The sequence below is a fragment of the Procambarus clarkii genome, chromosome 69 (assembly GCF_040958095.1).
Source record: "Procambarus clarkii isolate CNS0578487 chromosome 69, FALCON_Pclarkii_2.0, whole genome shotgun sequence".
Classification (NCBI taxonomy): Eukaryota; Metazoa; Arthropoda; class Malacostraca; order Decapoda; family Cambaridae; genus Procambarus; species Procambarus clarkii.
Genome location: NC_091218.1, coordinates 15,009,901 through 15,081,989, shown reverse-complemented (window position 1 = coordinate 15,081,989; position 72,089 = coordinate 15,009,901). Strand labels below are relative to the sequence as shown.

Below are 72,089 nucleotides of genomic sequence, written 5' to 3'. Positions count from 1 at the left end.
GGATGGAAGGGATACAATTAAGGACCAGGATCTGGGATAGGGACGGGCGGAAGGGATACAAGGACCAGGATCTGGGATAGGGACGGGTGGAAGGGATACAAGGACCAGGATCTGGGATAGGGACGGATGGAAGGGGTACAAGGACCAGGATCTGGGATAGGGACGGATGGAAGGGGTACAAGGACCAGGATCTGGGATAGGGACGAGCGGAAGGGATACAAGGACCAGGATCTGGGATAGGGACGGGTGGAAGGGGTACAAGGACCAGGATCTGGGATAGGGACGAGCGGAAGGGATACAAGGACCAGGATCTGGGATAGGGACGGGCGGAAGGGATACAAGGACCAGGATCTGGGATAGGGACGAGCGGAAGGGATACAAGGACCAGGATCTGGGATAGGGACGGATGGAAGGGGTACAAGGACCAGGATCTGGGATAGGGAAGGATGGAAGGGGTACAAGGACCAGGATCTGGGATAGGGACGGATGGAAGGGGTACAAGGACCAGGATCTGGGATAGGGACGGATGGAAGGGGTACAAGGACCAGGATCTGGGATAGGGAAGGATGGAAGGGGTACAAGGACCAGGATCTGGGATAGGGACGGATGGAAGGGGTACAAGGACCAGGATCTGGGATAGGGACGGATGGAAGGGATACAATTAAGGACCAGGATCTGGGATAGGGACGGGTGGAAGGGATACAAGGACCAGGATCTGGGATAGGGACGGACGGAAGGGATACACGCACTAGGATCTGGGATAGGGACGGATGGAAGGGATACAAGCACCAGGATCTGGGATAGGGACGGATGGAAGGGATACAAAGACCAGGATCTGGGATAGGGACATTAGACAACTAATCATGCAGACAACTAATCATGCAGACAACTAATCATGGAGACAACTAATCATGGAGACAACTAATCATGCAGACAACTAATCATTGAGACAACTAATCATGGAGACAACTAATCATGCAGACAACTAATCATGGAGACAACTAATCATGGAGACAACTAATCATGCAGACAACTAATCATGGAGACAACTAATCATGGAGGCAACTAATCATGCAGACAACTAATCATGCAGACAACTAATCATGGAGACAACTAATCATGGAGACAACTAATCATGCAGACAACTAATCATGGAGACAACTAATCATGCAGACAACTAATCATGCAGACAACTAATCATGCAGACAACTAATCATGGAGACAACTAATCATGCAGACAACTAATCATGCAGACAACTAATCATGCAGACAACTAATCATGCAGACAACTAATCATGGAGACAACTAATCATGCAGGCAACTAATCATTGAGACAACTAATTACATTGTGAATGGTAAACCCTCAGAGTTTGCACTCCTGAATACAAAGAAGGGAATGGGAACTATCAAGGGAAAGAGCCAAAGAGAACTCATAGATTTACCCATGTTATAATGATACCAGTTAAATATTTTAGCTTTAATAATCCATTCCCCAGTTTCTCTGTTCCATCTTTCCTTCGTTCTTATCTTCTTCTCCATCCTCCTTTTCCATCTTCCACCTTCACCCCAGAGATTTAACATTTTTTTTAAGACGTCAGTGTCGCAAACCCTCTCGTGTCATCGGGTGGAAAAAAAACATCAACTTCTTCAAGCAATCAGTTAAGTGCAAAACGAATCTTCTCTCGCTCCATCTCAAGGGCGGCTGATGGAAGCGTAGGAGCTGAGAATACTCCTCGTGCTGGCATCAACTGAGTGCGTGACGGGAACTTATTGGACGGAAGTGTATCGTCGGGACAGAGGGTCGGTTTTTGGACGGGGGAGCATAGATGGTGCTAAGACGGCCGTATGTAGGTAGGATAAGATCATAATATAAGAATAAGGAAACATCATAACAGACCTATTAAGTCGGTCCCATTAAATTCAGCCCTTTCTCCTCCATATTCTTATCTGATCCCTTCTTGAAACCTGTTAAACTGCTTGTCACAATATTACTAACTGGCAGCTCATCTAACTGGCAGCTCATTCCAATTATCCACACCTGGCCTGGTCGAAGACCGGGCCGCGGGGACACTAAAAAGCCCCGAAATCATCTCAAGATAACCCCTGTTCCTGCTCTTTCCTATATCCCGCCTAAAGCTAAAAAAATTCCAGCTTATATATATACTGTCGAGTGCTCTGACCTGTTCCGTCTCCCTTGTTCAGTCCTCAAATCCACTTTGAAAACCATATCTCCCAATTATTCTGTTTTTCCCTTGGTAATGCAGGTTGAGACTTCACCCTATCTCTGAAGGAAAGGTCTGACTAGGAGGGTGGAACGTGTTCCCGGTGCTGACACTTCGTGTTATGAACCACAGCAGCTCACCGTTTGTTCTATTTCACGTTCTAATGAACGTGACAAAATTAGATTCCTGACCCGAAGCGACCTGGATTCCTGGCGACCTGAGCCCGAAGTACTCGGGCTCAGGTCGCCAGCAGGTCCTCCCAACGTCAACAAAACGGTCAAATTATAGTGTCCTCTCCTAGCCTACCAGAGGACCCAAAACAGAAAATGGGACAGTACGTCACTTTCGTCAGCCGCTGCCATTTTCTAGTACGACAATTTTTGGTCATATGTAACGCAAACGAGCGAAATGCGACGTTCTTCGTAAGAGGACAGGTTGGCTAAGCATCACACCCAAGTCTCTCTCTCTCATGTCATCGGGATCTCTGCTTGGGAGACGGAGGACAGGAACTGCAAGAGAGAGAGAGAGAGAGAGAGAGAGAGAGAGAGAGAGAGAGAGAGAGAGAGAGAGAGAGAGAGAGAGAGAGAGAGAGAGAGAGAGAGAGAGTGAGAGTAAGAGAGAGAGAGAGAGAGAGAGAGAGAGAGAGAGAGAGAGAGAGAGAGAGAGAGAGAGAGAGAGAGAGAGAGAGAGAGTGAGAGAGAGAGAGAGAGAGAGAGAGAGAGAGAGAGAGAGAGAGAGAGAGAGAGAGAGAGAGAGAGAGAGAGAGAGAGAGAGAGAGAGAGAGAGAGAGAGAGAGGCAGAAGCTGAATTACATTTACATATTAAAGACATGTAGGGAAGACCCGAGGAAAACACGTGGAGTAATCATCTAATTGTTGTAACGTATTGATGCTGGTTGATGCTGACTGTCGGCTGTTTGGTCCCCAGGTCTCAGTCAAACTGGGACACAGGTTCAAGAGCTTATATGAGGGTGGGATTAATGGGGAGAGGGAGGGGGAGTTGGGAGGGAGGAAGGTGCCCAAAGAGAGGAAGAAGGATGGGGAGGGGGATAGGAGTAGGGAGGGAAGGTGTCTACTGTGAGGACCGTGGAGAGAGGATCCAGTAGGGTGAACGAACATGAATCATACAAAGAGAAGAAGAGTGTGAAGGAGAGGTCTGAATAATGGAGTGAGAAAGGGGGAAGTGGTATGTAAAGGAGAATAGATGAAGACTCCAAGCAAGCGATTGGAAAAGGCAATGACAAGAGTATCAGGAAACGATAGGAAATGTAAGATGGAAAAGGATAGATAGAGAGAGAGATAAAGAAATGTAGACAGATATTCCTTATCCCGCAACGCGGAAAGGCAATGAATTATGCAGACGATTCGCTCCCCCCGTCTGGGTATGTCCGCAGAGATATAGTGATAAGGGGGATATACGCTTACAGATTATTAGATTATCTCTTATATATGGCTGTGAAGGCGGTCTGCTCCGAGATATCCTGAATGCTGACTGCTATGCTGCTGCTGCTCCGGCAGCATCTTATGCTTTCACTATATACAACATCATCTTGTATATCACAGATGATAAGACGCCAGTTGCTGATACTTGGATAGAAGTGTTGTGTATGAAGTGCTTCGGCTATGTCTCATCTCCTACTGTCGTTGTTCCTGCTCGGATGATTATCATCAAATCCTTAGGGATGATCTGAAAGAGCGTCCAATCATAGTCTAGATGATCAGTCAATGATGAGGAGCTAATCTGCAAGATCGTCAACCATTGATGTAGTCTGAAAGATCGTCGAATGTAGGTGTAATCTTGAAAACAGTCAAAGAGGCAGCCTGGAAAATAGTCAGAGGAGTAATCTGCAAACTCATCAACACGGTGAGGAGCCGGTCGGCCGAGAGGACAGCACGCTGGACTTGTGATCCTGTGGTCCAGGGTTCGATCCCAAGCGCCGGCGAGAAACAATGGGCAGAGTTTCTTTCACCCTATGCCCCTGTTACCTAGCAGTAAAATAGGTACCTGGGTGTTAGTCAGCTGTCACGGGCTGCTTCCTGAGGGTGGAGGCCTGGTCGAGGACCGGGCCGCGGGGACACTAAAAAGCCCCGAAATCAACTCAAGATAACCCTATGAGCAGTTTCGTGAATCTAAGCGCATATTTGTATACACTGCATTTACTCAATTATATCCACTGAAGAAACATTAATTCCAACGAAGTTCATTTTCAACTAATTTCCATCAGCAACATTTACCAAATTACGGAACTATTTGCATAAGTCATATATCACAACAGGAACCTTGACCCCGGGGCTCGGGTTTATGTATATTTTCCAAATGACATCCCAAATATATTTAATCAACAAAAATACTTATTGAATTTTGGGGACTTTTATCGCTGCCCCAACAGGTACTGGAATTTAATTACTGTAATATGTGAAATATCTCTATATATTTTGGGGAGGGACTAGCACAAAAGGCTCATCATCAGTATTTAATTAAAGCAGCGAATATATAAGAATTTTAAATAAATACACTGCAATTAATAACAAAAAATTATATATATATATATATATATATATATATATATATATATATATATATATATATATATATATATATATATATATATATATATATATATATATGTCGTACCTAGTAGCCAGAACGCACTTCTCAGCCTACTATGCAAGGCCTCGATTTGCCTAATAAGGCAAGTTTTCATGAAATAATGTTTTTTCGACTGCCTAACCTACCTAACCTAACTTTTTTGGCTACCTAACCTAACCTAACCTAACTTTTTTGGCTACCTAACCTAACCTAAAGTATAAAGATAGGTTAGGTTAGGTTAGGTAGGGTTGGTTAAGTTCGGTCATATATCTACGTTAATTTTAACTCCAATAAAAAAAGTGACCTCAAACATAATGAAATGGGTAGCTTTATCATTTCATAAGAAAAAAAATTGAGAAAATATATTAATTCAGTAAAACTTGGCTTATTAGGCAAATCGGGCCTTGCATAGTAGGATGAGAAGTGCGTTCTGGCTAATAGGTACGACATATATATATATATATATATATATATATATATATATATATATATATATATATATATATATATATATATATATATATATATATATATATATATATATTGTTGTGGCCAGTGTGGCTGGAAGTACATTATGCACTCCAATAAGATGAGATAGAGTGAAGGTTATGGTAGCAGGTGTATTGCAAAGAAAGAAGATCTTTCTTGGTGTAAATATATATAGCGCCTGTGCCTATATCTAATCTTCTTTAGTCGTTGTTTCCCGTCGATTATTTCAGAGTTGTTGGTCTGGGTACCTCTAGTATTCACCTAGTTGTATTCACCTAGTTGTGCTGGCGGGAGTTGAGCTTTGCTCTTTCGGCCCGCCTCTCAACTGTCAATCAACTGTTACTATCTACTAATTTTTTCCCACACACACCCACAGGAAGCAGCCCGTAACAGCTGGCTAACTTCCAGGTACCTATTTACTGCTAGGTAACAGATGCATCAGGGTGAAAGAAACGTTGCCCATTTGTTTCTGCCTGGTCCGGGAATCGAACCCGGGCCACAGAATTACAAGTCCTGCGCGCTGTGCACTTAGCAACCAGACCCCATCTCGTTGACCAGGTTTCGTTGTGGGAAGAAAGTATATTCTTTGATAGATCCTTGTTGTCTGATAGATCCTTGTTCTCTAATAGATCCCTGTTCTCTGATAGATCCTTGTTCTCTGATAGATCCTTGTTCTCTGATAGATCCTTGTTCTCTGATAGATCCTTGTTCTCTGATAGATCCTTGTTCTCTAATAGATCCCTGTTCTCTGATAGATCCTTGTTCTCTGATAGATCATTGTTCTCTGATAGATCCTTGTTCTCTGATAGATCATTGTTCTCTGATAGATCCTTGTTCTCTGATAGATCCTTGTTCTCTGATAGATCATTGTTCTCTGATAGATCCTTGTTCTCTAATAGATCCCTGTTCTCTGATAGATCCTTGTTCTCTAATAGATCCCTGTTCTCTGATAGATCCTTGTTCTCTGATAGATCATTGTTCTCTGATAGATCCTTGTTCTCTGATAGATCATTGTTCTCTGATAGATCCTTGTTCTCTGATAGATCCTTGTTCTCTGATAGATCATTGTTCTCTGATAGATCCTTGTTCTCTAATAGATCCCTGTTCTCTGATAGATCCTTGTTCTCTAATAGATCCCGGTTCTCTGATTGATCCTTGTTCTCTCAGCATAGTCACAGGCGTTGAATGAGAAGTTATAGTCTTACTTATAAACTGATATCTTTTGGGCTCACAGTTCCAAAGTATTTAGTTAAGTACTTAGTAACAAATTACAAAGTCAAGGAGAGTTTTTTATCAAGACGTTTTGTTTGATATCAGGAGAGTTCTTCACTGAGTCAGTTGGCGTTTTTCTAGTTCTTGTAATGTATCGTGAACTATCTACTACTATGTGACGGTCGGCCGAGCGGACAGCACGCTGGACTTGTGATCCTGTGGTCCCGGGTTCGATCCCGGGCGCCGGCGAGAAACAATGGGCAGAGTTTCTTTCACCCTATGCCCCTGTTACCTAGCAGTAAAATAGGCACCTGGGTGTTAGTCAGCTGTCACGGGCTGCTTCCTGGGGGGTGGAGGCCTGGTCGAGGACCGGGCCACGGGGACACTAAAAGCCCCGAAATCATCTCAAGATAACCTCAAGAGATGCATTCTGCATTCATTGCAGGGTGGGTGTTCAATCCCACTGGTCCCAGTGGTTGGGCACCGTCCCCTTACACCATCCTCGTATCCCACCTCATATCCCAGCTTTTAGCCTGCCCTTATGTCCCAGCTCACATCCTTTCCAAGTGCTTTTCAGCCATTCTGGCCTGACATTGTCTCCTGACCATTTTCCAGACCTGTCTGCTCATGAAGGGAGTGTGAGATCCTGAATCACATACTAATGAGGCCTGTGACAGCTTCTGGGGTATCCACGTTCAAAGAAGGTCATAGACGCTGGCTCTAATGAGAAGATAACAAGCTAACAAGATAACAAGATAACAAGCCTCCGTGTTTTGCGTCTGGAGACTTAAGCCATGATTGATTATCCCCAAGTTACAAAACCCTAACTTGAGAATAATATGGCCGAGACCTTATCTGGAGTGACGAGCAAACCCGACTCTGGTGCCCATCACACTGCTGCCCCATCAGTCTGCTGTCCACCAGTCTGCTGTCTATCAGTCTGGTGTCTATCAGTCTGCTGTCTATCAGTCTGCTGTCTATCAGTCTGCTGCCCACCAGTCTGGTGTCCATCATCAACTTGCTGCACGCACTCCCACCCCATCAAGGACCATCGGAACAAATTGTGCCCTGACAAGGAGGAATGAAAGTCGTTCAGTATGTAATAAGCTCACGGCTTGTATTATATGGTTGGACCATCCCAGCATACTAATTTTTTTTCTCTCTGTCTCTCCTTCCTCTATGACTTTTTAGCAGCGTCAGTCACAAGCACTGCCTCTCTCCCTGCCTCTCTTCTCTGTCTGACTCCTGAAGTGCTCTCTCTCTCTCTCCATGCCTCTCACACACTCTCTCTCTCTCTCTCTCCATGCCTCTCACACTCTCTCTCGCTCTCTCTTTCTCCTACTGTTTCACCTTAATATCCGTCTCAATATTCCGTTTTGTTTGTGTCTACGGTCAAAGGCTTCTTTTGTCTTGGGTCTGTTACACTAGTTTGCCAACTCTTATTCACCTATATGAGAGAATCTATTTACACACACACACACACACACAGGTACCGCTCCTGTGCCAGGTAAGTCCACTACGGGCTCACCATAGCCCGTGCTACTTGCCCTGCTCCTGTGTCGGGTAAGTTACGGGCTCACCATAGCCCGTGCTACTTGGAACTTGTTCCGAGTAGCTGAATCTATAACAACAACAACAACATGTCTATTTACGGGCATAAATCTAAAAATTAGTTAGTAGCTAAATCTAAAACTACAACAACTCCTGTCTCGTTACGGGCTATTCATGCCCGTGCCACCTTTTGGGTGGTGTAATCTTCATCAATCCTGTCTCGTGTGAGTTTCTTCTCCAGAGAAAGTACACCAGTTATAGTCCCGCTTCTGTGCCAGGCAGGTCCACTACGGGTTCACCATAACCCGTGCTACTTTGGAACATTTTGTTCAGAGTAGCTCAATCTAAAACAACAACTCGTGTTTCATTACGGGCTATTCATGCCCGTGCCACCTCTTGGGTGGCCTAATCTTCATCAATCCTGTCTCATATAACAGTTGCCAACTCCAAATTGGCCAACTCATTGCCAGTTGCCAAGTTGCCAACTCGTCATCCAGTGATCCACAAAAGAATCCAATCCAGCCTAGAGTACATTAAAAATACCATCACCAAAAAACTCTCACACCTCAACAAGTTCCATCTACAACAGAATGTAGCAAAAGATTCGCTCTCTGCAATATGAAATCTTCGGGCCATCAAATTAGACAGGTTAAATATTAAGAATGGAATCCATAGCGAATTGGCGGTTTGGTTATATAGACTACGTCTAGATTCCACATGCAACTGGGAAATTAGTGAACCCAGAGAGTGGGAATGCATCTTCTGCCAAACAATCACAGAAAAGCCACTACTTCACTATCTCATGGAATGTGAAGCAACCAACAACCTTAGAAGAGCTTTAAGACTCCCTGAATCTTGCAGTACCCAGCCTGAAGTCATCAACACTGCCACTCTTCTGGTCAAAAAATGTCCAGCAGCTGAACACTTTCATAAATACTGTCAAGGCGGTATTCTCCCCCGCGATAGCTGCCACATAGCAAAGACTTACGATTTAAATGCGACCTCAGCACATAGGATATCTTTTCACGACCAAAGATCACATTGACTCCAAAAAATCTACCACTTTACCGTATTCATGTCCGTGCCACCTCTTGGGTGGCTTAATCTTCATCAATCAATCAATCATCCTGTCTCATCTCCTGTGTCAGGAAAGTGCGACGGGCTCACCATAGCCCGTGCTGCTTGGAACGTTTTGTTCCCAGTCGCTGAATCTAAAACGACAACAACTCCTGTCACCTCATTTGAGAATGAACCATCTTAGGTTCGGAACGTTGTGTAGCTTTATAATAAGTGTAACACAGTCTAAAGTTAATTTTTATTCTTATAGACAACCTCGAACAAATATGGCATTTGGAGACATCTTCTTCCAGTTAAACCAAAATGCAAGAGGGATAGAAGCCTTAAACAAGAAAATAATCTTGTCAAAATATTCATTGATCTTGGTGAGATCAATGATTCTAGCACGAATATTTATTTTCCTTACATTTTTCTTCACTAGAGAAAGAAGTTGAAAAATTAACTCTCCAAAGTTAATTTTTACAGTTTTATTTGGCCTGACACAAAGATATGCGTTTCGTTAAACTGTTGTTAACATGTCAAAGGCAGAGTTGGAGTGATTATAAAGTGTCTTGCTGCATAACATGTGCCTGAGGATGAGGTGAAGGGGATGAGATGAACGTGAAGCACCTCACTTACAGGTCAATTGTATCTTGTCACTATTAAATCCTACTGTATCATGTTTACATGATGGTTGGTGCAGCATGTTGTGTGTTCCATCCAATTTGGTGCTAGTTGGCTATTGATGCGTGGCTTGGTTTGCTTGATGAATACCAGAAGTGATGAATACCTCGTTGATGTCCAGTCTTCTGTTGTTGATTACTGGCCGATTAATTTGGTGTTATCAGGATATCTCTGGTGATGGTCTGGCTATGTATAGAGACTACATGGTCCCTAATAGGACCTTGCTGCTTCGTGCAATACTGCTTGGTGCATCGTTAGGCGTCTTGAAAGGCGCCCCTTTTCAAGGACGTGTGTAAGACTCCAGTGGTGGTGGCTCTCACACGACCGCACGAGGTCTTAACGACACACACGTGGTGGGAGGAAACCCACACTCAACCACATGTGGAGTGAATGGATGGTTGACGACGTCATATGATGTACTGGACGGTTGGCGACAGTTTGACAGCAAGTCGGTGGTGGATTACTCAAAAGCTAGTTGGTGGCTTCGTAGCTGTCAAACGGCAGACACAATGAGTAGTCGCAGTAGAGTCACTTACCATGAAACGATTGTGGCGAATGCACACAAAACTAACCATTTTAATTCATTAAATTAACCATGTTCATGAATATTGCATGAACTCCTAGAGTTCATGCAATGTTCGCGTACCCACTTTCATGGGGTTCATCTTCACATATGACTTCGATATCACTTGGTCATAATACCACACAGGACAGTCTGTCGAGACCTCGATGGTATTTCTAAGTCTTATTAAACTTATATGACTTTAAGGACTTATATTTCTTAGGACTGTTATGGCTTATATCTCTACGTCATAACAGCAGTATAATTTCTAAGCGTGACTCCAGCCATTAATAAAGTATATGACTAACAGCATGCAGCAATTTAACCGTATATGTCTGGGACTTAGTAGAATAAACATAGTCTAGTGACTGATAGACAGAATGTACCCAAATCATCTCGTAGCAGCATCACTGACTTGAATAGTTTAGATAAAGCATTTGAAGGTTCTCTTCAAGCATCATGGGGGAGAAGTCAGGAATATGAACTAGCCAATGAGGGGACAGGACACATGCGCAATCATGCTTACCTTGGCTACGTAGGCGTTAGGTATGACGTCACGAATACGTTAGTATTCGTGACGTCATACCTAACGTGACGTGACTGCTATATATCACACCTAACCAGCGTTGGTATATAGTCCTCACACATATATATTGATCAGATGTAACTGTGCCATCAAAATATGCGTTTTAAAAGAAATATCTGAATACAAGATTATTTAAACTCGTGCAAAAGTCTATGGAGGTTGGCTGAACATTTCACATCCACAACCCAGGCGGCAAGTACTCAAACGTTCGTGAATGAGTGCGCTTAACGACTGTATCGCTGAAGTACATACGTACCCAGCCACCTGCTGTACTTTACAAAGAAATTCAAACAGCAACAAGCTGATTGATACAAGCCAGGCTACTTGTTGATTGAAAGCTTAATTTAGCAAAATATAAGGTGCAAAACATATATAATATATATATATATATATATATATATATATATATATATATATATATATATATATATATATATATATATATATATATATATATATATATATATATATATATATATATATAATATTATTATTGCTAGAAAGGCATTAATTAGATGTTCATTTAGTGCAGTTGGGCTCAACAGCACCTTGGCCAGAAGTTGGAGGAAGGGCGCCGTCCCACTGTAGACAATGTTGTAATCTCCTACTTGGTAAAGTTAAATTAAACGTCAGCTTAAGATGCCCTCGTTTCTAACTTTCTTTAATGTCTTCCGTCGAGATGTGCGAACAACACACTACACTCACCTGGCCAATTATAGTACACTCACCTGGTAACGTCTTGCACTCACCTCATTATTCCAACACTATATTCCCTACACACGGAAATCACAATAGCGTGATGCATCAAATGAACAAATCCACAAGGGCCGTGGATAAGGCAGCGTCTGGGATGCTCTCGGATGTAGGTTCGAATCCTCGTCACGACCCTTGTGGATTTGTTCATTATATTCATCCTTGTCAGTACAATGCTCCCCGCCGTCCAGTAATGATAGTACTTATAGCAACTACTGGAACAAACGTACAAAAATGGACTGTTATATCCCAAAACTTTCCAGTTTTGTATTACTAAATTAGCCCAAACAACATTGGAGGAAAGTATAAAAGTAGATCAAGAACCTAACCTTACCACTTCAAGCAAGCCTATCTTCAGGTTATCTTGAGATGATTTCGGGGCTTTAGTGTCCCAGCGGCCCGGTCCTCGACCAGGCCTCCACCCCCAGGAAGCAGCCCGTGACAGCTGACTAACACCCATGTACCTATTTTACTGCTAGGTAACAGGGGCATAGGGTGAAAGGAAACTCTGCCCATTGTTTCTCGCCGGCGCCCGGGATCGAACCGAGACCACATGATCATAGAGAGAATTGAACTCAGGCTAACCAAGCGGCTAGCCGGTGCACTAACAAGCCAACCAGTGTGATTGAGTTGTGAGAACGTGTGCCTAATCTCACCAGTAGATGGCGTTATTAGGAGCTGCAGTCGTGGATTAGCAGCCCGACATGCAGCTCTTTTATGATCAGCTGTAGTGAAATAGTTAGTGAATTGGCTGGCCACTTTGTTAGCCTGAGTTCAATTGTCTCGAAGGGGAAGAGTTTCTGTGTTAGATAAATAGATAGATAGATAGATAGACAGATAGATAGCAAGCAAAGACACGTTGGCGTCACGCCAGTCCTGTCTGGTGGAGTGAGCTGGAAGCTTTAGAGCCTTACCATGATGGTCAAATCAGCATCCTCCCTTAATGACATTCTTTTTAAATCTCCAGTATTTGTTGACAAGCTTGTCAAGTCGGCAGAAACCGTGGGGGAATTGGTGGGAACTTCTTCTAGACACGCTGCCGAGTCAGCTAATTAGCTGTCTCGTGTCTGCAAGCTGATATCTTTGCTCACTCAAGCTGCAGCTGTTGGCTGTGACATCTGTACTCACTCAAGCTGCAGCTCTTGGCTGTGACATCTGTACTCACTCAAGCTGCAGCTGTTGGCTGTGACATCTGTACTCACTCAAGCTGCAGCTCTTGGCTGTGACATCTGTACTCACTCAAGCTGCAGCTGTCGGCTGTGACATCTGTACTCACTCAAGCTGCAGCTCTTGGCTGTGACATCTGTACTCACTCAAGCTGCAGCTCTTGGCTGTGACATCTGTACTCACTCAAGCTGCAGCTCTTGGCTGTGACATCTGTACTCACTCAAGCTGCAGCTGTCGGCTGTGACATCTGTACTCACTCAAGCAGTAGCTGACAGCTGTTGAATCTAAGACCGCTCAAGGATTACCAGAAGCTGCAGTGTTCATGTCGCTCCTATTTTAGTGTCACTGAAGGAATTTTCACTCACTGGGAGATTATCATAATTAATAAATCAATGCTGTAATTATCATAATTAATAAATCAATGCTGTAATTATCATAATTAATAAATCAATGCTGTAATTATCATAAAAAAATCGATTCTGCAAAGATATCATTTATTGATGATATCCAATTAGCACCATAATGTTGATGTCCAACTGAGAGGAAAATTGTTCATATTGAAGATGCAATATTAGAGTCTGTACAGACATTAATATAATCCAGGACGATGTGCAGCAATGTCCACCATTTACCTTTGCAAGGTTAGTCCACTGCGGGCTCACCATAGCCCGTGCTACTTGGAACTTTGTTGCAGGTAGTGAATCTTAAACAACAACAACAACTTTCGAAGGCGGAAGATTATTACTGGGTAAGACTTGAAAGATCGAAAGACCAATACTTGATAAGTCCAAAGTTTTTACAATAAATTTTTGAGTATCCAAGGGCCTACGGGCCGCCCCATGGAGCAGCCTATTCGCCCAAGTTATCCCAGGTCAGGTAAGGGACCCCTCAGGGCGGGCTTAGGGGAGTAGAAGAACTCCCAGAACTCACTCCAGGTATGTTCCAGGTAAGCCAAGAGGTTTAAAAATATATATTTGTTTACCAATTGCAAATAAAAATAAATAATTGTCAATAATTTACACAATCATCACACTTGTGGCGGGAGTTAACATTTGCATAACTGAAAAAGACTCATATCTTGGCAAAACGTAGCATAAAATTTGAATTAAGATGCAATTTGAAGGATAATTAGCATAAACTAATTGTAGAAAAGTTAGCACAACAGTACACTAAGTTAAAGGTTGCTTCACCCCATAGGTTGTTGATTAATTAAGGATCTTGGCAAGACTATAGTTGATTAATATGAAACTTTGAAACTATATTGGGTTGGTTAGCTCAGAGCCTTCACAAGCTGCTGGATTATAAGCCACTGTAGTAGGATTATGGGTTGTGGTCGTGCTTTTTATCCCTCCCCCTTCCAAAAAAGTATCGGCATCAACAAAAGCCGGTCTGACAGAATGACCATCATTACATAAACAATTAAGCCTATACTACATAGCCAGGATTCATCAAGCATTTATGCATTTGCGAAACCTGTACATCTTTCAGCAATTATGGAGACTTTTTTTTAATATTAAGCAGTTTATGAGCCGCAAAGCACTGCGAGATATTTGTTAATAACAATAATGTTCATGGATTGACATGTTTTGAAACTCGTATAAACTGTTTAATGCGTGTAAACAAAGCCGCCATGATTGTTGAAAGATGTACAGGTTTCGTAAGTTGTTCTGTAAATGCTTGATGAGTCGTGGCCCAATTCCCACATCCAGGCACACGAGATGGTGTGGAATAACCTCTTCCCTTAAATAAATTCTACGTGTGAACATTCTATTCCGTTTTCAAACAAGAGCTCAGAAAACGGTCACCATAGCCCGTGCTACTTGGAACTTTTTGTTCCAGGTAGCGAATCTTAAACAACAACAACAACAGCTCAGAAAACGAAGTGAAGAATAAACCGTGCTGGTGCGTGAAGTGTCTGGCTCAGCGACGACCTCAGGACGGGATCAGACCACCTCAGGACGGGATCAGACCACCTCAGGACGGGATCAGTCGTCTTTACCCCTACCTCACCTCCCGGGGGAGAAAAATCAAGCAAGATTCTGTGACAAAAAATCAACACAATAATGCTCTGCTGCTCAGGTGAGGGGGACGCTGCGCGATTTATCAATCCCCCCGTTGCACGAAACACAAAAAAAAGGAGAAACTAAATGCACATCGCTGTGTTGTTTCTCTTCTGTATTTGCCAGCCTCGTAAACAAGGTGGCCCAATTCTGCTCGCGTCATGACCACCGACAATATTGACACAACCAACATCAACAAACACAGCCTGGCTTTCCGTGATTTTTTTTAAGCGCGCAGGCCTGACGTAGCACCTGGTTCACTTAAGAGTCTTATCACACCATGTCACGAATGATTGATGCGCGCACTTAATCAAAAATTCACGAGCTTCATTTCCATCTCATCACTCTTGGGACACCTTGTAGTCTGTCCTCTCGTTGTAGGTACTACCTCTTCTGCTCTAATGTACGAACCCCAACCCCCCTCCCAACAGCACGTCGCCTTTTGACGTATACTTTACCTGAGGCCAAAAACTGTGGTACAAGAAAATGGTAGCAGCTATGCGATATTGACGTACTGTCCCGTTTTCTGTTTTGGGTCCCCTGGTAGGTTAGGATAAGGGTACGACAGTTTCTTGATGTTGGAACGCTCGCGAAAACGGGCTGCGGCATCACGGGAACTAGAGGGAGCATATGAGAAGGAAGTAAGTAAGAAGAGAGAGAGAGAGAGAGAGAGAGAGAGAGAGAGAGAGAGAGAGAGAGAGAGAGAGAGAGAGAGAGAGAGAGAGAGAGAGAGACATGCAGACACAAATTTTGTTTACAAGAAAAACAAATAAACAAAAAATCCCAAAGAATAATACATAAATGTAAAAAAAAAAGATAACTTGATATAATAGCAAGCTCAGCGATAAGATATCCTGAGAATATCTCAATCCACTTTGCCACAGTGGAAATCCACAGCGGCTTACGTGAGTGAGACGTGACGGAGGGGCCTGACGGCTGAGTAGACAGCATTCGGGATTCGTAGTCCTACGGTTCCGATTTCGATCCCCGGCGGAGGCGGAAACAAAAGGGCAGCGTTTCTTTCATCCTGATGCCCCTGTTCACCTAGCAGTAAATAGCTACCTGGGAGTTAGACAGCTGCTACGGGCTGCTTCCTGGAGGTAACAAAAAAAGGAGGCCTGGCCGAGGACCGGGCCGCGAGGACTCTAAGCCCCGAAATCATCTCACGATAACCTCATCTCAAGGAGGGTCCGGAGTTGGTGGGTAAATATAGAGAGAAATGCACCACTTTGCGACACATCTGACACACCACAATAGACCAATGAAAATGCAGGACAAGATTACCCGGTCATTTTAACAGGTTAATCACTTCACTTATCACCGCAACGCATCCCCCTTCCTATTCTTGTGGGTGTATTTGTACATCTTGTGGGTGTAATTGTTTGTCTTGTGGGTGTAATTGTACATCTTGTGGGTGTAATTGTTTGTCTTGTGGCTGTAATTGTACATCTTGTGGGTGTAATTGTTTGTCTTGTGGGTGTAATTGTTTGTCTTGTGGCTGTATTGTTTGTCTTGTGGCTGTAATTGTTTGTCTTATGGCTGTAATTGTTTGTCGTGTGGCTGAAATTGTTTGTCTTGTGGCTGTAATTGTCGTGTGGCTGTAATTGTTTGTCTTGTGGCTGTAATTGTTTGTCTTGTGGCTGTAATTGTTTGTCTTGTGGCTGTAATTGTTTGTCTTGTGGCTGTAATTGTTTGTCTTGTGGCTGTAATTGTTTGTCTTGTGGCTGTAATTGTTTGTCTTGTGGCTGTATTGTTTGTCTTGTGGCTGTAATTGTTTGTCTTATGGCTGTAATTGTTTGTCGTGTGGCTGTAATTGTTTGTCTTGTGGCTGTAATTGTCGTGTGGCTGTAATTGTTTGTCTTGTGGCTGTAATTGTTTGTCTTGTGGCTGTAATTGTTTGTCTTGTGGCTGTAATTGTTTGTCTTGTGGCTGTAATTGTACATCTTGTGGGTGTAATTGTTTGTCTTGTGGCTGTAATTGTTTGTCTTGTGGCTGTAATTGTACATCTTGTGGGTGTAATTGTTTGTCTTGTGGGTGTAATTGTTTGTCTTGTGGCTGTATTGTTTGTCTTGTGGCTGTAATTGTTTGTCTTATGGCTGTAATTGTTTGTCGTGTGGCTGAAATTGTTTGTCTTGTGGCTGTAATTGTCGTGTGGCTGTAATTGTTTGTCTTGTGGCTGTAATTGTTTGTCTTGTGGCTGTAATTGTTTGTCTTGTGGCTGTAATTGTTTGTCTTGTGGCTGTAATTGTTTGTCTTGTGGCTGTAATTGTTTGTCTTGTGGCTGTAATTGTTTGTCTTGTGGCTGTATTGTTTGTCTTGTGGCTGTAATTGTTTGTCTTATGGCTGTAATTGTTTGTCGTGTGGCTGTAATTGTTTGTCTTGTGGCTGTAATTGTCGTGTGGCTGTAATTGTTTGTCTTGTGGCTGTAATTGTTTGTCTTGTGGCTGTAATTGTTTGTCTTGTGGCTGTAATTGTTTGTCTTGTGGCTGTAATTGGCTTGTGGCTGTAATTGTTTGTCTTGTGGCTGTAATTGTTTGTCTTGTGGCTGTAATTGTTTGTCTTGTGGCTGTAATTGTTTGTCTTATGGCTGTAATTGTTTGTCGTGTGGCTGAAATTGTTTGTCTTGTGGCTGTAATTGTCGTGTGGCTGTAATTGTTTGTCTTGTGGCTGTAATTGTTTGTCTTGTGGCTGTATTGTTTGTCTTGTGGCTGTAATTGTTTGTCTTATGGCTGTAATTGTTTGTCGTGTGGCTGTAATTGTTTGTCTTGTGGCTGTAATTGTCGTGTGGCTGTAATTGTTTGTCTTGTGGCTGTAATTGTTTGTCTTGTGGCTGTAATTGTTTGTCTTGTGGCTGTAATTGGCTTGTGGCTGTAATTGTTTGTCTTGTGGCTGTAATTGTTTGTCTTGTGGCTGTAATTGTTTGTCTTGTGGCTGTAATTGTTTGTCTTATGGCTGTAATTGTTTGTCGTGTGGCTGAAATTGTTTGTCTTGTGGCTGTAATTGTCGTGTGGCTGTAATTGTTTGTCTTGTGGCTGTAATTGTCGTGTGGCTGTAATTGTTTGTCTTGTGGCTGTAATTGTTTGTCTTGTGGCTGTAATTGTTTGTCTTGTGGCTGTAATTGTTTGTCTTGTGGCTGTAATTGTTTGTCTTGTGGCTGTAATTGTTTGTCTTGTGGCTGTAATTGTTTGTCTTGTAGCTGTAATTGTTTGTCTTGTGGCTGTAATTGTTTGTCTTGTGGCTGTAATTGTTTGTCTTGTGGCTGTAATTGTTTGTCTTGTGGCTGTATTGTTTGTCTTGTGGCTGTATTGTTTGTCTTGTGGCTGTATTGTTTGTCTTGTGGCTGTAATTGTTTGTCTTGTGGCTGTAATTGTTTGTCTTGTGGCTGTATTGTTTGTCTTGTGGCTGTATGTTTGTCTTGTGGCTGTAATTGTTTGTCTTGTGGCTGTATGTTTGTCTTGTGGCTGTAATTGTTTGTCTTGTGGCTGTAATTGTTTGTCTTGTGGCTGTATTGTTTGTCTTGTGGCTGTAATTGTTTGTCTTGTGGCTGTAATTGTTTGTCTTGTGGCTGTAATTGTTTGTCTTGTGGCTGTATTGTTTGTCTTGTGGCTGTAATTGTTTGTCTTGTGGCTGTAATTGTTTGTCTTGTGGCTGTAATTGTTTGTCTTGTGGCTGTAATTGTTTGTCTTGTGGCTGTAATTGTTTGTCTTGTGGCTGTAATTGTTTGTCTTGTGGCTGTATTGTTTGTCTTGTGGCTGTATTGTTTGTCTTGTGGCTGTATTGTTTGTCTTGTGGCTGTATTGTTTGTCTTGTGGCTGTATGTTTGTCTTGTGGCTGTATGTTTGTCTTGTGGCTGTATTGTTTGTCTTGTGGCTGTATTGTTTGTCTTGTGGCTGTATTGTTTGTCTTGTGGCTGTATGTTTGTCTTGTGGCTGTATGTTTGTCTTGTGGCTGTAATTGTTTGTGTTGTGGCTGTAATTGTTTGTCTTGTGGCTGTATTGTTTGTCTTGTGGCTGTATGTTTGTCTTGTGGCTGTATGTTTGTCTTGTGGCTGTATGTTTGTCTTGTGGCTGTAATTGTTTGTCTTGTGGCTGTAATTGTTTGTCTTGAGGCTGTAATTGTTTGTCTTGTGGCTGTATGTTTGTCTTGTGGCTGTAATTGTTTGTCTTGTGGCTGTATGTTTGTCTTGTGGCTGTATGTTTGTCTTGTGGCTGTATGTTTGTCTTGTGGCTGTAATTGTTTGTCTTGTGGCTGTAATTGTTTGTCTTGAGGCTGTAATTGTTTGTCTTGTGGCTGTAATTGTTTGTCTTGTGGCTGTAATTGTTTGTCTTGTGGCTGTAATTGTTTGTCTTGTGGCTGTAATTGTTTGTCTTGTGGCTGTATTTGTTTGTCTTGTGGCTGTAATTGTTTGTCTTGTGGCTGTAATTGTTTGTCTTGTGGCTGTATTTGTTTGTCTTGTGGCTGTAATTGTTTGTCTTGTGGCTGTAATTGTTTGTCTTGTGGCTGTAATTGTTTGTCTTGTGGCTGTATGTTTGTCTTGTGGCTGTAATTGTTTGTCTTATGGCTGAACTGTTCTGTTCTACGTGCCTGTGGTGTTTGGTAACTATGGTTGTATTGTGTGTACGAGCCTTTCCAGGTTCATTTCCAGGAATGGTTTGTGCTCGAACTGTAACTATGGGTCAGTTGTGTTTGTGTTTGAGTGGTTTTTCACGTGGCTGTTGTGTTGGTGTTTGGGATTTCACGAACGTGGGGTTTCGGGGCTTCGGGAACGTGGGGTTTCGGGGCTTCGGGAACGGGGGGGTTTCGAGGTTTCCGGAACGTGGTACTTCAGGAAAGTGGGGTTTCAGGAACGTGGGGTTTCAGGAACGTGGGGTTTCAGGAACGTGGGGTTTCAGGAACGTGGAGTTTCAGTAACGTGTAATTTCAGTAACGTTGGGTTTCAGAAACGTTGGGTTTCAGGAACGTTGGTGCACCTCCGTGAATGGTGGTGATGATTGGTGGTTTGTGCTTTCATCTGTACAAACCAATTCTAATTTTAATTACAGGTAGAAAAAATTGTCGAAATAAATGTGTCATAATTACCTACCACGGCGTACGACGTCCCTAGTCAGATACGGTATCAACATTTTGATGCATTTTATTTAATTTTATTTACTATTTTCTCTTTTCAGTCACAGTAATTTATTAATTTAATTATACGGAAAGTTACAAACACTCTGTGAGTTGTTAATTTAGACTTTATCGTATATTAATTTTTGAATATAATCAGAAACAAGGAGTTAGTTGAGTTTACTTCTGAGCGTTTAATTGTTATTCCAGTAAGTAAGTAAGGGAATTAAAGTTTCTATTGTCTTAAGTTGGCCCTAATTGTCTCCAGTGAGTGTAATCAATCACGAGTGACTGATGAATCACGAATCAAGAAATTTCTGATGATGTAAACAAATATATTTCATGTTATAGCAAACATATTTTGAATCAGATGTTATATTAATTTATCAAATCTTACACTAAGCGGTTGTTTTAATTTATTAATATTTTCGGATTATTGTATGCTATTTGATTTGGATCCGACCGAGCGCTGTCGGATCTTGGATAAAATTTTGGTACAGTCAGTGTGGTCTGGTGGTTAAGGTACCAGGTACGCCAAAGTACATAGTGCTCCTGGGTGTCTGAGTTCGAATCCTTCTGGGATTCGAAAAATTGAAAAATATATAAATTCAGGAAAACTTGGCTTATTAGGCAAATCGCGTCTTGCATAGTAAGCCTAGTACTGCGTTCTAGCTACTAGGTACAACATATATATATATATATATATAATCTTTGGACAACACCCACCAGTGGGACTCGAACCCAGAAAGCACAACTACCTTCCAGTAGCTGGCATAACTAGTATGCTTTAACTAGTAGTTAAACTAGTAGTAGTAGTAGCTAACTAGTAGTAGTTAACATAACTAGTAGCTGGCATAACTAGTTATGCCAGCTACTGGAAGGTAGTTGTGCTTTCTGGGTTCGAGTCCCACTGGTGGGTGTTGTCCAAAGATTGTTTATCTTCACTTGTGGTTTATGCAAGTATAGGCTTATATATATATATATATATATATATATATATATATATATATATATATATATATATATATATATATATATATATGTATATATATATATATATATATATATATATATATATATATATATATATATATATGTATATATATATATATATATATATATATATATATATATATATATATATATATATATATATATATATATATATATATTATTAAATATGACCGAAAAAGTAAGATTAATAATTCTAACACGAATTTTCTCAATCTTTCGTACATTTCTTTTCACTGTTGGAGGTAAATCAAAAATCAATTCTCCAAAATTCATTTTTATTTCTAGTCTGACGCGACACGAGCGCGTTTCGTAAAACTTATTACATTTTCAAAGACTTTAGTTTACAAATACACAACTGAATAGAACTTACGCATCTCCGATTTTATATCTACATTTGAGTGAAGTGGAAGGGGTGATGTGGCATTAATCAACACAAGACAGAACAAGAGGTGGCATTAATAGGGTATTAATTTCATCAACACAAGACAGAACAAGGGGTGGCATTAATAGGGTATTAATTTCATCAACACAAGACAGAACACGAAACAATGGGTATTGAATAGAAGTGTTTGTAGAAAGCCTATTGGTCCATATTTCTTGATGCTTCTATATTGGAGCGGAGTCTTGAGGTGGGTAGAATATAGTTGTGCAATAATTGGCTGTTGATTGCTGGTGTTGACTTCTTGATGTGTAGTGCCTCGGAAACGTCAAGCCGCCTGCTATCGCTGTATCTATCGATGATTTCTGTGTTGTTTACTAGGATTTCTCTGGCGATGGTTTGGTTGTGGAAAGAGATTATATGTTCCTTAATGGAGCCCTGTTGCATAAGCAACAGTTTGCTTATGCAAACTGTTGTAGGTTATCCTTAATAGTTGTAGGTTATCCATAATGGAGCCCTGTTGCATAAGCAACAGGGCTCCATTAAGGAACATATAATCTCTTCCCACAACCAAACCATCGCCAGAGAAATCCTAGTAAACAACACAGAAATCATCGATAGATACAGCGATAGCAGGCGGCTTGACGTTTCCGAGGCACTACACATCAAGAAGTCAACACCAGCAATCAACAGCCAATTATTGCACAACTATATTCTACCCACCTCAAGACTCCGCTCCAATATAGAAGCATCAAGAAATATGGACCAATAGGCTTTCTACAAACACTTCTATTCAATACCCATTGTTTCGTGTTCTGTCTTGTGTTGATGAAATTAATACCCTATTAATGCCACCCCTTGTTTTGTCTTGTGTTGATGAAATTAATACCCTATTAATGCCACCTCTTGTTCTGTCTTGTGTTGATTAATGCCACACCACCCCTTCCACCTCACTCAAATGTAGATATAAAATCGGAGATGCGTAAGTTCTATTCAGTTGTGTATTTGTAAACTAAAGTCTTTGAAAATGTAATAAGTTTTACGAAACGCGCTCGTGTCGCGTCAGACTAGAAATAAAAATGAATTTTGGAGAATTGATTTTTGATTTACCTCCAACAGTGAAAAGAAATGTACGAAAGATTGAGAAAATTCGTGTTAGAATTATTAATCTTACTTTTTCGGTCATATTTAATAATATATGTCTACAGGAAAGACTGCTACCAAAATATACTAATAAATATATATATATATATATATATATATATATATATATATATATATATATATATATATATATATATATATATATATATACTGAATGATGTAGTATTGGAGTCAGACAAATATATTATGTTATTCCAAATCCTATTTACATTCAGGTCAGAGGTACACATCTCCCTATCTGCCTTCATGGTCTACAAGCTCCTTTATCCCAACAACCATTAACTCTCTTAACTGCTGTAGAGGACCAGCAAGTGGCTATCTCGAGTCATTCACACTGCTCTAAAGATCATTATACAATCAACTCGACTTACCTTAAGTGGCTCTCTTCCATTATTATCCCACGAGCCCATTATCGTCTTATCGTGTAATGCCCATTAAATGGTCATTAGCTATTATCCTTCCTCGAGCATCGCCACTGTCTGAGGGGTTTTGTTGTGAGAGTAATGGGAGCTAGGAAGTGCGTTACCTTTCCTTACGTTACCAAGTCTAGCTAAGCATTACCTTTTTCTTTTTTAAGCCATGCATTCTGAAATGTTGACTTTAATCTTCAAACATTAAAAATGAAAACCGGTTTTTTCTATGCATAAATTGAAGAAAATATTTACACTGGTTGATTGCTATCTTAGAAAACTGAGATTTTGTCTACATATTAAGTTTTAGGGATACAACTGTAATATATTTTCCCCATATTTTTTCCTGACTAATGTTAGTAGGACAAATATATTGTTTCACAAATTGGAATCAGGGAATACTAATGTTATGTATAATGTTAAGAAAAGTATGCCTACACTACATAGAAAAATCTATCGTGACATATCAATGAACAAATCCATAGATTTGTGGCGCTGGGGAACACCCTGTGCATAGGTTCGAATCCTCATCACGGCTCCTGTAGATCTGAGATGATGTAGATCTAAGTATACCTCATAAGGAGCACATTATGATACAAAATTAAGTAGATGGAAAAGTGTGTCTGTATTTACCCATATATGTTTACAGGCCAAGAAATCCAAGTTTCATTCGTAGGTACATATTACATATTAAATATACAAGATATATTTAATGATTCTGAACCTTATCTCGTTGCCTTATATCTCATGAAACGAAGTAGGAAGATTCTATCTAACAATTTATTTATTTATTTATTTATTTTATTTATATACAAGAAGGTACATTGGGTTTGTGAGAATACACAGCATAGTACAGTAATTGCACTCTTGTAAAGCCACTAGTACGCTCAGCGTTTCAAACATATTTTTCTCCCTATTAGCGGAACAATTATCTCCCTATTAGCGGAACAATTATCTCCCTATTAGCGGAACAATTATCTCCCTATTAGCGGAACAATTATCTCCCTATTAGCGGAACAATTATCTCCCTATTAGCGGAACAATTATCTCCCTATTAGCGGAACAATTATCTCCCTATTAGCGGAACAATTATCTCCCTATTAGCGGAACAATTATCTCCCTATTAGCGGAACAATTATCTCCCTATTAGCGGAACAATTATCTCCCTATTAGCGGAACAATTATCTCCCTATTAGCGGAACAATTATCTCCCTATTAGCGGAACAATTATCTCCCTATTAGCGGAACAATTATCTCCCTATTAGCGGAACAATTATCTCCCTATTAGCGGAACAATTATCTCCCTATTAGCGGAACAATTATCTCCCTATTAGCGGAACAATTATCTCCCTATTAGCGGAACAATTATCTCCCTATTAGCGGAACAATTATCTCCCTATTAGCGGAACAATTATCTCCCTATTAGCGGAACAATTATCTCCCTATTAGCGGAACAATTATCTCCCTATTAGCGGAACAATTATCTCCCTATTAGCGGAACAATTATCTCCCTATTAGCGGAACAATTATCTCCCTATTAGCGGAACAATTATCTCCCTATTAGCGGAACAATTATCTCCCTATTAGCGGAACAATTATCTCCCTATTAGCGGAACAATTATCTCCCTATTAGCGGAACAATTATCTCCCTATTAGCGAAATCCACTTTTTTAATGTTCATTCACTGAAGAAATACTCTGATACACTATGTTTCATCTGAGCTTCTAGTTTACATTCATTTTCTCTCGCCAGCCTCGTGATAATGAAAATATTTCGTTTTTATCACCTAACTTAATGCTTCTAGGATATCATGATATAATAATGTTGCTTCCTGTTTTTTCTTATCTAGTATAATGAAGTCTAGATTTACAAGGGTTTTCCTGTTGCTCAGTTCTTAAAGTTCTGGGATCAGTCTCATAGTAATCTTAGGGATTTTTTAACCTCCGCTTTATATATACTTTTAGGTAAGGATTCTACACTATTGCCACGTGTTCTAAGATAGCATATAACGTCTAACATGGTATATAACGTTTCAGATATCTGGTTACCTGGTTGATGGGGTTCTGGGAGTTCTTCTACTCCCCAAGCCCGGCCCGAGGCCAGACTTGACTTGTGAGAGTTTGGTCCACCAGGCTGTTGCTTGGAACGGCCCGCAGGCCCACATACCCACCACAACCCGGTTGGTCCGGCACTCCTTGAAGGAAACAATCTAGTTTCCTCTTGAAGATGTCCACGGTTGTTCCTGTAATATTTCTGATTCTATTACAGTATCATGATCTCTTGCACATATTCACACATGTTCACTGGCTTTTCTGTGCACTTCTGGTATCTTATTCGTCTGTCTCCGGTGTCAGGTTGGGGTCTGTATATACCTTCCTAATATTTTTACCTTTCATATTCGAGCCTTTGCCTTGCACTGTTGCAGTGTCACCTCAGTCCAAAATCTCATTATCTTGCATTTGCATGGGTTAAATTCCAGAAAGCCATTCCTTCAGACCCACTTTCTAGTTTACCTTAGTTACCTTGATTATAATTTTTTTGTTAGTTTTCTGATTTGTCTCGTCATTTGAGCATTTTCGGCAAAGATTAAACATTAAGGATTACACTAACACATGTTGACCAGACCACACACTAGAAGGTGAATGGACGACGAAGTTTCGGTCCGTGCAGGACCATTCTCAAGTCGATTGTGATGGTCCAGGACGGACCGAAACGTCGTCGTCCCTTCACCTTCTAGTGTGTGGTCTGGTCATCATACTTTAGCCACGTTATTGTGACTTATCGCCCACTGACACATGTTAGGAGGTAGGATGTCACAGTCATCACCTGTCACTGATGACTGTGACATCCGTGACAGTCCTCTGTTTTCCTCCTCGGCTTTGGTCTCTACAACATCGGTAACGGCTCATACTTTCCTGTTGGATAATTATTAACTCTGTTAATCATGCCTTCCAGTTAACTCCATCTTCAAATGTACTCCATTTGTGGGAGCCGGTCGGCCGAGCGGACAGCACGCGGGAGTTGTGATCCTGTGGTCCTGGGTTCGATCCCAGGCACCGGCGAGAAACAATGAGCAGAGTTTCTTTCACCCTATGCCCCTGTTACCTAGCAGTAAAATAGGTACCTGGGTGTCAGTCAGCTGTCACGGGCTGCTTCCTGGGGGATGGAGGCCTGGTCGAGGACCGGGCCGCGGGGACACTAAAAAGCCCCGAAATCATCTCAAGATAACCTCAAGATAATCTTATATCATATACTCGCGTAAGACCTTCTGGGAAACGTTGTCGAAGACTTTCTGGCAGGTTCTAGAAGATGCACTCTGACCCTTCATCGGTGATTGACAGCTTAACATGGCAGTAGATTTCCGTGTTTTAAGCTCTGATAAAAAATAAGTGCCCAGTCTAAGACTTTCATTTCTGCTAGTTGTTTAGCAGTTCTCCAGTGAGGTATTGAAGATTATTTCAAAAGGGATCTTTCGGCCTTCAGATGAGCTTCTAATACTCGATGGGAACATTTTGTTTGGTTCAGCGATATTCAGCACGGCTAGATCCTCAAGTTGTTCCTTAAGAGTGACCTGTTGGTCCTTAAGGGTGGCCTGTTGGTTCTTAAGGGTGACCTGTTGGTCCTTAAGGGTGACCTGTTGGTCCTTAAGGGTGACCTGTTGGTCCTTAAGGGTGACCTGTTGCTCCTTAAGGGTAACCTGTTGCTCCTTAAGGGTGACCTGTTGGTCCTTAAGGGTGACCTGTTGCTCCTTAAGGGTGACCTGTTGGTCCTTAAGGGTGACTGCTGCTCCTTAAGGGTGACCTGTTGGTCCTTAAGGGTGACCTGTTGGTCCTTAAGGGTGACCTGTTGGTCCTTAAGGGTGACCTGTTGCTCCTTAAGGGTGACCTGTTGCTCCTTAAGGGTGACCTGTTGCTCCTTAAGGGTGACCTGTTGGTCCTTAAGGGTGACCTGTTGCTCCTTAAGGGTGACCTGTTGCTCCTTAAGGGTGACCTGTTGCTCCTTAAGGGTGACTGCTGCTCCTTAAGGGTGACCTGTTGCTCCTTAAGGGTGACCTGTTGCTCCTTAAGGGTGACCTGTTGGTCCTTAAGGGTGACCTGTTGCTCCTTAAGGGTGACCTGTTGGTCCTTAAGGGTGACCTGTTGCTCCTTAAGGGTGACGTGTCTTACAACTCTCGGAGGTGTTGGTTAGGTTTAACAGCTTCCTCGGCTTTTATTTAATTCCTTGTGTATTTCTTTGGGATGTTTTAATTTTGAATCACTTCTCTTCGAGTTAGTTCAAGTGATTGTTTGTACACAGGTACGTGTGTGTGTGTGTGTGTGTGTGTGTGTGTGTGTGTGTGTGTGTGTGTGTGTGTGTGTGTGTGTGTGTGTGTGTGTGTGTAATTACCTAAGTGTAGTTACAGGTTGAGAGCTACGCTCGTGGTGTCCCATCTTCCCAGCACTCTTTGTCATATAACGCTTTGTGTGTGTGTGTGTGTGTGTGTGTGTGTGTGTGTGTGTGTGTGTGTGTGTGTGTGTGTGTGTGTGTGTGTGTGTGTGTGTGTGTGTACTCACCTAGTTGTGCTTGCGGGGGTTGAGCTCTGGCTCTTTGGTCCCGCCTCTCAACTGTCAATCAACTGGTGTACATATTCCTGAGCCTACTGGGCTCTATCAAATCTACATTTGAAAATGTGTATGGAGTCAGCCTCCACCACATCACTGCCCAATGCTTTCCATTTGTTAACTACTCTGACACTGAAACAATTCTTTTTAATGTCTCTATGGCTCTTTTGGGTACTAAGTTTCCCACCTGTGTCCCCAGAGTGTGTGTATTCACCTAGTTGTGCTTGCGAGGGGTTGAGCTCTGCTCTTTGGTCCCGCCTCTCAACTGTCAATCAATCAACTGTTACTAACCATTTTTTGTCCTCAATAGCGTGCGTCTATCCTTCTCCTAGTCCCTTGTGGCCGTTACATCTGCTATTCATAAATATTCCTCTCCATATAATTTGTAACGTTGACCTTCTCTCAGTGACATGTAACTCTGTCAGTGGTAACCCTGTAACTCACTATCATCCGAGTCCCTTGTAACGCTCCCCCCCCGCACCCCGGGCTGGCGGCCACGGTGCTATTATTCATCGAATACCGGATGATCACGGGGGTGGAGGAATGTTCTGGAAATAAACAATGCAGGTCCCTAAATACATCACCACTTGACCCGTTTGCCATACCTTCATCGCGCTTCACTATATTATATTATATTATATTATATATATATATATATATATATATATATATATATATATATATATATATATATATATATATATATATATATATATATATATATATATACATATATATATAAAGAAAACTCCACACTCCAGAAGTGAATCGAACCCATACAGGAGCACTATGCAACTGGTGTACAGGAGACCTTAACTGCTCGACCATCACGACCGGACAAAAGATGATGGTAGCCGAGGCTATTTGGAGTTTTCAGTTGCATATACGCCTGGGGACCATTCAGGCTTCTTCGCATTTGTGTTGCTCACGTGGCCCCCAAAAGATGAGGTGATTTGATAAAAATACCACGCCCAAGATTACCATGAGCGCCGGTGGGATGATGGGGAAATGGCCTCGGCTACCATCATCTTTTGTCCGGTCGTGATGGTCGAGCGATTAAGGTCTCCTGTACACCAGTTGCATAGTGTTTTGGCAGTATGCAATTCCCCTATCCCCCGCCGCGGACCGGGCCGCGGGGACACTAAAAAGCCCCGAAATCATCTCAAGATAACCTCAAGATAACCCCGCGCATGAGTCATATTTCTCTATCTGTACATATCTAGAAGTTTTAGTTGATTTTGTGACACTTCAATGGAAGCAAGGTGCTGCAGTTAGAAAAAATATTGATTTTAAGTTTAATTGAGGTGAGGTAAGCAGACGACTCCATCAGCAAATATGGCGGAGCAGCTTTGCGAGGGAGGAGAGATTTCCCGCTTGGGGCGAACTCCCAGTGCATGCTGGGTACAGCGTCAGACGTGCATGATTGGTCGGTGGCGGAGGCTTGGCAAGGTTGACCAATGGCGTCGCGCCCCGGGGGTGACGTAGCATGACGTCAGGCGCCCTGTGGAGGAAGGCGGGAAATCTGAGTCACTCACTACCAAGGGTCCCGCTGATTGGAGGTGCGCTCAAGCAATTACCCGTTCTGGAGAGGGATAAGCCTGCAGAGAGTGTGAATTCTATCAGCTACCTTGTGCTAACGAAGAGGGAGGCCTGTCGACTACCCGAGGGAGTATGAGGTAGAGCTGAATGGTGTGAAGATAGTACCTTGAGTCTCAGGTGACGAGGACGCTCCTGAGTAACTTCGAGAGGCGGGGCTGGGAGGTTGTGGGACCAACCCGTCCTCTTAAAAATAACGTCACTTTTGACTCGTATGCGCGCTATGGCCAAATTTGGACATAATTTGAAATGAAATCGAGTCCCAAAATTGACGTACTGTCCCGTTTTCTGTTCGAGTCGTCCGGCTTACGCGGCAAGCTTAGAAGAGGAAACTTTTCATTAACGTTTTTCATAACGTTTTGAAACTTTATGAGATTTTCCTGCCCACCTAACCTATTAGGTGGGCAGGAACTTAACTTACTGTCGTTGAAAAAAAAAATCCCAAATTTATTTTCATTTTTTTTTCATTTTCAAATTACGTCCATATTCGGCAATACTGGCAAACGGCCAAAAGCGACGTTCTTTTTAAGAGGACAGGTTGCCCACAACCCACGGGCCGTGCACTGGCGGAGAAGCGGTGTTTAGAAGATTTGGTAGCAGTTCTGATCCTGTGCAGTTCAACAAACAAAGAATTCACACGACGAAGTTACACGTGAGGCGGTGGACCAGTATGTGAAATGGTATTAGTCTGGAGAGGATAATATTGCATGTGCAACTGACGGGACTCTTAACTAGTCAGGGGAAACAACAGCAGAAACGAGAACAAAGTGGTACTCGTTGTCATAAACTTCCACCACGACACAGAAAGTACCGCCAAGCTTCTTTGTGGAAAAAACTCTCTGGTTACTCTTGTCAGAACGAGCTAAAATTACGGTAAATGGCTCAACGGCTTCCGAAATGGACCTCATCTGTTTTGCAAGCAGTTGCAACTTTTTTGCAGAGCATCCAGAACTTGTGCAACTTACAGTATTACCTCTAAAAATTCTCCTTCTCGTATAAGTCATTCCGGTAAAACACTTTTAAAGTTGTGTTATAAAGGTTAGCTACCAGAAGCAGAGTTTGTTATTAAAATAAATATTTAATTATATATAATTTTCTGTGTAAAGTCGAGAGAGGATGGACGGGAATGATGAGAGATGAGAGAAATAGACGGGAAATTGAGAGAGAGATAGAGACGAGGATAAAGGCAGACATATGGGAGAGAATGTAGATACACACACACACACACACACACACACACACACACACACACATGCGTGCGCGTACATGCGCACGCACATTACAATTCACAATAGCGTAAATAAAACATTTCAATGCCTTGAACCATTGGGGACTCGAACACGGATCCCAAAAGACGAGACGGTCATGCTATAGACCCGAGCACACGAACCCTCAATAAATAAGGATCTCAGAGGTACCCAACTGAGTCCACCCACTTGCATTAGACGGTACAGCGACGACCTCCCTTCTTGCAGGTCGGCGTTCGATTCCTGATGGTCAAAGTAGTTGGGCACCTTTCCTTCCCTCTGTCGTTTATAAGCCCCTTGGCCTCATCTCCCTTCCACGTGCTATATAGTCTACCTGGCTTACTGCTTTATCCTGATAATTAGCTTAACACTCAGCAGTGAAAGGTGAGCATCTGCAACAGTATTGTACTGCAACAAACAATATAAGTGTAATTACCTAAGTGTAGTTACAGGTCGTGGTGTCCCGTCTTCCCAGCACTCTTTGTCATATAACAAGTCTTCTGAAGAAGCTCTGCTCACTTGGTGAGTGACATTCGCCTCAAGAACTTCCTTACCGTCAAGGGTCTCCAGCGCCTCGGTATTTCCATTCCACGTCGTTCAGGTTCACTTAATTAATTTATCTTTCCGTGTCATCCGTCTCGTCTTAATTGCTTTCTCGCCTCCAGAGATCTGCCTCATACAATGCCTCATTTTCGGGAGTCTTTGCGCTTTCTGGAAGTAAGTAAAATACCAGATCCTTGAGTGTGGGGTTCACCGTCGACAGCCGCATGAGTTATCTTGAGATGATTTCGGGGCTTTTAGTGTCCCCGCGGCCCGGTCCTCGACCAGGCCTCCACCCCCAGGAAGCAGCCCGTGACAGCTGACTAACACCCAGGTACCTATTTTACTGCTAGGTAACAGAAAGGTTACCTACCTGTTGGAAGGTTTCATTTTCCAGTGATTGATATGTGCTTTTATTTGGGATCATGTTTGTATTTTCCGTTTGTGCATGCAGGTTATCGTTTTTTTATGTCTGTGATAATCATGTATGTTCTCATGTTTATTCTCAGCTAGCTGTAACTTCGGTGGTTCAGCTTTAGCGCTTGGGTCCCACCTCTCACTTCACAATCAATTGACGAACACATTCCTGGTCATTTAAGTTCCGTCAAATTCGCATTTAAATCCGTGAATGGTCATCAGATTTTAGGTCGTCGTCAACACGGATTTTCCCCACAACAGCATACATGACAAAAATCTCATATAGGACTTTAAGGAGGAAGTCCTATTTGGGGTCACCATGGGGACACCATGGGGACACCATGGAGGGTCACCATGGGGTCAACATGGGGTCAACATGGGGTCACCATGGAGGGTCACCATGGGGTCACCATGGGGACACCATGGGGTCACCATGGAGGGTCACCATGGGGTCACCATGGGGACACCATGGGGTCACCATGGGGTCACCATGGGGACACCATGGGGTCACCATGGGGACACCATGGGGTCACCATGGGGTCCCCATCTCCTTACTCGACACCAGGCAATCAGGGCGTATGAAAGGTGCCTCTTTAGTACATGATTGAACCAGCTTCCAAAGTATTCATTCTCAGATGTCAAGAGGAGTGCCCACTCGATCGCTATTGACGTTGTCCATCATCATTCCAATTGCGTTTAGCTGGTGTTGATTTCACCGTCTACGGTGGCAGAAGGAAAGTCAATACACGGTAGCAGGTTGGACATTATATACACCACATTGTACATGGTGAATATAATGTCAAACTTGTTACTGTGAATTTACCCTGCCTCCGGAGATGTTGAAGAGAGCTTTAGCGGAACACGACACGCCCAATGGAGTTATAAAATGATTTTTGGAGACGTGATTTATCAACTTCCTACGGAAACCAAGAATGTAAGAATATATAGAAAAGATTGTAAGTAAGTTTGATGTAACTTACAAAATGTAAATTTTGTAAGTTTGTGTGTTTGTATTTACTATTTGTGCCTGCATGGTCGAACTGTTAGCTCTTGGACCCCGCCTTACTAACCATCCAATGTCAAATGTACTGACTCGCGACTTATTTTCCTCTATCATATCTACTACACACATCAAACACACACACACACACCCAGGATGCAGCCCGTAGCAGCTGCCCAACTCCCAGGTACCAATTTACTTCTAGGTGAAAAGGTGCATCAGGTGAAAGAAACTCTGCTCATTTGTTTTTGCCTCGACTGGCAATTGAACCCAGGCCCTTTGGGCCAACAGCCTTTGAGAGCTGTCCCTTCGGGTTTGTGTGTGTACTCACCTAGTTGTGCTTGCGGGGGTTGAACTTTGGCTCTTTGGTCCCACCTCTCAACTGTCAATCAACTGGTGTACAGATTCCTGAGCCTACTGGGCTCTATCATATCTACATTTGAAACTGTGTATGGAGTCAGCCTCCACCACATCACTGCCTAATGCATTCCACCTGTTAACTACTCTGATGCTGAAAAAGTTCTTTCTAACGTCTCTGTGGCTCATGTGGGTACTCAGTTTCCACCTGTGTCCCCTTGTTCGTGTACCACCCGTGTTAAACAGTTTATCCTTATCTACCCTGCCAATTCCCCTGAGAATTTTGTAGGTATTGATCATGTCTCCCCTTACTCTTCTGTCTTTCAGTGTCATGAAGTGCATTTCCCGCAGCCTTTCCTCGTAACTCATGCCTCTTAGTTCTGGGACTATCCTAGTGGCATATCTCTGAACTTTTTCCAGCTTCGACTTGTGCTTAACTAGGTACGGGCTCCATGCTGGGGCCGCATACTCCAGGATTGGTCTTACATATGTGGTCTTACATATTACATATGTCATTGCACCTAAGTGCAATGACATGTGCAATGCACACGCTCTCTGCAACAAACAACTGAACATACAATGTTATATTTGACACATGTTTAACGCGTGATTTTAAATATTAGTGTTCATAAACGCGCTGGAAAAATTATATTTAATTGTTGAGAAAAGTAGAGAGCCATAATGAGCTGTAATTACAGAGCAAAAAAAAATAAATAAATGTGCCTTTTTCATAATGCACTTTTAAGGAGCGTTTAAAAGAAATTAGTGGAAGAGAATTATGACAAATGTGATATTTATTAATCATGTGATATATACTATTCAGCATATTACAATTATTTTACCGTGCGTTAATTAAGTTTGTTCGGCGTGTCTTCCAGGGAAATAATAATTAGTAGTTTACGTTCAATTTTCACGGTAGTAAAAATTAGGATGTTGGATGAGAGATACAGTTTGTTTACAGTTACCTGAGGCTACTGTGACGCTCGGTATTAAACAGTAACGGATCATAACGGTAAATAACGGACACTCGGGAATAAACAGTAACGGACCACAACGGTAAATATCGGACGCAGGGGAATAAACAGTAACGGATCATAACGGTAAATAACGGACGCTCGGGAATAAACAGTAACGAATCACAACGGTAAATAACGGACGCAGGGGAATAAACAGTAACGGTAAATAACGGTAAATAACGGACACTCGGGTATAAACAGTAACGGATCATAACGGTAAATAACGGACGCTCGGGAATAAACAGTAACGAATCACAACGGTAAATAACGGACACTCGGGATTAAACAGTAACGGTAAATAACGGTAAATAACGGACACTCGGGAATAAACAGTAACGGATCATAACGGTAAATAACGGACGCTCGGGAATAAACAGTAACGAATCACAACGGTAAATAACGGACGCAGGGGAATAAACAGTAACGAATCACAACGGTAAATAACGGACGCAGGGGAATAAACAGTAACGGATCACAACGGTAAATAACGGACGCAGGGGAATAAACAGTAACGAATCACAACGGTAAATAACGGACACTCGGGATTAAACAGTAACGGTAAATAACGGACACTCGGGAAAAACAGTAACGGATCATAACGGTAAATAACGGACACTCGGGATTAAACAGTAACGGTAAATAACGGTAAATAACAGACACTCGGGAATAAACAGTAACGGATCATAACGGTAAATAACGGACGCTCGGGAATAAACAGTAACGAATCACAACGGTAAATAACGGACGCAGGGGAATAAACAGTAACGAATCACAACGGTAAATAACGGACGCAGGGGAATAAACAGCAACGGATCATAACGGTAAATAACGGACACTCGGGATTAAACAGTAACGGATCACAACGGTAAATAACGGACACTCGGGAATAAATTAGTAACGGATCATAACGATGAATAACGGACACTCGGGAATAAACAGTAACGGATCATAACGGACGCTCGGTAATAAACAGTAACGAATCACAACGGTAAATAACGGACGCAGGGGAATAAACAGTAACGAATCACAACGGTAAATAACGGACGCAGGGGAATAAACAGTAGCGAATCACAACGGTAAATAACGGACGCAGGGGAATAAACAGTAACGGATCATAACGGTAAATAACGGACACTCGGGAATAAACAGTAACGAATCACAACGGTAAATAACAGACACTCGGGAATAAAAAGTAACGGATCACAACGGTAAATAACGGACACTCGGGAATAAACAGGAACGGATCATAACGATAAATAACGGACACTCGGGAATAAACAGGAACGAATCAGAAATATCTTCATTTTCAACTCAACGGATTCGATAAATTAGTTGAGTTGCTTAGGTTCGTACATTTCTTTTTAAGGTTAAGAGGCTAGATTTTTTACGGAGTGGCCAATTAAGAGAAAGGGCTGTTAGGAGAACATCTTTAAGCAGCTGACTAAATCCGGACAAACAAGCTCATTGAACATTAACGATCGTTCAGTCCACATGTCTCCATCTAAGAATAGTTATCCCTGTTCACTAATCTAAGCGCCAATAGATTTTCTGATAGAGCTGGATTTCCCCTCCTAATAGAACGACGCATTTTGACGTATAATCTCCCAAAAATGGTCGTACTGGAAAATGGCAGCGGCTCGCGAAATTGACCATACTGTCCCGTTTTCTGTTTTGGGTCCTCTGGTAGGTTAGGATATGTGAAATTTAGTACGACCGTTTCTTGACTTTGGGAAACCTTAGGAGGATGGTCTGTGGCACAAAAAAGGGAACACCTGACTTGTTTTCTGTTGTCTCATAGACTAGGACATTCACACCTACTAGTTATATATATATATATATATATATATATATATATATATATATATATATATATATATATATATATATATATATATATATTATTACTGAGCTTTAATACCAAAGCTTTTAAGGATATTCAAATCAAATAGTCGCGGCTGACCCTCTAAATTTTGAAGGAATGACGGTTATGGCGGTTAAATAACGGTTATGGCGGGTAAATAACGGTTTCAGTGGGTAAATATAACGATTTGCGCTGCTAAACTGAGCCCTGAATCTTTCTAATGCACCAAATAATGGCAGAGACGAGAGCGTAGATTTGATCGTAATTCCCCAAAGGAGCGGGAACCGTTCATTAAGGCAGGGGAGCATCATTGCAAAAAATGATATTCTCGTGGAAAGGATTATAGGCAATTACGCAGGAGATGAGTCACAATAACGTGGCTAAAGTATGTTGACAATCGACTTGAGAATCGACTTGAGAATAGTCCAGGACAATCGTCCTGGACCATTCTCAAGTCGATTGACTCGAGAATGGTCCAGGCACTATGAATTCTCAAGTCGATCGACTTGAGAATGGTCCAGGACGGACCGAAACGTCGTCGTCCCTTAACCTTCTAGTGTGTGGTCTGGTCAACATGGACAATTACAATTTGGTTAACTTTGCTTCTGACTGTTCAGGGGGAGGCATGATTCTCACTCCTTGTGAAACGAGAGTTAGCATTATCCTTAAGAGGAAATATGTATATATTTCCTGTTGCTCTGTAAGGATTTGTACACTGTCAGTTTTGATGGTATTTGTTGAAATGATTTCAACTTAGTGCATTTACCAGCGGAGATCACGATTGTCTTTTGTTGCGCCATCAACCGAATATATAATGAATTTGATTTCCTTTGCAAAATCACTTGAAAATCATTATAGAAAAAAATATTAATGATGGATCATAATAAAATAATTACTATCCACAAAATAGGCTTGTAATTAGTCGTGGCTTTTATGGCGGTAAGTGCGACAGTTTACAACTGTCGGGTAGTTCTTATTGCTTATTCAGTAATTATTAGTTTATAAAACATTTGTAAGACAATATAAGGTTGCTTAAACTTCCGTGGCTGATGAAGACCAGGATTTAAACAATGGAAATAATGTACACACACACACACACACACACACACACACACACACACACACACACACACACACACACAAAAACACACACACACACACACACACACACACACACACACACACACACACACACACACACACACACACACACACACACACACACACACATTTCCTTATTAAATAAATAGGTGAGTACAAATAGGTGAGTACATACACAGTGTCAGAGTAGTTAACAGATGGAATGCATTAGGCAGTGATGTGGTGGAGGCTGACTCCACACACAGTTTCAAATGTAGATATGATAGAGCCCAGTAGGCTCAGGAATCTGTACACCTGTTGATTGACAGTTGAGAGGCGGGACCAAAAAGCCAGAGCTCAACCCCCGCAAGCACAATTAGTTCAGTACAATTAGGTGAGTACACACGCACACACACACACACACACACACACACACACACACACACACACACACACACACACACACACACACACACACACATAGTGGCCATAGAAACGATATATAAAGAGCAAAATAGAAGAGCCTTAACACCTTAGAGCAGGACAATGAATGAACAGGAAACAAAGAGACCAGGAAGATATAGCACAACAATATGGTCCCGGGTTAACAGCACAATCACACACCAGAGAATGGGGGGGGGGGAAAGGGAAGGAAAGAAACTATCAGGAGAAAGCACCAAACCATTACGACTATTTAGCACTTGGAAGGGGTCAGGATAAGGATTTGGGATGGGACGGAGGGGAAGGAATGGTGCCCAATCACTTGTGGACGGTCGGGGATTGAACGATGGGGGGAATGTTCCCCATGATTCCACTCTTCCATTGCTTCATTGCCCGTGGAACTACCTATTGCTATACTGGGTGTTCCGTTAATTCCCGGACCACGTGGGTAGTTGAATACGGACTGAAATGCCTCTGAAAGCACCAAATGATAGTATGTTGTATTCTCTAATCGTGAGGTTAACGACACTGTTAGACATTTGCACCTATTTAGGTTTCATGTTTCCCGTAAAGGAAATCGATTCGAGATGTTAAACCAAATTGAAATGTCTTAAGAATTGCTCATTCACACGGCGACAATGAGACTGTTGTCAACGATTGAGAGAAATTGATCAGGATATTCTTGCCTTTCAACAATATATTAACTCCTTCCAAAATTAAATACAAAAAATGTATTATTTTTTTCTTACTAAACGCTTCCCATTTCATGCAATATTTATTGAACTCTCAGGAGACACAATGTATACTTCTAATCCCCAAAACACTTCAAGTGTATTTCATACACGGAGGTGTATTTCTTTGATACACTTTTTTCATACGCTTTACAGACACTAACAATATGTATGTGTCATCATACATAGATCATACACAGTATCATACATAGTATCATACACAGTATCATACATAGTATCATACACAGATCATACATAGTATCATACACAGATCATACATAGTATCATACACAGATCATACAAGTATCTAATGGCTCATTAGATATATCATGTATCTCTCAGACTTTATACAAGTGACTTTACTGCATTTTCTGTGGACATTGATTTGTTCGCCAACATTTTGTATTTACAAGGTAATGTTGTATTTACAACATTATTATTTACAACATTATATTACAACATTATACAGTTGTATTTACAACTCTTGCAATGATGCAAGGGTTGACCTGACGTAACCCTGGGCACTGCCCTGTTCCCTGACTAATACCCCACAAGACGCGACCCCCGGGACACTACCTTAATTATTACAAAGTCTTAATGTGGTGTAAAATTGCTTAATTGGACTATTTGATGAAGGACCAATTAATTCAAGTTCATTATGTTAATGATTTCGTCCTTCAATTGCCTCCAGACAGGCACTCGTATCCTGAAGGAGTTGAGACACTGTCAAGATGGATGAACCGTGGCACTGTCCCTGTGACAGTGCCTTGCTGGTGGCACAGTGCCTCGCTGCTGTCACAGTGCCTCGCTGGTGTCACAGTGCCTCGCTGGTGTTACAGTGCCTCGCTGGTGTCACAGTGCTTCGCTGGTGTCACAGTGCCTCGCTGGTGTCACAGTGCTTCGCTGGTGTCACAGTGCCTCGCTGGTGTGACAGTGCCTCGCTGGTGTGACAGTGCCTCGCTGGTGTGACAGTGCCTCGCTGGTGTCACAGTGCCTCGCTGGTGGCACAGAGCCTCGCTGGTGTGACAGTGCCTCGCTGGTGTGACAGTGCCTCGCTGGTGTCACAGTGCCTCGCTGGTGTGACAGTGCTTCGCTGGTGTCACAGTGCCTCGCTGGTGTCACAGTGCCTCGCTGGTGTCACAGTGCCTCGCTGGTGGCACAGTGCCTCGCTGGTGTCACAGTGCTTCACTGGTGTCACAGTGCCTCGCTGGTGGCACAGTGCCTCGCTGGTGGCACAGAGCCTCGCTGGTGTCACAGTGCCTCGCTGGTGTCACAGTGCCTCGCTGGTGTCACAGTGCCACGCTGGTGTCACAGTGCCTCGCTGGTGTCACAGTGCCTCGCTGGTGTCACAGAGCCTCGCTGGTGTCACAGTGCCTCGCTGGTGTCACAGTGCCTCGCTGGTGTCACAGAGCCTCGCTGGTGTCACAGTGCCTCGCTGGTGTCACAGTGCCTCGCTGGTGTGACAGTGCCTCGCTGGTGTCACCTTGAGAACTAGACAAGTGGCATAACACAGAACTAGAACACAAGGAAATAACACAAACCCGCGGTGAAGTCACTATACGAACCGCGCCGGAAACAATCATTTCAGTTAGTAACAGAGGCATAAATACCAGACATCATAGCCAGCTTGTACATATATGTCTCCTCGACAGGAGTGTACACACATCACAGTAGTGGTGATGTACACATATCACAGTAGTGGGGATGTACACACATCACCATGACAGACAGGTGTGCAGAACATCGTAATAATTGTAATCAAATCATACTGAGAAGAAAATCTCTAAATAAACAAAGAAAATTTTAATTCTGTGTATACGTTCTGATCAACCAGGCTGTGACTCGTACGTCAGGCTGCGAGCAGCCGCGTCCAACAGCCTGGTTGATCAGTCCGGCAACCAGGAGGCCTGGTCGACGACCGGGCCGCGGGGACGCTAAGCCCCGGAAGCACCTCAAGGTAACCTCAAGGTAACGTGTATATACCAACCAATCCTCTGCTCAGACAGTTCATTTCGTAACAAAACTGGCCCATCGTATATACACTGACGTAATTGACAGTTAGATAGTAGAATTTAGTACTATTCACTTCACAGTCAGGAAAAAATAAAGTTAAACACTGAACTTAAATATTCCTAGGCCTAGTATAGTACATATATGTACTATATTAGGCCTCAGATAGCATGTATTAAGCCTAGGTTGGTTAGATTAGGTTAGGTTTTATTAGCAACATAAATACAAAGCCTTTTCCGGTTTGTCCAAACTCAATAGTACCAAATTCTATTTTCTAATTATGTCAATATATATGTACTATGGTACACGTCGTAACTATAAGTACTATCTGAGGAGGAGGATGTGCTGGCATATACATTAAGACTCCTATAATGTTGACCAAAACACACACTAGAAAGTGAAGGGACGTCGACGCTTCGGTCCGTCCTGGACTATTCTCAAATCAAGTCACAATCGACTTGAGAATGGTCCAGGACGGACCGAAACGTCGTCGTCCCTTCACTTTCTAGTGTGTGGTTTGGTCAACATATTTCAGCCACGTTATTGTGACTCTTCGTCGACTCCCACAATGTCTGCCCAACCACTTGGGCACACAAAATTAGCCCACTTGGGCTAATTTTCACCTCACTTTTTTCCTCTAGGATATAGCTTTCACAAATCCTTAACACCCGAGACATTTTCAGTAAATGACACATCTAGTCTGTCTTTCACTCTATATACATATTTATACAACACTAAACAATTAACAACATGTATGATATATGTATGACGTATGTATCTTGGATCTAAGATTCATTTAGGAGGGTTTGGTCAGATTTGACGTAGCTAAAATGCATTAGTTGATCCTGGACCATTATAGAGTTGATAAAAATAAATACGTTCTGAGATTTATTTTCTCATCCATGTTATATCAAAGAGAAACGTCTACGTTGCAACGTTGAATGATAGAAATCAGTATATATTTTGGAGGAAGTGTGCATCTTAAGAAAACCAAACCTAACCAAACTTATCGTAATATAATCAAACTTAACCTCATCTAACCTAACCTAACCAAATCTAACCTAATCTAACCTAACTTAACCTAATTTAATCTAACCTAAGCTAATCTAACCTATCCTAACGTTATGAAATAATATCATAAATACATCACACGAAAAGTAAGAAATATTGCTTAAATAACTTAGAGAGATTAGGTCATGTTTTACTAAATAAAGTTCACTGATAAGCAAAGTTTCATAGATTAGACTATATAGGTCATATCAAACATAGATCACCGAAACATGCCACAATCTAGAACGTTTTTGGTGTTATTTTCTTCAATACTTAAACTATTCGCCATTAACACATAGTTTACGAAACACATTTGTTATACGAAGTAAAAATACCATACATGTAGCTAGCTGAGCCGGAGCCGGTCGGCCGAGCGGACAGCACGCTGGACTTGTGATCCTGTGGTCCTGGGTTCGATCCCAGGCGCCGGCGAGAAACAATGGGCAGAGTTTCTTTCACCCTATGCCCCTGTTACCTAGCAGTAAAATAGGTACCTGGGTGTTAGTCAGCTGTCACGGGCTGCTTCCTGGGGGTGGAGGCCTGGTCGAGGACCGGACCGCGGGGACACTAAAGCCCCGAAATCATCTCAAGATAACCTCAAGATAACCAAGAAGTTGCCTGCGCCAATGGCAGCTAGCAAATGAACTCCTGCGATAAAGGATTTCAAAGTCAAGCAATCCACACATAACCGAACAGGAATTCGGACAGAATATAACTGCACTCCGTACGCAACTGAGCAACAGTCCGTACGCAACTGATCAACAGTCCGTACGCAACTGATCAACAGTCCGTACGCAACTGAGCAACAGTCCGTACGCAACTGATCAACAGTCCGTACGCAACTGATCAACAGTCCGTACGCAACTGAGCAACAGTCCGTACGCAACTGATCAACAGTCCGTACGCAACTGATCAACAGTCCGTACGCAACTGAGCAACAGTCCGTACGCAACTGATCAACAGTCCGTACGCAACTGAGCAACAGTCCGTACGCAACTGATCAACAGTCCGTACGCAACTGAGCAACAGTCCGTACGCAACTGAGCAACAGTCCGTACGCAACTGATCAACAGTCCGTACGCAACTGAGCAACAGTCCGTACGCAACTGATCAGCAGTCCGTACGCAACTGATCAGCAGTCCGTACGCAACTGATCAACAGTCCGTACGCAACTGATCAACAGTCCGTACGCAACTGATCAACAGTCCGTACGCAACTGATCAACAGTCCGTACGCAACTGATCAACAGTCCGTACGCAACTGAACAGTCCGTACGCAACTGATCAACAGTCCGTACGCAACTGATCAACAGTCCGTACGCAACTGATCAACAGTCCGTACGCAACTGATCAACAGTCCGTACGCAACTGATCAACAGTCCGTACGCAACTGATCAACAGTCCGTACGCAACTGATCAACAGTCCGTACGCAACTGATCAACAGTCCGTACGCAACTGAGCAACAGTCCGTACGCAACTGATCAACAGTCCGTACGCAACTGATCAACAGTCCGTACGCAACTGATCAACAGTCCGTACGCAACTGATCAGCAGTCCGTACGCAACTGATCAACAGTCCGTACGCAACTGATCAACAGTCCGTACGCAACTGAGCAACAGTCCGTACGCAACTGAACAGTCCGTACGCAACTGAGCAACAGTCCGTACGCAACTGATCAACAGTCCGTACGCAACTGAACAGTCCGTACGCAACTGAGCAACAGTCCGTACGCAACTGAGCAACAGTCCGTACGCAACTGAACAGTCCGTACGCAACTGAGCAACAGTCCGTACGCAACTGATCAACAGTCCGTACGCAACTGAGCAACAGTCCGTACGCAACTGAACAGTCCGTACGCAACTGATCAACAGTCCGTACGCAACTGAGCAACAGTCCGTACGCAACTGATCAACAGTCCGTACGCAACTGAGCAACAGTCCGTACGCAACTGAACAGTCCGTACGCAACTGAGCAACAGTCCGTACGCAACTGAGTAACAGTCCGTACGCAACTGAGCAACAGTCCGTACGCAACTGAACAGTCCGTACGCAACTGAGCAACAGTCCGTACGCAACTGATCAACAGTCCGTACGCAACTGAGCAACAGTCCGTACGCAACTGAGCAACAGTCCGTACGCAACTGAGCAACAGTCCGTACGCAACTGAGTAACAGTCCGTACGCAACTGAGCAACAGTCCGTACGCAACTGAGCAACAGTCCGTACGCAACTGAGCAACAGTCCGTACGCAACTGGACTACTGTCGGTATACAAGGCAAATGTCGGGAAAGCGCCAAGCCATGATGACTATATAGCACTGGGAAGGGATCAGGATAAGGATTTGGGATGGGACGGGGAGGGAAGGAATGGTGTCCAATCACTTGGAAGATCGGGAATTGAACGCCGACCTGCATGAAGCGAGACTTGTCGGTATACAAGTGAACTACAGTCCAATTTCCATCGTGGTCCAGTTTTTAGATACATTGGCAATGGAGTTATCTGAACAAATTCCGCTTCTCCAACATTTCAACACGCATTCTAAACATGAAAACTTTATCTAACTTTTATAAAAACCTTTTAGGAAACGTGTTTTACAAAAGAATGTTCAAATACAGCAACTGCTGTTTTTAACTGACTACATCTATTATGGACCGCACTGGTTGCCGTGTGTGTGTAGTAATACACACACTATATATATATATATATATATATATATATATATATATATATATATATATATATATATATATATATATATATATATATATATATATATATATATATATATATACACAAACACACACACCCATCACTGCATTCAGGGTTCCTGCCCGCCATCTGAGGAGCTGGAGGAACTCGACAACTTATGATAATCTTATGACCCCTCAAAGGATTCGAACCCAGGCCACCAGGAGTCACCCCATCAACAGAACTGACAATCGTTGATGCAGTGGTCAGAACGCGAGTGCTGTTGATGGTACTGTATTATGTCTCTTGAGAATCTGTCCACCTGTCCATTCTCCCGGTGTCCGGCGGACATTCGGCCCCCCAATGTACTAGTGTGTTCATATGGGTTGGATTCGAACGTGTGAATGTAAGCAGAGAATTGAGATTGAGAGTAGCGAATTGAACACTGCCAATCTTCGCTATGTACTGTGGACACTGTTAGAATTTGTCTGATTATATATTTTGAGTTTGTTTATTGAACTCACTTTCTCTCTCTCTCTCTCACTCTCACACACACTCTCTCTCTCTCTCTCACTCTCACACACACTCTCTCTCTCTCTCTCACTCTCACACACACTCTCTCTCTCTCTCTCTCTCTCTCTCACTCTCACACACACTCTCTCTCTCTCTCACTCTCACACTCTCTCTCTCTCTCTCTCTCTCACTCTCTCTCTCTCAAGTAAATAATTACAAACTAGAGAGTTAAGACGACAGTGACCATTATTTTCACCGTGTTATGGTTGTTAGTGGGGAGGCGGAGGTGCTCAGACTTAACTATGCCTCACAACATTCACTTCCGCCTTCAAGGTTTTCATCATACTCGTGTATGTGGCGCCCGGGGACGCAGTATACTCATGGCGGATATACCTACTTAAATATGATGTGTTTTATAGGGGAAAATTACAATGATTCATTAATCATATTTTGTTGTCTTTAGTTGTCATGTTCCCCCTCATTATCCAGGCCTTGTGAGGCTCCCTCTGTTATGTTCACTTCATTATCCAGGGCTGTAAGGGGTTCCTCTGTCATGTTCACCTCATTATCCAGGACTTGTGTGGGTTCCTCTGTCATGTTCACCTCATTATCCAGGACTTGTGTGGGTTCCTCTGTCATGTTCACCTCACTATCCAGGTCTTGTGAGGTACCCCCTGTCATGTTCAGCTCATTATCCAGGCCTTGAGTCTGGTTCCTTTGTCATGTTCAACTCATTATCCAGGCCTTGTGAGGCTCCCCCTGTCATGTTCACCTCATTATCCACTTCTTGTGAGGCTCACCCTGTCATGTTCACCTCATTATCCAGGCCTTGCGAGGCTCCCCTTGTCATGTTCACCTCATTATCCAGGCCTTGCGAGGCCCCCTCTGTCATGTTCACCTCATTATCCAGGACTTGTGAGGCTCCCCCTGTCATGTTCACCTCATTATCCAGGCCTTGCGAGGCTTCCTGTCATGTTCACCTCATTATCCAGGCCTTGTGAGGCTCCCCCTGTCACGTTCACCTCATTATCCAGGCCTTGTGAGGCTCCCCCTGTCACGTTCACCTCATTATCCAGGCCTTGTGAGGCTCCCCCTGTCATGTTCACCTCATTATCCTCACCTCATTATCCAGGCCTTGAGAGGTTCCCTCTGTCATGTTCACCTCATTATCCAGGCCTTGTGTGGCTCCCCCTGTCATGTTCACCTCATTATCCAGGCCTTGAGAGGTACCCCCTGTCATGTTCACCTCATTATCCAGGCCTTGTGTGCCTCCCCCTGTCATGTTCACCTCATTATCCAGGCCTTGTGAGGCTCCCCTGTCATGTTCACCTCATTATGCAGGGCTGTGAGGGGTTCCTCTGTCATGTTCACCTCATTATCCAGGCCTTGTGAGGCTCCCCCTGTCATGTTCACCTCATTATCCAGGCCTTGTGAGGCTCCCCCTGTCATGTTCACCTCATTATCCAGGCCTTGTGAGGCTTCCTGTCATGTTCACCTCATTATCCAGGCCTTGTGTGGCTCCCCCTGTCATGTTCACCTCATTATCCAGGCCTTGTGAGGCTCCCCCTGTCACGTTCACCTCATTATCCAGGCCTTGTGAGGCTCCCCCTGTCACGTTCACCTCATTATCCAGGCCTTGTGAGGCTCCCCCTGTCATGTTCACCTCATTATCCTCACCTCATTATCCAGGCCTTGAGAGGTTCCCTCTGTCATGTTCACCTCATTATCCAGGCCTTGTGTGGCTCCCCCTGTCATGTTCACCTCATTATCCTCACCTCATTATCCAGGCCTTGAGAGGTACCCCCTGTCATGTTCACCTCATTATCCAGGCCTTGTGTGGCTCCCCCTGTCATGTTCACCTCATTATCCAGGCCTTGTGAGGCTCCCCTGTCATGTTCACCTCATTATGCAGGGCTGTGAGGGGTTCCTCTGTCATGTTCACCTCATTATCCAGGCCTTGTGAGGCTCCCCCTGTCACGTTCACCTCATTATCCAGGCCTTGTGTGGCTCCCCCTGTCATGTTCACCTCATTATCCAGGCCTTGTGAGGCTCCCCCTGTCATGTTCACCTCATTATCCAGGCCTTGTGTGGCTCCCCCTGTCATGTTCACCTCAGGACCTGAGTGATGTCTCTGCCCCTCGAGGCCAGCCAAGTGTGGCATTATCCTGTTCTTCCTGAGTCGCGTTCATGACGAGGTAATTTATTCTGGAAAGACTTGTGCTAGGCTGGTGGTGTTATTACGGCGCTTGTTAGCGCCTCGCAGAATATAATATATATTTTGGGCACGAAAATTTGGCGCTCATGCGCACACAACGAGGCACATCCCGCCAAACACACACACCGAAATTACGACGTTGGTACAACGTTCGAACAAGTTTTAACACCTAACCAGTTATAACAACCAATATAGCAAGTTGTAACAACGTTCTAATACGTCATAAACACGTTAAGCCAAGATGTAACAACTTTATTACAAGTTGTAACAAGCGGAAAATAGAGACAGTTTCGGTTTGTGTTTCCAGGGTATAAGCTTATTGCTCATTAATGTCGACTACACTCCCGCAACCATGCGCTCACACACGCATATACTTTCCGTGGACACACTCAAATATATATTTGAGTTTATAGACACACAATTTATATTTAGCTGTTCAAAGGTTGATTCATGGTTTAGAGGCGAATAGAATAGAACTATCAGGGGGGTGGGGGGAAGCGCCAAGCCATTACGACTATGTAGCGCTGGGAAGGGGGGTCAGGATAAGGATTTGGGATGGGGCGAGTAAGGAATGGTATCCAGCCACTTGGACGGTCGGGGATTGAACGATGACCTGCATGAAGCGTACACAATAGCTTATTCCCTGAAATACAACTAGGTGAGTACAAACGCACGCACACACACACACACACACACACACACACACACACACACACACACACACACACACACACACACACACACACACACACAATGTCAGGCCAATCCTGGAGTATGCAGCCCCAGCATGGAGTCCATATCTAGTCAAGGATAAGACTAAACTGGAAAAGGTTCAAAGGTTTGCCACCAGACTAGCACCCGAGCTGAGAGGTATGAGCTACGAGGAGAGACTACGGGAATTAAACCTCACTTCGCTGGAAAACAGAAGAGTTAGGGGGGACATGATCACCACATTCAAGATTCTGAAGGGAATTGATAGGGTAGATAAAGACAGTCTATTTAACACAAGGGGAACACGCACAAGGGGACACAGGTGGAAACTGAGTGCCCAAATGAGCCACAGAGATATTAGAAAGAACTTTTTTAGTGTCAGAGTGGTTGACAAATGGAATGCATTAGGAAGTGATGTGGTGGAGGCTGACTCCATACACAGTTTCAAATGTAGATATGACAGAGCCCAATAGGCTCAGGAATCTGTACACCTGTTGATTGACGGTTGAGAGGCGGGACCAAAGAGCCAGAGCTCAACCCCCGCAAACACAACTAGGTGAGTACACACACACAGAAACATGTGTTAATGCAATATTTTTTGTAACTGCCTGCTTGAGCGGACTGACAGCCTGAATGATCTCAATATATACGCAGGACAACAACATATTTTGCAAGGCGCCAGCCAATGTACAAACAATAAGACTCTTTAAAAGATCTCATTATTCCTACACACATTGCTAGGGATATACCGACCACCAACACGGAAATAATCGACAGTTACAACGACATTAAAAGTTTAGACATAGCAGAAGCACTACATGTAAAACACTCATCCAATTATCAACTACCAATTAGGTATATGCTGTCATCCTGAAGACCAAACTGTCAGTTCAAACCTCACCTACTGTCACAAGTTATATCTTCTGGGTATAACATGTCAACCGATCGTATATAGTCAGATATACTGTATCTTCTAGTAATGAATACCCACTTTCCCAGTGCCTCCGAAGATGATGATAAGAACTTCAGCGAAACACGTTATTTAGTTATATGAACTCCAGTATTAGTGTAAAATGAGGTTTAGATCAATAATTTTTTCGTTTCATTCGTAAGAGAAGATCATCGTCACACTCAGAGGGTCCAGGTTACTGGTCGCATATTGTCACTCTCAGAAACTTAGTTATGAGTTAAAGACAGAACTATATATGATGAAGCAGGTGCAGCTTCTTGATATTCATCTCAAGGAGATGAATATCAAACTCCAAAATCATCTGCAGGGAAAAGAGAAGGCAAGAGGAGCGTCGTGTGAGTGAGAAATCTGAGGGATTAAGACCAGAAAAAACGATGAGAAATGTGAAGCATTTGTTTGTGACAACTCCTTCACAGTTCCTGAGGATGAATGTTGTGCTGAGAACAGTCGTCGATGACCTGAGGCACGACGAATGAGGTCAAGGGTCATGAGTAAAACTCTGACAATACTGATGGGAATGACTCATTGAAGACCCTTACGTTAAGATCATGGACGGTGGATTGTGTAATAAGGAAAAATAAGAGTCGGACGTTAGTTGGAATGGGAGATGTACTCGATAGGATGAACATCTTGAGAGGTAATGAGAACATGCCTACTACTATATGTCTCAGTGTACGCAGGAATGATCTATGAGGAATATTTTACCGACTCAGGCAACTCCTGTGACGTGAATTACATGTACACACATAATAGGGTACATCTGTCTTGTGTGGGGATTACAGCTGTTACGGGTGGGGATTACAGCTGTCACGGGTGGGACTTACCCTACAGATGTCACAAGTGCACCGTATCTACAAGCAACTATCTGTCAGAGGTCAAATAACCGCCCATTTCGGATAGGTCAAGGTCCTCCCGCAATCTGGAATGGGTCAAGCAACCACCCATATGGGATAAGCTAAGGAACCCCTTCTCCTTCTAGAATAGGTCAAGGAGGCGCCTTCCTCCATCTATGACAGCTCTAGAAACAAATCTTCTTGGATAGGTCAAGGAACCAATCCTCTGGAATTGGTCAATGAGCCAATCATCTGGTACAGGTCAAAGGATTAATCTGGGTAGAACAACAAGAGATGAGATAGGAAGACAGGATAGAAGATGATAGAGGACGAAGGTAAAGAAGGAAAGGACAGAACATAAGGATAGGAGATTAAATAGGATAACATAACAGTTGGCCAAATAGGAGATGGCACAGGAGAACAGGAGAGAAGATGGAATAGAAGAACCAGATAGGAGATGCTATACGACAGGCTATAGAAGCTATAGGACAGGATAGAAGCTGGGAGAGGCGGATAGGCTGAAGATCAAACACGGGTTAGTTTGCTGCGGTTAACCACTATCCCAGGTACCAGAAGAGGGGTAGGCATCTCACTAATATCACACACACACAGCTTATTCACTAACACATCAATACTAATCTACACTACACATTAATATTCATTGATACAGCGATTCATCCTCTCAACTAATGACATGCATTAAGCATTGACCGTGCATGATGTACTTGTTAATAATCTGAATTGAGTATTTGAATATAATATTACGTTCAATAGTACTAATTTGAATTCAATCTCAACTAGTTCCCAAAGGTAACGAGAGAATTAGAGCCTGAACTATTAGAATTAGAATTAGAGCTTCTGTGTCTCCAAAATGGGTTGAATATATTTAGAGACAAAGGAGCAACCCATCCACCTGTTCAGATAGTACTTGTTGTAACTATCTGCATCATAGTACACATATTGACATACTAGGCAATTAAATAGTAGGACTTTGTACTTTTCTTTTGAAAGAGTTCGAAAATATGAAGCAAAAAAAAAAAAATTAAATATTTCTAGGCCTAGTATAGAACTCATATGTACTGCAATAGGCCTAAGCTAGCGTGCATTAGGCCTAGGAAGGTTAGATTAGGTTAGTTTAGTTTCTCTTTGTAACATAAGTAGAAAATAGTTTTCCAGTTTGTGCAAATTTTATAATAATATAAAATCAATATTATCGATTTATACTTTCTAATTGCGTTGTATGTCGGTATATGTACTATGGTCCTAATCCTTCCTATATGTGCTACCGAATCAGGAGGATAAGCTGGATTCCTTCGCGGATTACCTGATATGGATATAAACAGCCTTAAATTAAAGCTGAAATTCTACACCTAAACCTCAATTGCATTATTTCATTTCAAAATCAATATGTACAGAGCCAAACCAACAAATATTGACACCTTCCAAATGCATATACGGTTTATACGATATACATAAATGTACATATAAGGGAGGGAGTTATCAAGGGAAAGCGCCAAGCCATTACGACTATACAGCACTGGGAAGGGGGGTCAGGATAAGGATTTGGGATGGGATAGGCGAAAGCCTGTCCCATCCCAAACACACATCCACATACCAATACACAAGTATTGTATTGTGTTATACATACACATTATACACATGCACATACCAATATTGGTATGTGTATAAACAATATTGCATGTGTATAAGCACACATACACCTACCAATACACAAGTATAAGCACACATACACATACCAATACACAAGTATAACCACACATACACATACCAATACACAAATATAAACACACATACACATACCAATACACAAGTATATCCACACATACACATACCAATACACAGACTCTAAACTTAAACTTACACATTTACTCTCGTGTTTACCTTGTAATTTGCAACAAAAAACACAAGGTAAGCTTTAACTGAAAGTTTCCAAGTGTCGTTTACCAAACTGGCTGGACAAAAAGTGTTGAAAAGAAAGCACACATTTCTGTCGGAGAATTTAATTGCATTTTTTCCCTCTCTGACAGATTCCTCTAATTAAAGACTTTTTATATGTAAACAAAGTAGTTTTGCCACGATTTCTTTTTGTCATTTTTGACATTTATTATATATATATTTTTTTTTACAACTTTGGAAAGAATACATTCATTCTATTCAATATTTTTGTGCTCAAGCCAATACAAATTTCTTTACAAATCATATGTGGAATTTTGATTTATATTTGATATAAATCTATGTATGTAATTTATAAATCATATATGTAATTTTAATGTACAGGGTTGGGACACGGACTTTCAGTATCTTCCATTTATATTTTATGTCATACCTCTCCCCTCTCCTTTCTAGAGAGAGTACATGTTGAGAGCTTTGAGACGGCCCCAATAATTTAGGTGCTTTATCGTGTCAATGCTTCATATATATGTTATCTGTATTCCTTCTATTTCAGCAATCTCTCCTGCTCTGAATGGGGTATGTGAATGCGAGCAGTACTCAAGACCAATTTACATGCTGATTTTTGTATCATCTCCATAGTATGACACAAAACTGTGAAGTAGTTTTGATATATGAACTAGAAAAAAATAGTGGGGCAGGAACTGAGACATAAAGCTTTCCACTGTGTTTGTCTTCAACATATTTGATTGACTGCACTTTATTAGTGCATTATAAATATGTCTTGAAGGAAGGTAAGTGACTCCTGTGATAGCTGGAAGAGCATCGCGTATCAAGTGTTAAGGAATTCCACAGAAAGGGCCTTTATAAACCTTCCTGAACTTGGAATAAATATAAAATTAGCGAGTTTCCTGTTGGTGCTGTTGGTACTGTTACGGTAATCTCCTGCCTAGCAGTAGGTCCTGCGTGTCCCTTTACCGCCTACGTATCTGCATGCTCCAACATCAAGACGCAACATCAACGACAACAACAATACGTGCCCAAAACGTATGGATGTTTAGACACACCTCCTCCCCCCCCCCCGTCTACCCTCCAGTACCCGTGACACCTGCTGTCTTGGCGGGGGACCAGACGCCATCAGTCACCGGCTAACGATCGTTTACCTGCCGGCTGATTGATTAACTCCAGAATTCGCGCTAACTATGACGTCATGCCCCATATAAAAGGGTTTACCAGCGTCCAGCTCAACAGACTACCCTTCGAGTGCTCTCAGCTGTAACATCTACTCTCGCCCCTTCCCCCCCCCCGGGGATGACAGTAAACACACACAGCATTTTGTATAAAATAATAATCTGCACCATTATTATTTAACGTAAATTTCCCATGTATATATTTCTCTTATGATTGTGTGTAAGCCAAGTGGATAAGGGGCTGTGTTGGTTCATTGTAATGAAGAAGACCCCGAACCAACACAGAAGTAAGAAGATAAAACACGCAATGTACCCATTGATTCGTGTTTTGAATTATCTTTACCCATTGATTTGTGTCCTGTCACCTCACCCAAAACCAAATATAAGCATGAAACAGAGTATGTAAAAAACTGTCTTTGAAAGTGTCTTGCGAAACGCTTCTAGGCGTCAGACCATAAATAAAGTGTGAAAATGAACTTTGAAGAGTTAATTTTTCAATTACCTTCGACAGTGACGAAAAACATAAGAAATATTGAGAAGATTCATGTTAGAATCATTAATCTTACCCTTTCGGTCATATTCATATGACCGAAAGGATCCTTATATATATATATATATATATATATATATATATATATATATATATATATATATATATATATATATATATATATATATATATATATATATATATATATATATGTCGTACCTAGTAGCCAGAACTCACTTCTCAGCCTACTATTCAAGGCCCGATTTGCCTAATAAGCCAAGTTTTCCTGAATTAATATATTTACTATAATTCCTAACCTAACCTAACCTAACTTTTTCGGCTACCTAACCTAACCTAACCTATAAAGATAGGTTAGGTTAGGTTAGGTTAGGTAGGGTTGGTTAGGTTCGGTCATATATCTATGTTAATTTTAACTCCAATAAAAAAAAATGACCTCAAACATAATGAAATGGGTAGCTTTATCATTTCATAAGAAAGAAATTAGAGAAAATATATTAATTCAGGAAAACTTGGCTTATTAGGCAAATCGGGCCTTGCATAGTAGGTTGAGAAGTGCGTTCTGGCTACTAGGGACGACATATATATATATATATATATATATATATATATATATATATATATATATATATATATATATATATATATATATATACTTCCGAACTAATTACGCCATTAGTTCCGTACTAATGATACTGTTTCCAATTTCCGGAAAAAGCTAGCCTGTAAAACTTATCGAGGATCACCTAGTCCACGATTGGTAGTTTCCCAGGATGCAAACCACAATAGTCGACTAAACCGCCTTCACCCCACCCCCCCTCTCTCTCTCAAGGTGAGGATGGGTGAAGGCGAACAGAGCCACCGAAGATAAGAAGATAAATTTTCTCATACCTTTATTTTCCTGCCCAGAAATGAAAGCCAGGACCAACCGGTTGTGAACTGAAGCGTTTGGGGATTATCTTCATACAGAGAAGAGGGATTATCTTCATATAGGGAGGAAGGATTACCTTCCTATAATGAGGAGGGATTACCTTCCTATAGGGAGGAGGGATTACTTTCATATAGGGAGGAGGGATTACCATCATACAGGGAGGAGGGATTACCATCAAACAGGGAGGAGGCATTACCTTCATATAGGGAGGAGGGATTACCTTCATATAGGGAGGAGGGATTACCTTCATATAGGGAGGGATTACCTTAATATAGGGAGGAGGGATTACCTTCATATAGGGAGGAGGGATTACCTTCATATAGGGAGGAGGGATTACCTTCATATAGGGAGGAGGGATTACCTTCCTATAATGAGGAGGGATTACCTTCCTATAGGGTGGAGGGATTACTTTCATATAGGGAGGAGGGATTACCATCATACAGGGAGGAGGGATTACCATCAAACAGGGAGGAGGCATTACCTTCATATAGGGAGGAGGGATTACCTTCATATAGGGAGGAGGGATTACCTTCATATAGGGAGGGATTACCTTAATATAGGGAGGAGGGATTACCTTCATATAGGGAGGAGGGATTACCTTCATATAGGGAGGAGGGATTACCTTCATATAGGGAGGAGGGATTACCTTCATGTAGGGAGGAGGGATTACCTTCATGTAGGGAGGAGGGATTACCTTCATACAAGGAGGGATTACTTTCATATAGGGAGGAGGGAATGCGGTCTCCCTGACTGTGAAGAAGGTTCGAACTTAAGAATTAGAGGTCTTGCTCAAGATTATTACTGAACATGATTATTTCTTCCCCGCATGTTGAGATACTTACTACATAGGGCTTCGTGGCGGAGTGGCCTGCGCCGTCGGGTTTCAGTAGAAAGAACCAGGGTTCAATTCCCAAGGCAGGACAGTAGCAGTTGGGCAACGTTTCCTTTCACCTCTAATGCCTATGCTCACCTAACAGTAAAAAAAAAAAAATAGTCGGGATTTAGGCAACTGTTGTGGTTTGCACTGTAGAAAAGACTTCCAACTGTCCCTATTAGTGTGAACCTGTTAGTATATACACAGAATACTTCAACGATAGCATATATCCGACAACGAAATCCCATATATTCGACAACAAATATATGGGATTTGGTCTCAATAAAGAATATTTCAATTGTATTTAATTGCTGAGAAAAAAAACATTGTTTTTATTGAAACAGTTCAATAAATAATCCATAGTTCTTATTTAAATAAAATATCAAACAAAATCGCATGACAACCATCGCGAAACTCCTTCCTCTGGAGGCAAAAATATTCTGGTCTGAGGAATACGTGGTGTGTAAAGGTGTGTATTGGGAGCCTTGAAGGGTAGTGGCTGTAACCTGGGAGGGGACAGATCTTCTTCATCTTTTGAATCTACGAATTGCATCCTGGGGCTGTCGGCACACCCTGGAGACGCCGACATTGGGGTTGTCGACGCGTGTATGAGCTGTCGATACATTCAGAGGTTGCTGACACAAGCTGGGGCTGTCGACATATCCTGGGGTTACCGACACACATGCTTGGGTTGTCGATACATCCTGAGGCTTTAGACAAAATCCGGGGCTGCCAACACATCTTGAGATGGTCGACTCGTCTTCAGATCGGTTCTGAGATTGTGTGCAAGTCATTAGACGCGATGGAAGAAGGTAAGAGGTTATATACAGTGGAGCCAAGACTTCCTGGCAGTTATGAGTGTGTCACAAGTGGTCTCCCAAGTGGGCAACACTTGCTGGAAAAGTGCCTCACTCGCGTCAATCATTGCACCACATGCCACTACAATTACTGATGAAATAATTCGGAGGGTTTGCTATCGTTAATACCTATGAGTTAAGTATTCTTCCCAGTGAGGAGAATATCAAATTTCTGTGTAATGGTTTCCTCTCATAAATTTGTATATATATATATATATATATATATATATATATATATATATATATATATATATATATATATACTTATTATTTCATATAAATAGTAAATAAATCATGTATTATCCTCATACTGATCAGGTTATCCTGATCCTGATCAGGTTATACTGATCCTGATCAGGTTATCCTGATCCTGATCAGGTTATACTGATCCTGATCAGGTTATCCTGATCTTGATCAGGTTATCCTGATCCTGATCAGGTTATCCTGATCCTGATCAGGTTATCCTGATCCTGATCAGGTTATCCTGATCCTCACTGGTCGTGGTGATAGACACGTCCCTCCCTCCCCCTCCCTCACCGCCCTGACCTCATTTCAGGATGTACCCTTGTGACGAAGTAGGGTAATCATCGATTTTCTTATTAAAATACAAATGAGTATTGATCGACCACCTTAAGGCGCAACTCGGCAATCACCTTCAGCTCAAGGATTCCGATCCGGTGTCGACTTCGCCAATCATGCAAATCCTTTGGCCCAAAATTGTAAAGTTGATGCTACTTTGAAGAGGACAAAATTTGCATGTGTGTTTCTTTGACCATTTTCTCTCTCCCTTTCCCAAAACTGAGGTGTTTTTTTTTTTTTGAAGCGGTTGTGCACGATTTGGAGATAAAATGTGATAAACAAACTCTCCTGATGTTTGAGGTAAACAAACTCATCTCCTCATCGTGACGGGAGATGAGGAAGAGTGTGGATAGAGATGAGAGCAGGCCTCATCCTAACATCGTATCGAATGGCACATTTAAATGTGCTGTAATAATCTATTTTGCAATTATATTATTACAGTAAAATAATATTTTTGCTGTAATAATCTTTTAACAGGAAATATTGATAATATTTCCTGTTCCATGTTTATTTCCCAGTACTTCCCTGGGAGCCTGGTACTGCCGTTCACCCAGTACTTCCCTGGGAGCCTGGTACTGCCGTTCACCCAGTACTTCCCTGGGAGCCTGGTACTGCCGTTCACCCAGTACTTCCCTGGGAGCCTGGTACTGCCGTTCACCCAGTACTTCCCTGGGAGCCTGGTACTGCCGTTCACCCAGTACTTCCCTGGGAGCCTGGTACTGCCGTTCACCCAGTACTTCCCTGGGAGCCTGGTACTGCCGTTCATCCAGTACTTCCCTGGGAGCCTGGTACTGCCGTTCACCCAGTACTTCCCTGGGAGCCTGGTACTGCCGTTCACCTAGTACTTCCCTGGGAGCCTGGTACTGCCGTTCACCCAGTACTTCCCTGGGAGCCTGGTACTGCCGTTCATCCAGTACTTCCCTGGGAGCCTGGTACTGCCGTTCACCCAGTACTTCCCTGGGAGCCTGGTACTGCCGTTCACCCAGTACTTCCCTGAGAGCCTGGTACTGCCGTTCACCCAGTACTTCCCTGGGAGCCTGGTACTGCCGTTCACCCAGTACTTCCCTGGGAGCCTGGTACTGCCGTTCACCCAGTACTTCCCTGGGAGCCTGGTACTGCCGTTCACCCAGTACTTCCCTGGGAGCCTGGTACTGCCGTTCACCCAGTACTTCCCTGGGAGCCTGGTCCTGCCGTTCATCCAGTACTTCCCTGGGAGCCTGGTACTGCCGTTCACCCAGTACTTCCCTGGGAGCCTGGTACTGCCGTTCACCCAGTACTTCCCTGGGAGCCTGGTACTGCCGTTCACCCAGTACTTCCCTGGGAGCCTGGTACTGCCGTTCACCCAGTACTTCCCGGCCCGGTCCGTTCATTGAGTCGCTGGATCTGACGCTTTGCCAATTCCATGTCAATCATATATGGTAATCAAATTGGTTTCGAGTTTAACGAGAATTCACCAAAGTCAATATATTGAAACCACTCAGTTTTATAGGTCTTGCTTCAGTAACACAGGATGTGATCTGACTACTACAGATAGTGGCCCCATGCGCAGGTGCTCATGCGCAGGTGCTCATGCGCAGGTGCACATGCAGAGGCGCATGTGCAGATACGAACACATAACGAAACTACCATTTCGGTTTTTAGCGGAAGGACCATTTAGTGAAAGGTATTTTTAATGTCTCGGTAACTGATGAAACTGTCGGTAAACATACATTTATCATCCCTAATTCCCTCTTCCAAGCTCTTCTTCCCTCCTTTCCCCTCCCCTTCCCCAATCTACTGCCTCCCTTCATAACCCATTTCCCTAGGCACTTTCCCTCTTTACCCACCGCCCATTTTTTCCTCCCCATTCTACCTTGAAACAATTTGTAATTGGAAAGTAGAGTAGAAAGTTCAGTTCCCCAAAATTCCCGACGAGAAGACCTCAATAAACTCAAGCGTTGAAGTAAACAAGGAAATGATACGAGGAGTATACCAGCCATCACATAACAGGTGAAGAGATATATTTTCTAATATAATATGAGGGGGAAAGGGAAAGCGCCATGCCATTAAGACTATATAACTCTGGGAAGGGTTATATACTCTTTATGGGTCAAAATAAAGTCATAAAGGGTCAGAATAAAGATTTGGGATGGGACGGGGGGAAGGAATGGTGCCCAACCACTTGGACGGTCGGGGATTGAACGCCGACCTGCATGTAGCGAGACCGACGCTCTGCCATCCATCCTAAGTGGTTGGGAGGAGAACAATACCAAATAATATTATACAACAACACGTGTTCCACTTAAACATAAAAAAAGAAGCTTTACTAAGTCAAATAAATTTCTCACAAAGCCTTAAAAAGCCTAAAAAGTTAAATGTGTCTGGTTCTATATATCTCTAAAAGTTGACCAGACCACACACTAGAAGGTGAAGGGACGACGACGTTCGGTCCGTCCTTTACCATTTTCAAGTCGATTGTCAAGTCCTGTATGTAAAGGACTTGCTTATATCGCCTGTATCTCTAAAAGCAATCATGTAGATGACAACAATAAGACTGATGGCTCAGTAAGAAGCTTAGTAACTATTTTTCTCCTACAAAAGGGGTAAGGCTCCCAAGCTTCAACTACAAAATACTTTCAAACTATTGCTTTGGTGTTGGGGTAAATGCCAATCTACCTCTGAAGGGTTATTAAGGCCACCACAACTGCTAACTGCCCAACCAGCAAATACAGTATACTGTAGTCCTGAACAAAGTCCAGGGCTAAAGTATACACTCTCAGTGTATATACACCGAGCAGAGGGATAGACACATCTCTGTATACATATCCCAAGTGTATTCACAACTCATTCCTGACACAATATAATTGTCGGCTCTTGCTGACGTGTGTGGGAGAAGCACTGGAATATTGGTGTGGATTGTTTTATGCGTAATGATCACTATATGGCGGAGGAAAAGGTCTTGGTTATGTTGGAATATGGTAAAGGTCTTGGTTATATTGGAATATGGTAAAGGTCTTGGTTATATTGGAATATGGTAAAGGTCTTGATATGAAGTGTGTCTCTGTATGTAAAGGTCTTGGTTATAAGTGTCGTGGAACAGGAAAATAACTTTCTTGAAAATGTTGTGTAATATGAACAGTACACATTGAAGAGAGTGAGAGAGAGAGAGAGAGAGAGAGAGAGAGAGAGAGAGAGAGAGAGAGAGAGAGAGAGAGAGAGAGAGAGAGAGAGAGAGAGAGAGAGAGAGAGAGAGAGAGCAACCCATTCTCCTGTTTAGTTAGTAATTTTGTAACACTGTGGTAATCTTGAGGTTATCTTGAGATGATTTCGGGGCTTAACGTCCTCGCGGCCCGGCTCTTGACCAGGCCTCCTTTTTGTTACATACTCCCCGGGAAACAGACCGTAGCAGCTGACTAACTCCCAGGTACCTATTTACTGCTAGGTAACAGGGGCATCAGGGTGAAATAAACATTTTGCTCATTTGTCTCCGCCTCCACCGAGGATCGAACCCGGAACCTCAGGCCTACGAATCCGAAGCATTGTCCACCCAGCTGTCAGGCATCAGACATGAACCAGACATCAACCTATCCTCAAAAGGGACATCAACCTATCCTTAGACTATGCCCGTCTCAAGTTCTTAACTTGAAAGAAAGTTCTCAAAAAACTTATGATTTATAAATCTATTTATTTCTGTATCAAGATTAGATAAAAACATGAAATTATGTAGATTTTTAATAGATATGTCCGACTTCAAGGAAATGTTTAATTCTGGGACACCCTTATTAAAGTTTAATGTATAGTTAGGAGTAGGTTAGGTTAGGTAAGGTTAGGTTAGGTTACGTTAGGTGTTCAAGGTCTATTGTCAATTCACACACAGAGATCACACTAACGTGATGCATCAAATGAACAAATCCACAAGGGCCGTGACGAGGATTCGAACCTGCGTCCGGGAGCATCCCAGACACTGCCTTAATCGACTGAGCTACGACAGGGTTAAAAGGGTTGAAACCGAAGTTCTACTGAACTTACTGGATCCCGTAGCCTCTCCGAGGCACAGTAAGTTCAGTAGAACTTCGGTTTCAACCCTTTTAACCCTGTCGTAGCTCAGTCGATTAAGGCAGTGTCTGGGATGCTCCCGGACGCAGGTTCGAATCCTCGTCACGGCCCTTGTGGATTTGTTCTATTGTCAATTATTTGTATTTGAAGTACGTGGGTGAAGCATTTACAGAGTTGCGATTCGAACAGAGGTGGTCAGCAAAGCTCAGTTCGAGAAATGTTCGAACGTCATCAGTTGTGCGACATGTGAAAAGCGTTTTTCATTAATAAACATGGGTTTGGCTGCTGGATTAACACGTACTTGCCCTTTGTTGATGAGAACAGGCAGCATTCAGAGAGGTGCGACTCGTGTAGAGGACATGAACCAACGAGGACCTGAGGCAACGAATCACTTTTCGAAACAAATACTCATGTCATCAGTTGCGAGTCGTGTGTAAAGTGCTTTGTATTCACGAACAAGAGGTTTGGTGGGTGAATTAACGAGTTTCTGGCCCTCGTTAATGAGGACAGGCTTTAGTATTTATAGTACATGTATGTAAAGCATTTCTTGTCTCGTGATTCGAACAGTCGACGTCATTGAACCATTATTCGATAAATATTTCAACGTTATCATTTGAGTCGTGTGTAAAATGTTCTTCCTTCATAGAGAGGACGTTTGACGGCTTGATTAACCAGCTTTTATGAGGACATGAGAATAATCCTTTTATGAGGACATGAGAATAATCCTTTTATGAGGACATGAGAATAATCCTTTTATGAGGACATGAGAATAACCCTTTTATGAGGACATGAGAATAATCCTTTTATGAGGGCATGAGAATAATCTTTTTATGAGGACATGAGAATAACCCTTTTATGAGGACATGAGAATAATCCTTTTATGAGGACATGAGAATAACCCTTTTATGAAGACATGAGAATAATCCTTTTATGAGGACATGAGAATAATCCTTTTTATGAGGACATGAGAATAATCCTTTTATGAGGACATGAGAATAACCCTTTTATGAGGACATGAGAATAATCCTTTTATGAGGACATGAGAATAATCCTTTTTATGAGGACATGAGAATAATCCTTTTATGAGGACATGAGAATAATCCTTATATGAGGACATGAGAATAATCCTTTTATGAAGACATGAGAATAATCCCTTTTATGAGGACATGAGAATAACCCTTTTATGAGGACATGAGAATAATCCCTTTTATGAGGACATGAGAATAATCCTTTTTATGAAGACATGAGAATAATCCCTTTTATGAGGACATGAGAATAATCCTTTTATGAGGACATGAGAATAATCCTTTTATGAAGACATGAGAATAATCCTTTTATGCAGACATGAGAATAATCCTTTTATGCAGACATGAGAATAATCCTTTTATAAGGACATGAGAATAATCCCTTTTATGCAGACATGAGAATAATCCTTTTATGAGGACATGAGAATAATCCTTTTATAAGGACATGAGAATAATCCTTTTATAAGGACATGAGAATAATCCACAGTATCCATTCCTCAGTATTAATCTAACTTTGAAAATCAAAGAAAAACTAGAAAAGGAAATGTTTACATGAGAGCCCTAGTCTCCCCCTCCCCCTCCCTCTCCCCCCCTGCCTTGTATATTCGTTTGCTGGTTCAGTTATTTCGAACCTGTTTTTGTGAGGGGGCTCGAGCCAGTGTCTGTCATGCCTGTTGTCGATGACTGATGGAGTTATCCCATCTGGCAAAACATCCCATATTTCACTGACTTTTTGGCATTTTATTTTTAATGGATTATCACGCTGGGGGGAATAAACAAGAAATGACAGGAAAAATAATTACATGAATTTCAATACATTTTCTGCATATTTTTGTGCCTCATGTTGTGTAAACCTTCAAGAAAGGATATATATATATATATATATATAACAATTATTAATAAATGGTAATTGATTAATTCTTGTCATTAATTTTTTTAGAATATTTGAATATGAATATTTTAATATTGAATAGGAACATAGAACATTCATCAGTTACATGATGATTTCTTTAATGGTAATTTAATTATTATTCGTACGAACCTTTTAGGTCACCTGTAATGTTTGGGTGAATATCACGATTTGTGGTGAAATTAAAACCAGACTCTAGTATGGGTGATGCTCGGTTAACACAGTGTGGAAGCTGGTTGCTCTCATCCGATGGCTGATCACACAGCTGATCTGTCATCGTTTTTGCCTCTCAAGGCACTGCTAGAGCCTCTCCAGGCACTGCTAGAGCCTCTCCAGGCACTGCTAGAGCCTCTCCAGGCACTCCTAGAGCCTCTCCAGGCGCTCCTAGAGCCTCTCCAGGCACTCCTAGAGCTTAGAGAAGCTCTAGGCTAAGCCATTTGCAAGTTCTTTATTCTTATGCAAATTCGATCTCATTGTTTGTACTTTCTCGCCTTTCACTTGACTTTCCTTACTAATGTGTGGGTTATGTGTCTAAGTTTGAGCTGTGATGTTGTGGCATACTGTCTGTATTGAGGTCCATTATTTGTAGACATTTTAGTGGTCTGAATATTGCAGCGTGTCATCATCTTCCTGATTTCCCCAGCATAGGTCTAGTGAGCAACTGAGTACTGCACAGTATTGCACAGTAATTACACAGTATTACACAATATCAGAGCGCAACTCCATAGTCTCCTGAGACTGATGGATGCCTACTACTACACAATATTGGAATTGTGGAGCTGGTCTCGACGTAGATTTAATGTACTAAAGTGTATGGTGTACGCATAGAGGAGACGTAGACGGGACGTAGAAGGTACGAAATTGACCTTATGGTAAACAACTCAAGCATAGCACAATCTTCTAATATTCAGCATCACATATTCACATGTCTAGCTGTCCCCTGTAAGAAAAGACAATACACATTAGCTTCCTCAGTTAATAAAGCCACAAATGATTTTCTCCTTGAGGACAACCATGAATGTCTTCCCACTCATGCGGACATCCCCCACCGCAGGAAAGGTACACAATAACATACCTGAAACATTCAACATCAGAGCAACATTAAGCAAGAGGATGTGAGAGGGGAACACTGTGTAGAGGCAACAGGAATCATCAGTGATGAGACACAGTTGCTATCAGACATGTCGACACAGCACAAGGCCTAAGATACAAACACCCACTCAGAGCTCCCCGTGACGACGGTGTTCAATCACTCGGTGTCAACAGAACAGAACTGTGTGTATGTGTGTGTGTGTATGTGTGTGTGTGTGTGTGTGTGTGTGTGTGTGTGTGTGTGTGTGTGTGTGTGTGTGTGTGTGTGTGTGTGTGTGTGTGTGAGAGTGTGTGTGTGGACCGTAAAGGAACCCTTTCCTTCACACCAGGATCAGCAGGCGGGATCACAGATTGATTAATTGATTGAAGATTAAGCCACCATAAGGGGGTGGCACGGGAATGAATAACCCGTTGGTGGAGCAGATGAATGCCATGCCATGCCATTTAGACATGTGTTGGTGAATCTAGTTATTTCCACCAGAAGACCCTGTGCAATGTGCCAGAGTGCAGTGTTGAGCATTTGTTTGATGTGGTTACGTCTTATAGTCTCATGAACCTGCAGACAGGCCCAGTGACACATCAAGATGTTATACGACCAAAGATCACATATATTCCAAATATCTATTCCTTTATTCTTGTCCAATTTGTATAGATCTACTTGTTTGACCCCTTAATAGAATAACTCTAACACGCCTTGTATTTTCTTATCACTTGAGAATGAACCATGTAAATTCGAAACGTTGTGTAAATGTATAATAAGTGTAATACATTCTACAGTTATTTTTTTTCTTCACCTCGAACGAAGATGATCTTTGGAGAACTCCTCTTTCAATTAAACCAAGATGCTAGAACACTAGTCAGAGGGATAGAAGCCCTAGACAAGAAAAAAATCAGTGCAGAATATGCAGTCATATTCAACGAAACATAAATGAAAACCTGCTGTCAGTATACACCAATATATATATATATATATATATATATATATATATATATATATATATATATATATATATATATATATATATATATATATATATATGCAATTGACGATCACAAAACACTGATCATTTTATGCGGAAAATCCACAGAGAAATATGAAAGGAGGTGAACGTTTCGGCTTTGTTAAAGCCTTTGTCAACACCAGACTGACTAAGGAGAAGGGAGACCTTCACCTCCTTTCATATTTCTCTGTGGATTTTCCGCATATATATATATATATATATATATATATATATATATATATATATATATATATATATATATATATATATATATATATATATATATATATAATGCCAATTAAATTATTTAGTAATTAATCAGTTTGACGAGAAATACTGATTAGAGGTCGTCTTTCCTACCAGTGAGCACCGCCAGTAATCTCTCCCTGAGTACATTTTTACTGTACCAAGCTTTGAGTAGTTCTATTTGCTTTGATGGGCTTTGATGGCGCATTTTACGATAGCAAATTTACATTTTACATTTTTTGGGCGAATCTTCGAGTGTGCTACAAGCCCTGGAAACTTTCAACTTTTTTTTTAACCTGGTTTTTTAAATTGCATGGTGGTTTCTTTAATCCAAAAAACATGGCTACGGAATTAATTTTTATAGAGGAAATAATGGGGGGCTCACGAGGTGACTATGGCTATCTCAATTGCGTGGTTCCCTGTGATGGCTATCAGTAGATAGCGGGAAAGATTACGATATTTTTTATCTTGACACTATCAAGACCTCTGATACCTGTGCCTCACGAGAGGCTCTTTAAGATGCCAGAGGCTCATGGTATTAGAGGGAATGGGGAGGTTATGTGAAGCTGGGATCACAGCTCTATTATTTTGTAGAAAGCCAATATTCCCCTCATTTCAAAAGACTATCAAGATCAAGACTATCATAGCCCGAGTAAAGGTACCTGGGGGAGCATAAATAGCCCAGGTAAAGGTACCTGGGGGAGCATAAATAGCCCAGGTAAAGGTACCTGGGGGAGCATAAATAGCCCAGGTAAAGGTACCTGGGGGAGCATAAATAGCCCACATAAAGGTACCTGGGGAGCATAAATAGTCCAGGTAAAGTTACCTGGGGGAGCATAAATAGTCCAGGTAAAGTTACCTGGGGGAGCATAAATAGTCCAGGTAAAGTTACCTGGGGGAGCATAAATAGTCCAGGTAAAGTTACCTGGGGGAGCATAAATAGTCCAGGTAAAGGTACCTGGGGAGCATAAATAGCCCACATAAAGGTACCTGGGGAGCATAAATAGCCCACATAAAGGTACCTGGGGAGCATAAATAGCCCACATAAAGGTACATGGGGAGCATAAATAGCCCACATAAGGTACCTGGGGAGCATAAGTGGGAGAATGGAAGGACAGAGCAATGGTATGCACGACTCGACTAATGAGTTCCTGAAGGCTCGGCACATTGCAGCAGATAATGACAGCGGAAGCGTTTTGTGCACACGAGCGAGAGGAATGAATGAAGATGCGCAGACTCTCCTGATGACAGGACTTGTCACATGCAAAGTCAATGATCACAGCAGAGGTTTTGTACTCTTCAGTGTTCACTCTGCTTTTCTTTTATATTAAAAAGCAAATATCAATAGTTTTTTTCTCCCTGTCCAAAGTTGTAGGCCAGATGCTTGGGGATAGCCTCACACAAATTTGCAAGGTGAATGGTCTGGGGTAGGGGACGGGCATAGGTTGGTCAGGGTCGCTAGATTTCAAGAGGGAACTGCATGTTAGGGTCACATTCTCAGCCCAAAAATGATTTTTGGCACTAGGCATCGGCATCACCTATAAAAATATTTTTCAAACTATAATGTCAAAACAATTTGTTTCTTGTAGAAGTATACATTATTGTTCATTGATCTTGGGAAAAATTAACATAAATATTATACCCCATATGGGTCATCGTGAAAAGTTTGGTGACACTTGCACCAAGCGTCTGTCCTCATCCTCCAACAGACATAATCGTAATATTAGTAATTTTATATATATATATATTATGGATTCTAATAAATTTTAAATAATATTATGGATTCTAAACCTAACTGGAATAATTTAAAAAGCGGGTCTGACGGCTGAATGGACAGCGTTTGGGATTCGTACTTCAAAGCTTCCGGGATCGATCCCCGGCGGAGGCGGAAACAAATGAGCAGAATTTCTTTTACCCTGATGCATCTGTTCACCTAACAGTAAATATGTACCTGAGAGTTAGACAGCTGCTACGGGCTGCCTCCTGGTGGTGTGTAACAAAAAGGAGGCCTGGTCGAGGACCGGGCCGCGGGGACGCTAAGCTCCGAAATCCCCTCAAGATAACCACACTCAAGATAACGAGGTGTGTGTGTACTCACCTAGTTGTACTCATCTAGTTGTGTTTGCGGGGGTTGAGCTCTGGCTCTTTGGTCCCGCCTCTCAACCGTCAATCAACAGGTGTTGGTGTGAGTGTGTGTGTGTGTGTTTGTGTGTGTGTGTGTGTACTCACCTATATGTACTCACCTATATGTGCTTGCAGGATCGAGCATTGACTCTTGGATCCCGCCTTTCTAGCTATCGGTTGTTTACAGCAATGACTCCTGTCCCATTTCCCTATCATACCTAGTTTTAAAAGTATGAATAGTATTTGCTTCCACAACCTGTTCCCCAAGTGCATTCCATTTTTCTACTACTCTCACGCTAAAAGAAAACTTCCTAACATCTCTGTGACTCATCTGAGTTTCCAGTTTCCACCCATGTCCCCTCGTTCTGTTATTATTACGTGTGAACATTTCATCTATTTCCACTTTGTCAATTCCCCTGAGTATTTTATATGTTCCTATCATATCTCCTCTCTCCCTTCTTTTCTCTAGTGTCGTTAGGTTCAGTTCCTTCAGCCGCTCTTCATATCCCATCCCTCGTAACTCTGGGACAAGCCTCGTCGCAAACCTCTGAACCTTCTCCAGTTTCTTTATGTGTTTCTTCAGGTGGGGGCTCCATGATGGCGCGGCATACTCTAAGACGGGTCTCACGTAGGCAGTGTAAAGCGCCCTAAAAGCTTCCTCATTTAGGTTTCTGAATGAAGTTCTAATTTTCGCCAGTGTAGAGTACGCTGCTGTCGTTATCCTATTTATAGGTGCCTCAGGAGTTAGATTAACACACACACACACATATGTGTGTGTGTGTGTGTGTGTGTGTGTGTGTGTGTGTGTGTGATGTACGTATGCATGTATGCCTTCGTGCGTGTGTGTTTGTGGGTGCTGGTAATTGTTTGTTTAATAAGGTGCCGTACCTAGGAGATGGCAACACGAGGTCAAACACAGCTTCCGCCTCACACACGCGGGGTCCAAGGTTCGAATCTCCCAGTGCCCAGGTAAATACAATACCAGGTGTAATTTCAGCTCCTCGCAACACTTCGTTGGTAGCGCTTGACCTTTGACCTTCCTGGTCACCGTACCACTTGGAGCAGTTGGTACAGCGGCGGCCTTGCTTACTACGGGTCGGCGTTTGATCCTCGACGGTCAAAGTGATTGGGCATCGTTCCTTTCCCACCGTCCTCTCCCAGATAAACTTGTCCTCATATTCCTTACAAAAACTAAATAGTCCTCAGTAGTTCCTTCCCATAACTATCTTTCCTTATTAGCCAATAACAGTTTGAAGGCGAATTTGAACTTATTGATAGACTCATTAATAAGTTCACTGGTTACTTGGAGGGTCAGACTTGCAAGACATTAGAATTAGTCTCTTAGAAATCCATTATCATCCATTATTCATCCCATTTGGCTTCCTAAATGTGATGATAATAATAGTTACCAGGAAGAGCATTCCATATCATTAGGGTACTTTGAATTCCCTTCCGGTAGAAAGCAAACAGATCCTATTTGCCATTCTAAATGGAATCCAAAGTTTTTAATTGTTGGGTAATCATCAGGGAGAGTATCGTTATGGGTCGTTAGACCTTTAAAATGAATTCCCTCGAGAACCATTGGCAGGAAACTGCTCTTGTAATGGAATTGCTTTTGTTCGACCAGATATCGGGGTTGGTCTCGCTTCACTGTGTCACGCGTCTGGAGAACAATTCTTTGTAGATATGGAAACAATGTGGAAGCTCTTCATCTTCCTCACACAGCATCCCCCGCTCTCCTCTCCTCTTCCCTCTTCTCTACCATTCTCCCCTTGGCCTTCCCTCTCCACTCTCTCCCTATTTCCCCCTCTTCTCGTACCTTCTACACTCTCTTCTCCCTCTCCTACTTTCTCCACCTCCTTCCCTCTCTCCTTGCATCATTTCCTACAAGCATTCACTCCTCCCCCTTTCTTTCTGTCTATTTTTTTCTCTCTCTCTCTGATCGGGAGAGACAGTGGGGGTGGGGATGGTGTGGAGGGAGACGTCAAGGTGGGGGTGGAGAGGAAGGGGGGGGGGAGGATGTTTGGAGATAGAAGTAGGGGGGGTGGAAGACCCCAGGGGTAGGGGGGAGGTGTGTGAAGACTGGGTGGGGGCGGACTTACCTATTAGTACTTACCGATCAATTGACAACGGGGATAGTGAAGTCTATCGCTGTATTCCCTCCTCCTCCTCATGGTCTTGTTGTACCTGTTACGTTAAAGCTTCACTATTCTAGCGTTCATTATCTTTGTCGAACCTGTCCTTAAAGGATGGAGCATTGGCTCTTGGATCCCGCCTTCCTAGCCGCCGGTTTTTATAGCAATGATTCTTTTCCCTATCATATCTAGTTTTATAATTATGAATAGAATTTGCTTCCACAATCTGCTCCTTAAGTGCATCGCATTTTCAGACTACTCTAACGATAAAAGAAAACTTCCTAACATCTCTGTGACTCATCTGAGTTTCCAGCTTCCACCCATGTCCCCTCGTTCTGTTAATGTTACGTGTGAACATTTTGTCTATTTCCACTCTGTTAATTCTGATAAGTATTTTATATGCTTCTATCATATCCCCTCCTCTCCCTACCTTTTTTCTAGCGTCCACGTCAGGTTTAGCTCCTTCAGGCACTCTTCATACCTCATCCCTCGTAACTTTGGGACAAGCCTCGTCGCAAACTTCTGAAACTTTTCCAATTTCCTTATGTGTTTCTTCAGGTGGGGGTCTCCATGATGGGGAGCTCTATACTCTAAGACTGGTCTCACGTAGGCAGAGTAAAGCGCCCTAAATGCCTCCTTACTTAGGTTTCTGAATGATATTCTAACTTTCGCCAGTGTAGAGTACGCTGCTGTCGTTATCCTATTTATAATGTGCCTCAGGAGTTAGATTAGGTGTTACGTCCACTCCCAGGTCTCTTTCTCGAATCATCACAGGTAGGCAGTTTCCCTTTATTGTGTACTGTCCCTTTGGTCTCCTATCACCTGATCCCATTTCCATAACTTTACATTGACTCGTGTTGAACTCCAGTAGCCATTTCTCTGACCATCTCTGCAACCTGTCCAGGTCCTCTTGGAGGATCCTACAATCCTCATCTGTCACAACTCTTCTCATTAATTTAGCGTCATCCGCAAACATTGACACATAGGACTCTAATCATGTAGACATGCCCTTTACAGTACATTAGAAATAGAACTGGTCCCAGCATCGATCCTTAATATACTTCACTCGTTCTGTTCGCCACCACCCGACTTAAAGTTACTTTCTGGTTTCTTCCTGTTAGGTAGTTCCTTACCCATGCTAGAGTCTTTCCGCTTACTCCCGCCTGCCTCTCAAGTTTGAATAGCAGTCTCATGTGTGGTACTGTGTCGAAGGCATTTTTGCCAGTCCAGAAATATGCAGTCTGCCCATCCTTCCCTGCCCTGCCTTATTCTTGTTACTGTATCATAGAATTCCAGAAGGTATATTAGACATGATTTCCCTTCCCTGAACCCATGTTGGTGTTTGTTTGCAAACCTTAATATTCTCTAGGTGTGTACTTAACCTGATTATTCTTCTAAGTAATTTGCAGGGGATACTATGTGTGTACTCACCTATTTGTACTCCCTTATTTGTGCTTGCGGGAGTTGAGCTCTGGCTTATTGCATGGTCCTGCCTCTCAACTGTTAATCAAATGGTGTACAGGTTCCTGAGCCTACTGGGCTCTATCATATCTATACCTGAAACTGTGTATGGAGTCAGCTTCCACCACATCATTTCCTATATATGTGTGTGTGTGTGTGTGTGTGTGTGTGTGTGTGTGTGTGTGTGTGTGTGTGTGTGTGTGTGTGTGTGTGTGTACTCACCTAGTTGTACTCACCTAGTTGTGTTTGCGGGGGTTGAGCTCTGGCTCTTTGGTCCCGCCTCTCAACCGTCAATCAACAGGTGAATGTTGTGTGTGTGTGTGTGTGTGTGTGTGTGTGTGTGTGTGTGTGTGTGTGTATGTGTGTGTGTGTGTGTGTGTGTGTGTGTGTGTGTGTGTGTGAATGACTAAAATATGATTTACACATTCCCAAGATGCACTCCGTCAAGAAGGGCACTCCCACCTGCGTATTGGAGTGAGAGCATCGTCAATACCTTATCCCATCCTGGTTAGATAATACTGCTGTCTTTACCATAAGCAGTGAGACACAATCTGTCTCACTCTACCTAAATATTTCCTCGCCATGATATGGAAGACCTAATTCCAACTCTAATTTTGGACAGGCAGCTGCGGGAATCAGAGTCTAAACTTGAGTTTCGGTCAGATAAACACAATCAAACCTCGCCGCAGTCATTGATTCTCATCTGCCAAAAAGCACTGGGCCGAAAAGTCTTGGCAAATTACAACGTCACTTCCAATCCACTGCAGCCATAATATCTCCAGACCTGAGCCCAGAAAATGCAGACTTCTGATTCTGCATTTTGGTTCTCTCTCCTTATTCTTAAAGATACTGGGAGCAAGGCCTTCATATATATATATATATATATATATATATATATATATATATATATATATATATATATATATATATATATATATATATATATATATATTATACACACTAGGAGGGGTATATTCTGTCTCTCCCTTAACCCCTCTTCCACCCTTCTTCTTTTACCCCTTCCCCTCCTTTCCCCTCATCCTCTATCTTCCTTCCCCTTACCCTTTTACCCTTATCTTCCCCTTTTCTGCTTCCTCCTTTGTCCCTCTCCCTTCTCATCTCCTTCATTTCCCTCCTCCTTCTCCTCCAGTCACCCTCTTGCTCCTCACCTCCGTCTCCCTCAGCCACTCTCCATAGACATCACCTCCAACCTCAAACTGTTTAACATTTCCTGTTATATTGAAGGGGGTTCGGTTCCCTTCTGTACAACTGCACAAGGGAACTGTACACCATGTAGTGTGACGGTTGAGAGGCAGGACCAATGAGCCGAAGCTCAACCCCTTGCAAGCACAACTAGGAGAACACAAACACACACACACACACACACACACACACACACACACACACAGACACACACACAGACACACACACAGACACATACACACACAGACACATACACACACACATACACACACCCACACACACACAGACACACACACACACACAGACACACACACACACACACACAGACACACACACACACACACAGACACATACACACACAGACACATACACACACACATACACACACACACACAGACACACACACACACACACACACAGACACACACACACACACACAGCAAAACTATCCACAGTGGGTGTGATAGCAAGACAAACATGTCTGACACACAAGGCCCACCACTCATACACCACGAGGAAGAACATCAGCAGGAACAAACAAGATAACTCTAACAAACGTTGAGATGTGAGTCTGGTCCTGATCCCACACTCAGACCTTGACAAAGCACTCAGAGAGAGTGCGAAAGACTTGGTGTAAATTCCCTTACATAAAATTCACAAATACACAAGTGAAGGTTTTTATCCAATATAAACAATCTTAATGGAAGCTCAGTGAACTCTATGTTGAGATGATATTCTCAATGAGATGAATAAAGAGATGAATATATGATGATATATGAGAATATATAGATGATATATGAGATGAATAAAACTATAAACTGTCATAAATAAATCCTATCCAATAAAACCTTAAGCTCCAAAAACCTGTAAGTTCATTGAGTTTGCTAAGCTGTACGTCACGACTGATGTCTTCTCTGCTAATGGCTCTTTCTTGGGACATAAATATTGTTAGGGAATAGAAAATCCATTTCCACTTTCCTCAGTCAACATACGAATGGAGTATTTTCAGATGGAGATACTGCCTCTGACATCCGCCCTCTGTCCAATCTGTTTGAGATATATTGATTTTGTATTTTCTCTGAACGTCAACTATTGACAAAATAGTTGTCGAAATATAAATAGTCAAT

The 72,089-nt window shown here is 42.4% G+C and overlaps 2 protein-coding genes across 2 annotated transcripts; both read right to left on the bottom strand.

Moving 5' to 3' along the window:
- Positions 1-26,428: 26,428 nt before the first annotated feature.
- Positions 26,429-55,088, bottom strand: LOC138355856 (uncharacterized). The gene is made up of 4 exons (XM_069311398.1): positions 54,867-55,088; positions 53,617-54,114; positions 26,806-27,003; positions 26,429-26,764 (listed from the first exon to the last, which is right to left on the bottom strand). Exons 1-4 carry the CDS (start codon positions 55,086-55,088, stop codon positions 26,429-26,431), a joined length of 1,254 nt encoding a protein of 417 aa, XP_069167499.1.
- A 1,112-nt stretch (positions 55,089-56,200) lies between these two features.
- On the bottom strand, positions 56,201-57,100 carry LOC123772268 (uncharacterized). The gene has a single exon (XM_045765353.2). It carries the CDS (start codon positions 57,098-57,100, stop codon positions 56,201-56,203), a length of 900 nt encoding a protein of 299 aa, XP_045621309.2.
- Between the last annotated feature and the right edge of the window lie 14,989 nt (positions 57,101-72,089).

Coding starts and splice junctions, on each gene's coding strand:
- LOC123772268 (XM_045765353.2), bottom strand. CDS start 57,100: ATGAACGGACCGGGCCGGGAAGTACTGGGTGAACGGCAGTACCAGGCT.
- LOC138355856 (XM_069311398.1), bottom strand. CDS start 55,088: ATGACTTGCACACAATCTCAGAACCGATCTGAAGACGAGTCGACCATC. Junction 54,115..54,866: donor CCAATGTCGGCGTCTCCAGG/GTGTGCCGACAG, acceptor CCTTGTATGAAG/GTAATCCCTCCTCCCTACAT. Junction 27,004..53,616: donor TCCCTCCTCCCTATATGAAG/GTAATGCCTCCT, acceptor GTCACCCTTAAG/GAGCAACAGGTCACCCTTAA.